The sequence below is a fragment of the Bubalus bubalis genome, chromosome 10, assembly GCF_019923935.1.
Source record: "Bubalus bubalis isolate 160015118507 breed Murrah chromosome 10, NDDB_SH_1, whole genome shotgun sequence".
Taxonomy (NCBI): Eukaryota; Metazoa; Chordata; class Mammalia; order Artiodactyla; family Bovidae; genus Bubalus; species Bubalus bubalis.
This window is the reverse complement of record NC_059166.1, coordinates 54,063,586-54,135,674: the sequence shown is the minus strand read 5'-3', so window position 1 is coordinate 54,135,674 and position 72,089 is coordinate 54,063,586. Positions and strand designations below refer to the sequence as shown.

Sequence of the window (72,089 nt, the reverse complement as noted above, 5' to 3'; positions counted from 1 at the left end):
TCTCTCTGAGATTCTTATCAGTCTAAAGATATAAAGTGGTGGGCTTTTCTGGTTTTGAAAATCTAGATATTTTTCATTTTTAGGAAATGGAAAGGTTGCCTCAATTTTCTAACTTGCTTTTCTTTTCTTGAAAGAGGATAAATCTGAAAATGGTCTTTTCTTTTAACTTCTTGACATTAATTGTACATATTTGGGAAATAATAAATATGCTATTTTCTCATTTTACAATGCTATCATATAATGATGGTGTCAGAAGTACAATAATACACTGTAAGAGTAGACCTCTGACTTGCAGATACTGACCTAAATGAATTTACATGTGAATGAGGTCTGCTATCACATAAGGAACAAGTAAAACCTGCCTCCTTTACTGGTTTTGAAAAGTGATTATTATTGCACCAGCGGCGCTTCAGGGACTTTCCCGATGGCTTAGAGGGTAAAGAATCTGCCTGTAATGCAGGAGACACAGGAGATGCAGGTTCGATCCCTGAGTCAGGAAGATCCCTTGGAGGAGAGCATGAAAACCCACTCCAGTATTCTTGCCTGGAGAATCCCATGGACAGAAGAACCTGGCATGCCACAGTCCATAGAGTCACAAAGAGTGGGCCATGACTGAGCACGCACACATGCACACATATCTACACTAGAAGAAAAGTGTGTCAATATAAAGTGAAAAGCATAATCACCTTGGATTCTGACTTCAAAGATCTCAATTGCTTGAAAATAATTAATGATGAACTTTTTTACCTTTCATCTTGTTTAGCTACAACCAGGGAAGGGGTAACCATTCAGCCCAGATAGGTTGTTGGGGCACAAGACAACTGATTCAGCTGACCATACAGAGATTTAATTATTTTTCTAGCTTGGTTGCCTCCAGAAATTTCTTCCCATGTGAATAATGATTTGGGGGTTTTGTTTTTAACATTTCATCTTATAACTTGTCAGTTTTCTCTTTACCATACCTTCCTCTCAAACTATTTTTCCTAGAATCATCTCACACATCAAAGTCAGAACAGCTAAATTAATTCTAGTTTGCCATTTTCTACATCTGATCATTCCATGGAAGGATTTAACTACCTGAGATTTTAAGAAAATATGTCAAAAACCTACTTAGTTTGGCTTTTTAAACACTAATAGGTGGTTTCATTTTTAAACTTATCAATTCATTGATATTTTTATCTCAAAGACAATTTTCATTATAATATCTGATATTTGTGTTACAAATTGCTATGAAATATGCTATAGCAGTTTGTAATCAAAATTTATACATATATCATTGTAAGATATTAGAAATATAAATGTGTACTTGAATTTCAATATGAAATACTCATTATACTTATTTTTGTGTCAATAAAAAAATGTTTATTTCATATCTCTTCTATACTTACTATTTCATTAAGAATTCTTAATAAATAGATGTAACATCTAAAAGCTAGATAATAGTAAACATAAATTCAGTTCAGTTCAGTCACTCAGTCATGTCCGATTCTTTGCGAGCCCATGAATCGCAGCATGCCCGGCCTCCCTGTCTATCACCAACTCCCGGAGTTCACCCAAACAAAAATTACTATATACTAAAGGAAGTTAAAATTATTTTATTATTTTTAAATTTTAGGCATAAAACAAAGAAGTCTACAATAAGATGATAACCTTCATATTCATTATATTGTATATTATTATATATTACTCTATATTAATTATATATTATTACATATTATAATATAACATAGATACTGACCCTATGTTATTTGAAAATGATTCAATTACCTACTAATACTATCACAGAAATTTTTCCTCTCATAAAGTTATCAAGAAATTCAGTGAGCTTACTAATTAAAAGTGAAAATTGTACTCACATTCATATACCAACAGGTAATAATCATTATGTAGCAATTTGAATCCCAGGGACAGCAGAGCCTGGTGGGCTGCTGTCTATGGGGTCACCCAGAGTCGGACACGACTGAAGCAACTTAGCAGCAGCAGCAATTTAAATACTCTTTATAATCATCCCCAACTCAAGAATTTATATCCTATGAGGCAAAAGATTCAGAAGCTTTTCTTTTCTTGCATATTTGAACACCACTATATACATCCATAACCTGATAACTTTAGAAAATAATAAAATTTTAAGCAATTCTATATTTAAGAAACATATTATTCAAGTTACCAATAATCATAAGAATGTAAACAAAATTAATTTAAAAACTCTTTTATCTATATTTCTTAAGTATTCCATAAGAAGCTATATTTTCCAAGTATATTTTTTAATATATTATTTGAGGAATAGGATGCATGAGACTCAAAACTAAGATTATCACCATGAAAAACGAGACTCTCTGAGATTCTAACAATTAAATTTTTATGACAAAGACCTTTACATATGTTCGGTTCACACACAGTTTATAATTTTGTTTTAAAAAATAATAACATACTTTTGATTTGCAGATTTAAAATAACATGGAATTTGTAAGCATAAAACAGAATACATGCATAAACATATATAGCCTTATTTATTTATATAAAAATATTTAAATATATAAAAAGTACAAAATTAAATTAGACTTTTAAAAAAGCAATCATACTCAGAACTTGCACAGTCGAAATTCTGCTAGCATTACACAAAGTTGTCTGAGGAAGCTGCACTTGATGCAATGATTTGCCATTGCACAAAATACTGGGGAACATTCTTAAATAGTGGCAAGTCTCAGTCTTTGAAAGAGGATTTGATTTAGAGAAAATCATACATCTTTGACAACTAAATTTGATGGAACAAGTTGTCAAATACCAATTTTTATACTGAAATAAGGTACAATTGATTTTTGTTTGCTTCCTAAAATTGTTTTAAGGCATTTCTAAAAATGTTTTGAGACAATTTGCACTCTAGAATAAGTTTTTAGCTTCCTAAAATGGTCACCTTGAAAAGCATATTAATCTGGAATCTTGTCTTTAAATTTCATTACCTTCCATCTCAAACAAATGCATACCACTTTTTATGTGTATTAAGAATGAGGAAAATGAGATAAACATCCTCTGATATTTCCTGTAACTATGACTTATTGGTTTCCTAAATTTTGAAACTTATTTTCTCAGAAGAGAGATGAACTACATAAAAGATGGGTAGCTAGACCAAGTTACTGTCTGCCATTCTCAGTACTATTGACATTTGGGGTTGAATCATTGCTGAGGGAGCTACCTTCTGGATCGTAGGTTGTTTCTATGTAACCTTGGCTTCTACCCATTAGATACCAGTAGGAGCCCCTCAGATGTGACTATCGAAAACGTCTCCAAATGTTACCAAACATCCCCGTGGAGACAAAATCACCTCAAAACGAGAACCACTGAATTGAGTAACTGGAAATGTCCTTTCAATCCCAAGAGCCTATGATTCATAAAACAATATAAAATACATAGAGATAACAGTGTTACACATTCTAAATATCTAAAATTAAATAAATAAGTATAAAGAATATCATTATAGTTTTTCTAGTTATACACATTGTCAAAGACAACTTTGTAATAAAATGATAGGGTGAACATGTTTATAATGTATTATCATACGGCACAGCCTGGTAATATACTAAAAATATTAAGGTGTATATTAATACATATACATTTAGAGATAAAAATAAAATAATACTTGTGTAAATCTATAAATCTATGCATACTCACAACAGAGAATGCCTCAAAACACCATAACCATTTAATTTCTATTTGACAACTCTCAGACTCTAAAATAATATATACTTTGTTACAATCAATCAATAAATTTATGATAAAAAAATGACTTCTCATAAAGGCAAACTAGATAAAAAAACATGGTGGTCTTTCACACAGAAACTTCCTATGCCTTTTAAACTCAATAAATAGTGTCTTGAGTTACTTGTTTTCCCTGTAACATTTGAATTTCTGTAGAAATGCCATCTTTTTATATCTACCATCACAGTTGCTCTGTCAGGAACTAGATTTCAATCAAGTAAGCAATACATTTCCTAAGATTTGAAACTGCTTTCCAGTTACCAATTTTTTTCTAAAAATGCACTTAACATAAAAATCATTTGTGGCAAATTAACATTAAAGCACTATTAAATACCCAACTGCAATAAAATTTTGATGAAATAAAATAATAAAATAGAATGCTTACAAACAGTAATAGCCCAGTATTTTTTTCTTCAAATCAACTTACCTCACCTCTGATTTAGCCAATATAATAAGTCCACAGATTACCATGCAGGGCATTTCTACTGAGCTAAGACCAACTACACAGCACAGTTTAGATCTACTGATTATTGAGGAAAACATCACTATTAAACCCCTATTATAAATGAGTAAGAGATTCCCAATAGTTAGAATGCCTGGTTTACTGGAGAATACCATAAAGCATAAATTATTAAGAGTATAGCATTATGGATCATGAGTGTCCCTAAATAAACTTGAAAGCTTGTCATAAAGTTGAAATGATAAATTGACAAAATTAATATATAATTTTAAGTCACAACTGTTTAACCAAAAAGAAGGATCATGGGTGTGCTGCTTTTCTTTTAATTAAATTTATAAGTCTCCTCTGTAGTTATTGATGTGTGAACATAGTTCCATAGAGAATTATTTAAATGAAGAGCAAAGCATTCAAATATAGTCACATATAATTGTTTAAAGATACTATACATTCATTCATTAGCAGAGTATTCTAATATAAAATCGAAAGTAAAGCATGCCATAGGTAATTATTACTGGCTTAGCTGTCAGTTAGTCAAATCAACTAAAAGGCCAATTATTCTGAGGATACCCAGGATGGAAAGCTCATGTTGGCATTAGGTCATTTTGAGGTACTTATGGCTCCTTTTTATAGTAAATTAATTTCCCAGCAAAAGCATTTGGCATGTAACTTCAAATGCTATGACTTATCCTTCTATTTTAAATCTTTAACATTTGAAGAAAATGTAATATTATCTATAAAATAAAGTAAGATAGTAAAATAAAAATAGATAATAAAGATTTCAGTTTGTTAGAATAGTTCCTTTTTTCCTAGTTTCATCACCAATATGACTCAAGAAACTCAAAATCAAAGGACAAGTTTTCATTCAACTTAATAATCATATCCATGGTTGACTTCTCAATACAGAATTCAACTTGTGTGTATATGTTAAAATAATGCATTAGAAATACTAAAAAAAAAATTTAGAAAGTGTTTTCAAAGTTGAAAAAGCACTAAATTACCAATATTAGAAAGCTTGTAGTAAGTATCAAGAGGAGAAAATGCCACGTGTCTAAAAGTGAGATAATATATTTATAAATACAGTCTGCATCTCATAATTTAAATTGTGCAGTAGCCCTGGAATATCAAGTTCCTTCCCTAGACTCTCCCTGTATTCAGCATCAGGTCATTTTTAATACTAGCACAGTAAGAAATTGTTTTGGATGGTCCTTTCCTTCTGGATACTTCCTGGGGTCCTATTCACTACTCCACCGTGGCCCTTAGGACCAGATTATCACCAAGTGCCTTCCTGTCTTTCTCCCTTATGGACTGTATCCCAGACAGCAACAACTGTGACTTATTCCTTGCTCTAACTCCAGCATTCCAGCTCTTAAGATGAATGTATTTGGGTTAAATGAAATAAACACCTAAAATACATGAGACTCAATATTTCTCAAATCTAGCTGCACAATAGAATTACCTGGAGAACTTTAAAAATATTTATGCCCACACCACTTAAATCAGAATCCCTGGGGTGGGAGACTCCTGGGATCTGTTTTAAAAATCCTCCTAGATAACAGGGGCTGCAGGAAGGTAGGAAGAGGAGATTGTTATTTAACAGGTATAGAGTTTCAGTTTTGCAAGATGAAAAGTTCTGGAGATCTACTTCACAATAATATAAATACATTTAAAATATTGAAAGTGAAAGTATTAGTCACTCAGTCATGTCCAACTCTTTGCGACCCCATGGACTGTATCCCTCCAGGATCCTCTGTCCAAAAAATTCTCCAGGCAAGAATACTGAGTGGGTAGTCATTCCCTTCTCCAGGGGATCTTCCCACCCCAGGGATTAAACCACGGTTGCCTGCATTGCAGGAGGATTCTTTACCATCTGAGCCACCAGGGAAACCCTCACTTAACTGTACACTTAAAAATGGTTAAGATGGTAAAAAAAATTTTATATGTGTTTTTTTATATTACAACACACTTGTTCCTTGGAAGAAAAGCTATGACAAACCTCTGGGGGTGTGTGTGTGTGTGTGTGTGTGAAGTCGCTCAGTCGTGTCCGACTCTTTGCAACCCCGTGGACTGTAGCCCACCAGACTCCTCTGTCCATCGGATTCTCCAGGCAAGAATACTGGAGTGGGTTGCCATTTCCTTCTCCAGGGGATCTTCCCAACCCAGGGATCGAAGCCAGATCTCCTGCATTGCAGGCAGACGCTTTATCCTCTGAGCCACCAGGGAAGCCTAGACAGCATATTAAAAACCAGAGACATTACTTTACCAACAAAGGTCCATCTAGTCAAAGCTATGGTTTTTCCAGTAGTCATGTATGGATGTGAGAGTTGAACTATAAAGAAAGCTGAGTGCCAAAGAATTGATGCTTTTATTGTGGTGTTGGAGAAGGCTCTTGAGAGTCCCTTGGACTGCAAGGAGATCAAACCAGTCCATCCTAAAGGAAATAAGTCCTGAATATTCTTTGGAAGGAAGATGCTGAAGCTGAAACTCCAATACTTGGGCCACCTGATGCGAAGAGCTGATTCATTGGAAAAGACCCTGATGCTGGGAAAGATTGAAGGTGGGAGGAGAAGGGGACGACAGAGGATGAGATGGTTGGATGGCATCACCAACACTATGGATATGAGTTTGAGTAAGCTCCGGGAGTTGGTGATGGACAGGGAAGGCTGGCATACTGCAATCCATGGGGTCGCAAAGAGTTGGACACAACTGAGTGACTGAACTGAACTGAACTTACAATAAAAAAAAATTTTTTTATTTTCCCAAGTAATTCTACCATGTTAGTTTCCCCCACAATCAATTTTGCTTTTTGAGTGGGAGGGAAGGAGAGGAGAGACTTCAGTCTTATCTTTTTTTTTTTTTTTTTTTTTTTTTGCTTTTCAAAAATAGTGTTCTGCTTTTTATAGATCCCAATTACATATACAAGCTTTGCATGCATGCATGCATGCATGCTCAGTCACTAAGTCATGTCCGACTCTTTACAACCCCACAAACTGTAGCCCCCCAGGTTCCTCTGTCCAGGCAAGAACACTGGAGTGGGCTGCCATTTCCTCCTCCAGAGGATCTACCAAACCCAGGGATCATACCAGCATTTCCTGTGTCTGCTGCATTGGCAGGTGGATTTTTTACCACTCAGCCACCTGGGAAGCTTTAAGCTCCACAAACTACTGACCTGCCTCCACTCTAAAGCTAGACCTTTTATTTCTTCTTTATTGATTTCTTGATCTTAGCTCTTTAAGGAGCCTTGAGTCTTTTTAAGTAGCTGAAGTCCCTGCCTGTCTCTCTTTTTGTGAAAATCAGGTTAATTTCACAGTACTTCCAGTTCCATCTACTTGAGGACACCCACCCCTCTGTAGTAGCTCATAGCCTTGCCATGTGGTCTCCCCTTTCATCTCCTCTCCTTCTATGACTTCTGGTCTTGAGTAAGTTGTCTCCTTGGAATCCTGAATTTCCTATGTAACAAGAGCTTGCTGTTTCCTTCAATCCTTGTAAATTTCTTTCAGTATTGTTTACCAGTTCTGCAACCTGGATTCTCACAGGGCAGTCTTTTCTAATCAGTTTCCCAAACTGTGTACCAAAAACCACTTGTTCCTAAAAGAAGGAGTCCAGAACTAAACACATTTCAGAAAATCTAAATCCTTTGAAGGCATGCGTGCTAAGTTGCTTCAGTCATGTCTGACTCTTTGAGACCCTATGGACTGTAGCCTGCTAGGCTCCTCTGTCCACAGGATTCTGCAGATAAGAATATTGGAGTGGGTTGCCACTCCTCCAGGAATGGGTTGCCCTGGATCTTCCTGACCCAGGGATCGAACCCAAGTCTCTTATGTCACCTGCATTGCCCAGCAGGTTCTTTACCCCTAGAACCATCCGGGAAACCCTCTAAATCCCTTACCTAGAATCAAAAAACATGTTAGAACACTTAAAAACTTAGGAAATCCTGCATCAAGAAACTTGTTCAACTTGTTTCCATGATTTATTTGACTATATAGATCTCCCTCAACTTACACTGGGGTTACAATCAGGTAAGCCTGTTGTAAATTGAAAATATTATAGTTTGAAAATGCATTTAAGTACCCTAACCCTACTGAACATCATAGCTTAGCCTAGTCTACCTTAAATGTGCTCAGAATACACACATTATCCTACAGCTGGGCCAAATCAACTAATACAAAGTCCATTTTATAATAAAGTGTTGAATACTCATGTAATTTGCCAAATGCTGTACTGAAAGTGAAAAGTAGAATGGTTATATGGAAACAGAATTGTTGGGAAGTGTATCAGTTGTTCACCTCCCCACCCCAGCGTCAGCCCCCTCCCAGGGAGCACATGGCTGACCGGGGGCTGAGGTTTGCTGCCACTGCACAGCATCACAAGAGGGTATCTTACTGCATACTGCTAGGCTGGGGAAAGATCCAAATTCAAAGTTTGAAGCACGGTTTCTACCAAGTGCATGGTTTCTACTGCATGTATGCTTTTCACACCATCACAAAGTCAAAAACTTGCAGGTCAAACCATCCCAAATCAGGGATCATTCTGTATCATTATAAAGAACACTTCCCATCAAAATGGTTTCTAATACTTGAATATGATAGCAGCACAGAGCAACGCTAGCTCAAGGAGCAGGAAAAAAGACAGCAATGATCCCAAACCATCACTAACGCAACACACTAAGTATAGTGTCTAAACGTACACTCACAGATACCACATCGTTTTACTTTATTCCTCTCAGATGCTGCTGTTTTGTGGTGGAGATATCTACTGCTCTCACCTCTGTATCAAATATTCACCAGGCAAGGTTCTCACATGTCCTAATGAACAGGGCACAGGCTGACCAGAAACGATGCTTCTTACCCTCACTCACAGCGAGTTGCATACCACACTGCATCCTGTTTCAATTCAATGTTCCCTTCTACACACATCACAGCACAGGGTCACACATGCACTCTGTTGTTAAACAATACATTCCACATTCTAATCAAAATTTGTGGGGGTTCTAGGGTTTTTTCAGTCCTATTTTTTATTTCATATTGGTGTATAGTTTATTTACATGGCTGTGTCAGTTTCAGGTGTACTGCAAAGTTATACATATACCTATATCTATTCTTTGTCAGATTCTTTTCCCATACAGGTTATCAAAGAACACTGAGTAGAGATCTCTGTGCTATACAGTAGGTCTTTATTGATTATCTATTTTATATATTGTAGTGTGTATCCCTCTCCCCCACCATTCCCCTTGTGAGACACACCTTGAGAACTATCGCCAGAGGAGGCTGGACCTGTTTTAGATAAGGTTGTCCCCACCCCCGTGTGTATGTGTATAATATACACTGTGGGTGGTCTGGAAACACAGGCCTTATATCTGTCCTTGCTACCCTTAAACCAGCACTTTTGTGACAAGCAATTCTGTAACCATTTCTTGATTCTATGTAATATCTCTCAGTTAAAGGAAACAGCATTTATATCCTAAAACCAGAAGCAATGTAGCCATGAAAAGGAATCTATTTTAATGTTCTACATAAATATTTTATTATCTTTGAATGCAAAAGAGATACAGACATTTTTCAAATTTTATTTGGTTAAGGCATAAATTTGATGGAAACTACAGGACAGAATAATATTATTATAAAATCTGTGTACTGCTAAATTCTGTGGTGTATTTGAGAGGCACATAATTGGTTCCTTTAATCCAGGCTGCAACCCATTGTGTTCTTTCTTTCACAGTGAATTGCACGTCAGAATAGCCACCAAAAAAAGAAAAAAGGCATCATGATAGCCCTGGTTTTCTCTGTTATTTTGAAACATGCTTGATAGTACAGTCAACTTTGCAGTCTGATTATTAGGTAGAAGTGAAAGTATAACGTTGCAACATGAGTCCCAACTTGCACAAGAAAAAGCAATCCCAAAACTTCAATCACTTGAAATGTGTAACTCCTCCAACACTACCATAAGTAATGATGACATTCATAATATAATATTAAATATTGAACATCAATCTTAGGTAATTTTAATGACAAATGATACTCTGAAGCCTAACTGAGAACAAAATTCAGCTATCGCTCTTTTTTGCCACTCCTAGATTAATAAGTGGTTTTCATCCTTTTAACTGGGTTGACCAATAGAGAAAGAGACAGAGAAAGCCTATGCATTCACATACACAAAAATCTTAAGCTCATTATTTACCTAATTTTACTAAGACAGAATTTTTTTCACTTATTTGAAACACACCAGCTGAGGTTGATGTAGTTTTAACATGTCTCAGTGCTCTTTGCGTTCGGAATACTGACACATTTCTTTTTTAGGATGATAAGCAAACCACAGGTAATCAATTAAAATACATGTTATTGATTGAGAAAAGATAAATATTAGAAAACTCAACCATTGTTCATTTTGTTACTACTGAGGAATTAAAAATTCAATCACTTTATTTCACGAGCTTGAGCCTCACTGCAAATTTTGTAGATTGTCTCTCACTTGAAAAAATTACACAGTATTAGAAACTGAGCTAAATGAAGGTGTGGGGCTTATGTATCTTAATGTGTAGACAACATATACCTGAGGAGTTTTGTCACATTGGTAACTTGACTTTTGAGACCTGAGTTAGAATATGAAGCTGTTAAATTCAAGAATTAGAAAACACAGAAACCAAGGAAGGGTCTATTCTCATAAGCAATGGCTTTGTTCTTCTTAAGTTACATTTCTATATTAAGCTACATTGTCTCTGCATGCAAGTGGGAAGGAGAAACAGAGATAGCAATTTTCCCTGGAGTATTTAATACCTCCACCTTCAAAACAAAAACTTGTAACAATATTAAAAGATAAAGAATAGGAATTCCCTCACAGTCCAGTGCTTAGGACTTGGTGCTTTCATTGCTGTTGGCCTGGGTTCAATCCCTGGTTGGGGAACTTAGATCCCACAAGCTGTACAGCCAAATAAAAATAAAGGGAAAAGAATAGCAGTGGATTCATAGATTAAACACAATCACTTGCTTGCATTATAAACATTACTCCAGTAAACTAGATCTGATTGAAAGAAACTTAAAGAGAAGTATTCTTCTCATTACTGTATTATTAAAGGATATTTTTCTTATAGCAAAACACAAATTAAACTCTAATACAATAACCTCAACAAATTTCACATCCATCATTCCAAAGTCCATCATCTGATAAGAGAAAAATAATTTTCTGACTTAAGCTAGTACACATTTCACTCTGGGAGGGGTCAGCATTTTCTGGTTCCAAATAACCGAGGCACATCCTGGCTTGTGCCCCAAAAGGCCATGTCATTCTTATACAACTTAATCATCGGCTACACAGGAGAAAGCAACACTGCAATCTTTCTGATCATTTTAATGAGGACCCCTGGCTATTCAGTCAATGAAATATAATTGACTTGCTCTCCTCTTATTTTCATAATAGACACTCCAACCTAGACCACGTTTATTTGGCTATAAGAAATGACAGGAAGAATTGGAACTTTTCTGAGCATCCCCATTAAAACTGAAAACATGCCACCCTGTCTTCTACATGAGCCACAATCATTTTGCGTTGGTCTCATTATGCAATACAAGATGCAAATGTTCTAGGCACCCTCCTCACCAAACTGCAAGGCTAAGAAAATAAGCACACCAAAAATGTCTTGTTTTATCTGTATCTTTTTCTTACAATTTAATGCTATTTGTTCAATATTTTAGAAAAATAGGAATAATAAGCATAAATGTTACCAATGTTACTGATTTTTAGTAAGATTGAAAAGTAGGACTGATATCTTTATTCTTAATAATTAATCTATTTTTATAAAATGCAAAATTTTCCTCCACAAAATTACATAGTAAGTTTAAGGATTAAATAAATATGATTTGCAAAATAACATTTATGCTGACAGTGTGAGTTTACAAAATTGATGTGCAATATTAATTACTGTAATCTTTAAAACTATGTTAGCCCTGGGAATTATTATTTTATATTTTAGAGCTTTCAAACTAACATTAATTAAAGCTTAAACAGCCGAAAACTATTTGATAATATACAACTTAATTACGATATAAATTTAAAAGTTAATCTACCATAGAAATATTAATAATTTCATAAACCCCTATTAAGGAGTAAGCTTCCTGTCATCAGAAATGTTTTTCTTAACATGTAATATTCAGGGTTGAGATGTTATTCATCAGATTAACTACTCAGTTCAGTTCAATTCATTCGCTCAGTCGTGTCCGACTCTTTGTGACCCCATGAACTGCAGCACGCCAGGCCTCCCTGTCCATCACCAACTCCCGGAGTCCACCCAAACCCATGTCCATTTAGTCGGTGATGCCATCCAACCATCTCATCCTCTGTCGTCCCCTTCTTCTCCCGCCCTCAATCTTTCCCATCATCAGGGTCTTTTCAAATGAGTCAGCTCTTCACATCACGTGGCCAAAGTATTAGAGTTTCAGCTTCAACATCAGTCCTACTAGTTCTGTTTCAGCTAAGATAAATTTCTACTCATTGGCAAAAAGTGTTGAGGGTTAAAAACTGCCATATGATTACAAAATTTTGGAGGGAAATTGAGCAATATTGGTTATTTTAATGGCCATTCTTTTTGTTGTTTTTCAAAAATTTTTTAAAGGTTATTGTTAATGTTTCCAAATAAGGGATTTTAGAAGTGAAAAGCTGGTATTTCCTGAATGCTTATTATGTCATTATATTTAAATTGGAACAAAGTCCATCTTACGTATAGAGAATCTTTTTTTGTGTGCAAGCAGTTTTAATGTGCAATGAATCAAAACTTAACCTTAATAGTGAACATTAAAATATAAAACACTTTGGTGTTTTTAAAATGAAATAAAGTAGATGTGATTTTATTTGGTCTAAATCACAGATATTTTTGTTTCTGTTAACTTTCACTTAATTTGACAATATCTGATGTTTTAACTGTACTTTCTAGGAGAGTATCCTAGAGTCTGATCTAGTATTTGTCTAGTATTACTGCTATAATCTGATTATATTAAGCTTTTTTTTTTTTATTTTGTTGGAGTATAGTTGCTTTACAATGTTGTGTTAGTTTCTGCTGTAGCGTAAAGTGAAATCTGCGTCCACATACATATATCCTCTCTTTTCTGGATTTCCTCCCATTTGGGTTACTACAAAGCATTGAGTAGAGTTCCCTGCGCTATACAGTAGGTTTTCATGAGTTATCTGTTTTATACATAGCAGTGCATATATGTCAAATAGCCATTCTTTTTAACTCAGCAATTGAACTTCCATGAATATATCCTTGAGCTGAACAACTGTACACATACACACACACACACACACACACATAGGTACACAGACATCTGTATACACAAATACACATACACACATATTTGCTGCCCCACAGTCCACATCTGCAAAGAAAAACAATGATAACAAATCACATGTAGGGGCACAGGTATATTGTTAAGTGAAAGATAAAGCTGTACACAATACATGGAGTTCAGTCTCTTTTCAAAAAATTGTGTACAGCTAAATATGTGTATTGGAATGAAAACTGACCTTTTCTAGTCCTGTGGCCACTGCTGAGTTTTCCCAATTTGCTGGCATATTGAGTGCAGCACTTTCACAGCATCATCTTTCAGGATTTGAAATAGCTCAACTGGAATTCCATCACCTCACTAGACCTGGGTGTTCATTGGAAGGACTGATGCTGAAGCTGAAACTCCAATACTTTGGCCACCTCGTGTGAAGAGTTGACTCATTGGAAAAGACCCTGATGCTGGAGGGATTGGGGGCAGGAGGAAAAGGGGACAACAGAGGATGAGATGGCTGGATGGCATCACCGACTCGATGGACATGAGTTTGAGTGAACTCTGGGAGTTGGTGATGGACAGGGAGGCCTGGCGTGCTGCAATTCTGGGGTTGCAAAGAGTCGGACATGACTGAGCGACTGAACTGAACTGAACTGAAATATATGTATTCAAAACCTAATGGAATATACAGCAATTTAACAGTGATTATCTCTATGGGATTAAAGAGTTTTACTCCCTACTTAAACATTTATGATTCATTCATTCATTCAACCTACTAATGTTTATTAAGCACCTACAATGCGCTAAGTAATTTTCTAGGTACCAGAAATATAGCTGTGACTAATACAAACTCATAAGCTTATGTTACAACTAAAATCAAGAGGAACAATATAAATAAAGTTTAGAAACGTGTGGAATTTCAATTATTACCAGAAAATAAAGAAGTAAGAAACATTCATCTCATTATACCCAGTAAAATTCTTTATCCTTGTTTTGCTCAAAATTTTTTTCTAACATTTGACTATTTACAGTCAGATCTTAATACTAAAAACCATCATTAAAACAATCTCTACTAGGTCCAACACTCTTTAAAAAAAATTGCATAATACTTTATCCTCAAAAATTTAAACAGTTTTGTTAGTAAATATCTGAACATGTAATTATATAAGAGTAATAAAATATATTTGAGATTTCATTAGAAATACTTCATGTGAAAGTAATAGGATAACTGATATATATAAACATAACTATGTAACCATACATGTGAATATTTTAATAAATTTAAATAAAAACCATAGGTATTCTCACCTATATAATCACAAGATTATATTGTTTATGGGCCTGTAATATTTTAATACTTTATTCAATTTACCACTCACATAAAATAGAAGTTTTTAAGATTTATATTAATATTACAAGAGTATAGACAATTTTATTAAAAATATTCTAAGTTTATTGCAAAATGTATAAAGGTTAATATTAATTCACATGTCTCAATTTTATTAAGATCTAGTAGGTACTCCCTCAAAATTTTCTTCATGTCATAAGATTATCCCCCTTAAATTAATTTTAAAAATCTAAAAATTTCTTCTTATAACTTAACTTGATCTCAATAAGAACTCATTACACTTCCTAAAGGTAGAAATTTTATGAAGTACCTAGGTTTCATATTCAAGATGTTCTATGTAAATCATAACCGATCACCACAGAATGGCCTAACAGACCGATATACATCAAGGGAGAAGAGTCAAAAAACTCTGAATGCCTACCCAGCAACCTTATAATATAAAGCCATGGTCCACCAAGAGTGAGACTAATAAATGTGAATAGAAAAGATTTTACACCTAAAACAGCATCTATTTGGTAAGTGGATTCATTTGAATAAGATGAATTGCCTAGTCATAACCGGCACCCCACTCCAGTACTCTTGCCTGGAAAATCCCATGGACAGAGGAGCCTGGTAGGCTGCAGTCCATGGGGTCGCTAAGAGTCAGACTCGACTGAGTGACTTCACTTTCACTTTTCACTTTCATGCATTGGAGAAGGAAATGGCAACCCACTCCAGTATTCTTGCCTGGAGAATCCCAGGGACAGTGGAGTCTGGTGGACTGCCAGTCTATGGGGTAGCACAGAGTCGGACACGACTGAAGCGACTTAGCAGCAGCAGCAGCAACCTCCCCAAAGTTCAAGCACTTAAGCAGTAGCTAGACGTAATTGAAAGAATTGTCACCAGATGGCAGTGTAGGTCGACTAGCCAAATATTTACAAGTTAGCTTTTCAAATTTTGTACCAGACTCAGAAGGTAGATTTTTTATTACCAACAAAATTAGATCTCTTTGTGATTAAAAACACATAACCAAATTATAAGAAAAATAGTAAAAGAGCAATACTTTAAAGAAAAAATACTGTCGGTATGTGCGCTGCACCTTTTACCTTTCCTAGTGTTTCAAACTTGAGAATGCTTATGACAACCCTGAGAAAATTGTATAAAATATGCATTTCCAGTCTCCACCACTAATCTTTAGATTCTTAATCAGAGGTGTCAGATGTAACAGAGACTCCATTTTAAAGAACTATTTAAAGCCATTCTAATACAGATGATCCATGAGAAACACTGCTCTAAAACCCAAATCCCCAAAGAAGTAGCACATCTGCATAATGAACCCCAATCTAGTCACTCATGAGGTCACAAATTCCAGCCTCAAGCCCTTGCTGCATTGTCTACACTTTAGAAATATTGCATTTAAATGTCAGCAGACCAGAGAAATGATTCATTGGCCAAATCAGAGTTAATAATTTGAACATTAAAATAAATCATGATAGTATAGTATTTTAGCCTTCTATTAATAAATAATAAGACATTAAAAATTCCTACATACATTAATAAATGAATGAATAAGTTGGAAGTTGAAGAGCAGGATATTTACTTTGGTTCAAAGTACCTCCATACAAATGTTTATTAATCACAGAGGGGGAAAAAGTAACTTTATAATAAATAAACTTGGCAAACACAACCTTCACTGAGTGATCAATGAGAATGTCACTTTTGGACAGCAAAGGAAACCATAAGCAAAACAAAAAGGCAAACTACAGACTGGAAGAAAATATTTGCAAACAATGCAACCAACAGGGGCTTAACTTCCAAAATATACAAACAATTCATACAACTCAACAGCAAGAAAACAAACAACCTAATCAAAAAATGGTCAGAGGGCCTAAACAGACATTCATCTAAAGAAGACATACAGATGGCCAATATGCACACGAAAAGACACTCAACACAGTGAATTATTAGAGAAATACAAATCAAAACTACAATGAGGTATCACCTCACACCAGTCAGAATGGTCATCATCAAAAATCTACAAATAACAAATGCTGGAAAGGGTGTGAAGGAAAGGGAACCTCCTCCACTGTTGGTGGAGATGTAAACTGGTGCAGCCACTATGGAAAAACAGGATGGAGGTTCCTCAGAAAGGTAAAAATAGAGTTGCTATATGATCCAGCAATCACACTTCTGGGCATGTATCTGGAGAAAACTCTAATTTGAAGATATACATGCACCCCAATGTTCATAGAAGCACTATTTACAATAGACATGGAAGAAACATACATGTCAATTGACAGATGAATGAATAAAGACGATATGGTATATACACATGATGAAATACTACTTAGCCATAAAAAAGAATGAAACAATGCCATTTGAAACAACATGGATGGACCTAGAGATTATCATACTAAGTGAAGTAAGCCAGACAGAGAAATATCATATGCTATCTTTTATATGTGGAATCCAAAATATGATATAAATGAACTTATTTACAAAGCAGAAACAGACTCACAGCCATAGAAAACAAATTTATGATTATCAATGGGGAAAGAGGGTGGGAGAGAGATAAATTAGGAGTTTGGGATTAGCAGATACAAACTACTACATGTAAAACAGATAAACAACAAACTCCTACTGTATAGCACAAGGAAGTATATTCAATATCCTATTAATATAATAAACCATAATAGAAAAGAATATGAAAAAGAATACATATATATGTATAACTGAATCACTTTGGAATACACCACAAACTAACACAATATTGTAAATCAACTATACTTCAATTTTTTAAAAAATTTTCAAGAGCCCATGTCACCAGTGATAATCAAAGCTGTGTTCCTCAATAATATTCAGTAAGAAGAACAGTGTCACTGTTCTCCAAAGAATGTCTTTGATATTCCTGTCAAAGACGTACAACTTGAATCTAATTATGAGGAAACATCAGACAAATCCAAATTAAGGGCCATTCTACAAAATAACTGGCTTATATACCTGAAAAGTTTCAAGCCAGGAAAGGAAAGACTGAAAACTATTACAAACTGAAGGAGACTAAAGATACACGACACCAAATGCAACATGTGATTCTGAACTAAAGCATTTTGCTCTAAAAGACATTAGGACAATTGCTAAAACTTGAATAGGGTATGAACATTCCATGTAGTTACCTATCATTATTAATTTTCTGATTTTGATGGTTGTATAGTGGCTACACAGGGAATTGCCCTTATTTATAGGAAATATACACTGAAGTATTCGGGAATGATGGGCTTTGCTGGTGGCTCAGACGGTAAAGCATCTGTCTGCAGTGTAGGAGACTCAGGTTCGATCCCTGGGTCAGGAAGATCCTCTGAAGAAGGAAATGGCAATCCACTCTAGTACTCTTGCCTGGAAAATTCCATGGACAGAGGAGCCTGGTAGACTACAGTCCATGGGGTTGCAAAGAGTCTGACACGACTGAGCGACTTCACTTTATTCAGGAATGATGGGTCATCAGTTTTGGCAATTTATTCTCAAATGGTTCAGGGCTTTTTTAAAAAGTTATTTTCACTATATTTCCAAATTTTAAATTTTGTGATTGTTTCAAGAAATTAATTCATCAATCTTTTTTTTCCAAAAATAAAATTAATACATGCATAATGTAAGTAGTGAAAGCAAAGAGGTATAAAGTCAAAGTTGATCATCTTCCCAGTTCTTTCTCTATCCCTATGCCCCACAGAAACAATGGTACCGTTTTGACATTTATATAAACATATATAAACATTGGGGCTTCCCTGGTAGCTCAGCTGGTAAAGAATGCACCTGCAATGCAGGAGACTGAGAGTCATTTCCTAGGCAGGTTGATAAGAAGTCTAGGGGTCCCCAGGGAGAGAGGGGTCTGGAATTCTCAAGGAGAAAGAAAGGACAAACTTTCTTTTTTCCTCTACATTCCTTAGGATTATGTGTCCTGCCTGAGGACAGTCTCTGGATTAAACCTGGCTAATCATGTTATCTTAAAATGTAAATTATGGGAGTTCAGTTCAGTTCAGTTCAGACGCTCAGTCATGTCCGACTCTTTGCGACCCCATGAATCACAGCACGCCAGGCCTCCCTGTCCATCACCAACTCCCAGAGCTCACTCAAACTCATGTCCATCGAGTCGGTGATGCCATCCAGCCATCTCATCCTGTCGTCCCCTTCTCCTCCCGCCCCCAATCCCTCCCAGCATCAGAATCTTTTCCAATGGGTCAACTTTTCACATGAGGTGGCCTAAGTACTGGAGCTTCAGCTTTAGCATCATTCCCTCCAAAGAACACCCAGGGCTGATATCCTTCAGAATGGACTGGTTGGATCTCCTTGCAGTCCAAGGGACTCTCAAGAGTCTTCTCCAACACCACAGAACAAAAGCATCAATTCTTCAGCGCTCAGCTTTCTTCACAGTCCAACTCTCACATCCATACATGACCACTGGAAAAACCATAGCCTTGACTAGACAGACATTTGTTGGCAAAGTAATATCTCTGCTTTTCAATATGCTATCTAGGTTGGTCATAACTTTCCTTCCAAGGAGTAAGTGTCTTTTAATTTCATGGCTGCAATCACCATCTACAGTGATTTTGGAGCCCAAAAATATAAAGTCTGACACTGTTTCTACTGTTTCCCCATCTATTTCCCATGAAGTGATGGGACCAGATGCCATGATCTTCATTTTCTGAATGTTGAGCTTTAAGCCAACTTTTTCACTGTCCTCTTTCACTTTCATCAAGAGGCTTTTGAGTTCCTCTTCACTTTCTGCCATAAGGGTGGTGTCATCTGCATATCTGAGGTTATTGATATTTCTCCCTGCAATCTTGATTCCAGCTTGTACTTCTTCTAGCCCAGCATTTCTCATGATGTACTCTGCATATAAGTTAAATAAGCAGGGTGACAATATACAGCCTTGACATACTCCTTTTCCTATTTGGAACCAGTCTGTTGTTCCATGTCCAGTTGTAACTGTTGCTTCCTGACCTGCATATAGGTTTCTCAAGAGGCAGGTCAGGTGGTCTGGTATTCCCATCTCTTTCAGAATTTTCCACAGTTTATTGTGGTCCACACAGTCAAATTATGGGAGTAGGTCTGGTCTTTACAAGGATTATATAACAATAATATATCCTGCCTGAAGGCAGTCTCTGGACTAAACCTTCTAGCTAATCCTGTTATCTTAAAATGTAAATTATGGGAGTAAGTCTGGTGAGATCTTTACAACCTCCAGACATTCTTTGGATTCACTGGAGAGTATATAACTCCATTGCTAACACCAGCAAGCAGGTTATCTTTCTACCCTCTTATGATGTCTATGTCAGAAGCTTTCTATATCTCCTTTATACTTCAATAAAAGTTTATTACACAAAAGCTCTGAGCAATCAAGCCTGTCTCTGGCCCTGGATTGAATTCTTCTCCTCTGGAGGCCAAGAATCCCGGCATCTTTGTGTGATTCAGCAACAAACTTTCAAGACTCTGGTTCGATTGCTGGGTTGGGAATATCCCCTGGAGAAGGAATAGGCTACCCACTCCAGTATTCTTGGGCTTCCCTGGTGACTCAGATAGTAAAGAATCTGCCTGCAGTGTGGGAGACCTAGGTTCGATCCCTGGGTTGGGAAGATCCCCTGGAGCAGGACATGGAAACACACTCCAGTATTCTTGCCTGGAAAATCCCCATGGACAGAGGAACCTGGCGGGCTACAGTTCATGGGGTCACAAAGAGTTGGACACAACTGAGCGACTTAGCACAGCACAGCATATAAACATTTAGAGGGAATTCACTATTAATGATCTCCTTGAAGAGGAAATTTCTAGATCCCTGGAAGTAGCAGAAATTAAAAGTTATAAAAAATATATATCATGTACATATCCTGTTTAACAAATAAAATGAACTCTGAAATCCTGAAATGCATAACAAAATTCTAAAGTCTGTCTGTGGTTTCTCTTGGGTTTTCCCACTAAAGGCATTGAATTATGGGCCCAAACCCATGGAATGACTGCATGGAAGCTTCTAAGATTTGGAAAACAGAGAGGGACACACAGCCTTCTGAAAACATGGAAACTAGAAAACAAGACATTCTCCCAAATGGGGACTGGCCATGGCTGCATGGTAAGGTGCTCTCCTCCTAGAAGTTAAGTGTATTCCTATTTCTATTAATACAGTCTTCTGCTACTTTCACTTTTTTCCCAGCTATATCATCCTGCAGGTTCATAACATACTGATTTCATTGAAATGCCTGCTTTTTCAAAATACATGCTACTACAAAACCACAATACTCAACTTTCATTCTCCAAATGTATTTGGTGCTAAAGGCTTTTTTTCCCTGTCATGCTTTTTTTTGGGGGGGGGGGATTCTGATTTTGTTATGTCGGTTTTATATTATCTCTGACTATAATCTGCATGACTTCATCATGGCATTGACAGAACTACTGAAAACTCGGGATTGAGGATAGAGTCCTGAGTCTTGCCCCTGGAGACCTCTCTTTAGTGGACAGGTACAGTCATCCAGGGCTTCCCAGGTGGCTCAGTGATAAAGAATCCGCCTGCCAATGTAGGAGACGTGGGTTCGTTCTCTGAGTTGAGAAGATCTCCTGGAGTAGAAAATGCCAACCCACTCCAGTAATCTTGCCTGGGAAATTCCATGGACAGAGGAGCCTGGCAGGCTACTGTTCATGGGGTCGCAAAAGACTCAGACACAACTGAACAACTAAACAACAAAAACAGTCATCCAACCAGGTAGAAGTCCAATTAGTAAAACTATCCTGCAACCCATGTTTCTCTATTTTGATAGCATGAAGTTTTTAAAGTTATATTACTGCCAACTGTACAGAAAACAATTTGACTACACCTGCCATATTTTTTCTGACCCATTTGTCTATTAACTCTAACAAAATTAAAAGAAATAGTCTGCCAGCTTATTTTTAATTAAATGCTTTCTTACTGATGCCTTGTAAACCTTGATTCTAAGTGCAACAATGTCAATTTTGCAAAGTCTATTGTAAATCTTACCCAATCTTCTTAGTAATAAAAGAAATGTAAATTTTAAAAGAAGTAGTAATGCATCTTTTACCAACAAACTGTTCAGAGTTTGTGGTACTTTCTGGTGTTGTTGAGGCTACAGGGATCTCAGACTTTCATTCAACCAAAGGTGGCCTCTCTTGATGGCAACCTGGCAGAAGTGTCAAAAGGCTTGAAAATGTAGATTTGCTTTGTCCCAATATTTCCTCTTCTGGTAGTCTATCCACAGGTCATCATGGATATAGACAAACATATACCTACCAGTATGTTTACCCAGCCTGTTTATCATAAGGGATAAAAGATATCATGAGAAAAAAATCCAAAACAGAAGATTTGTGAGATGCATATCTACACAATGGAATACTAGACAACCACTTAAAATGATATTGCAACATGTTTAATATCCTAGAAAGATGGGCACAACTGGGGAAAAAAGGCAAAACAGAATACCTAATAAAATCCTATTTTGTGTGTAAGTGTATATGTGTATGTGTGCATACAGAAGTGACTAAACTGTATATATCAAAACAGGCAGATTAGTTATCTATGGATGATGAAGTTAAAGGAATTTTTCTCTATTTCATTCAATTTGATTACCTATGTTTTCTAAGTATTATTCAATGCCTTTGTATTTTATTAGGAGAAATAGCAATTACTAGCCACTGTCTATTGTGCATGTGCGCCAAGTCACTTCAGTCATGTTCAACTCTTTGTGACCCTGTGGGCTGTAGCCTGCCAGGTTCCTGTGTCTTAGGGATTCTCCAGGCAAGAATACTGGAGTGGGTTGCCATGCCCTCCTCCAGGGTATCTTCCCAACCCAGGCATCAAACCCATATCTCTATGTCTCCTGTACTGGCATGCATGCGTGCTAAGTCACTTCAGTTGTGTCCAACTCTGTGACCCTATGGACTGTAGTCCACCAGGCTCCTCTGTCCATGAGATTCTCCAGGCAAGAATACTGGGGTGGGTTGCCATGCCCTCTTCCAGGGGATCGTCCCGACCCAGGGATGGAACCCAGCATCTCTTAAGTCTACCTGCATTGGCAAGTGGGTTCTTTACCACTACTGCCAGTGGGAAGCCCCACTGTCTATTATAAACATTGTCTATATCTACAGGCATGGCTGAAACTAACAGAATGCAAGTGACCTCTTTTTCTCCCCTTACTCTCCATTGTATTTTGTAATGTTTATAATAAATTTATTTGTAATAGCCAAGAACTGTAAAAACCAAAGGCCCATCATGAGGCAATGGACTAACTCCATCATATCCATACAACAGAATACTTCTCAGTTTTAAAAAAGAATGAACTATTGATACAACATGGATGATGCATATTTATGCAATAACATGGATGAATCTCAAGATAATTATGCTGAGTTAAAATAAGCCATACCAAAAATAAATTCATATTGTATGATTCCATTTATATAAAATTCTAGAAAATGCAAATAAATCTATAGTGATAGGGAGCAGATCAATTATTGCTTAGGGAAAGTAGATAGAGAGGAACAAGTTAAGTACATGAGGAAATTTTGGAAGTGATGGATATGTTCATTGTATTCATTATCTCCATGGTATTTTGTTCTAAATTTCTCACAGTCCTTTCACATCCTGCTTCAGATATACCTCAATAGGATTTTACTTCCTTCCTAAATAGAAGAGCCTTTGAATTCTGAGATTGGATTTTATATCTCTATATATCTGGGCTTCCCTGGTGGCTCAGATGGTAAAAAACCCACCTGCAGTGCAGGAGACCTGGGTTCTATCCCTGGGTTGGGAAGATTCCACCAGAGAAGCAACAGCTACCTAATCCAGTATTCTTGCCTGGAGAATCCCATGCACAGAGGAGCCTCACAGGCTACAATCCATGGGGTTGCAAAGAGTCAGACATGACTGAGCAACTTTCACTCACACTCACTCATCTCTACATATCTCCACTACCATGAAGTATATTATCATATGAGAGAAGATACATTAAAAGTTCAGATTAAATGGGGACAGACATTTTTTCAAGAGAAAATTCCTTTGGTAGTGTCTATGGTATCATGGGTGTTTGACATCCAAAACTGTTTCAGGGGGCTCAGCTTTCTGGAAAGAAGAGGGTTAAGTAGATCTGAAGTAGAGGGTTTCTAGACTGACAAAGAGGAGAGGAAAAGGAAGGGGGCTCTGGTGATGAGTTGTTTACCACTTCTTAGTGAGTCTCCCAGCATAACTGCCTGATAGTCCACTACAGCTCCTGTTTCCAGACAGGTGAGCCACAGATACTGGCTTCTTCCTGCCTCGAGTGTTTCTTGTTCAGTCTCTCAGTTGTGTACAACTCTTTGCAACCTCATGGTTTCCAGAATCATCCCATTGGTAATGCTATGAACCGGGGATATAGCTTCTGTGCATGTGCAATAAATATCCACATTCCCTTGTTTCAGAGGGAACTCCTATCAACCCCAGAAAGAAAGCTACACAGTGAGTGTCTTATGACCAAGTACTTCAACTCCCCAAAGATCTCTTTTATTGTACCTGACCTCTCTTCCATGTTCCCAGCTAAAAATTTTTTTTAAATGTTGTTCTAGTTAATATTTTTCCAGGCACCTTTTTTTTCCATTTCAGGCACCCTTATAAAAATAAGACTCTAGTTCTAAGAGCAGGCATTTGGACCTTTCTGGCAGGGACTCCTGCCCTGGGCAAGCACACTTGATGATCACACGGTACATGGTCCCTTCTCTCATGACCATCTGCTAGGCTGGCTCTCTGCCCACTCACAAGCTCACTGAATTGTTTCACTAAGACACAGGTGCCAGGCTATCATGGGTCTAAATGAGCAGCCCACATAATACAGCAAAATGCTCCTCTCCCCTTCAGGAAGATTCTTACCCACAACTGCCTTAAAGGAGTTTCACCACATGGCTTCTGAAGCTTGATTAAAGCCAGAGACATGGGGAACTCAAAGAAAATATTATAAGACTCAAACCCTGAGAGATAGGGGGGGCAGGGATCCCAGAGCAGAGCAACAGTGGCCATGCCAGCTATGGTGCAGGTAGAGGTGTGGGGTGGACAAGAATCTTCCAACTCTAGAAGGAAAGAAGTCGTTCCCACCCCCATCCCTGAATATATTTAAAATCAAGGCAAGGAATATGAGTTGTGTGTGTGACTGTGCTTTACAGCAGAAAGAAGAGAAAGTACCATGGGAGTTAAAGCCAAAGACATGTGTGTGACCCAATGCTGCCCCTTGATGAGACCTTTAGGCAGCCTCTGAACCTCAGTGTCCTAACACTGCCTTTTATGATCCACCCTTGGAGGTCACAACATGTGACTTCCACATATTCTACAGGTAGAAGTAATTACAAAGCTCTACCCCCATTGATTCATGAAGAAATGTCAACAGTGAATTATAAGAAGACCATGAGGGATGAGATAAATATTCTCCATCTTTAGAAAAATACAATCTTCCATGCCATACAAGGTTGATATGAGGATTAAATTAAATCATTCACATTCATTTTATAAGCCTTAAAGTATTCTATAAGTGTTATTTTTATTACAATAGTAATAATAAAATGTTATGTCTTTTATTTCAACTTACCACAGGAAGTGATTTCTAAAAATGGGGTTAAATGGGCATATTGAACTTTAAGGGGGAGCTAAAGGGGCTTCCCTGGTGGCTCAGTGGTAAAGAATCCACCTGCCAATGCAGGAGACACAGGTTCAATCCCTGGTCTGGGAAGATCCCACATGCCACACAGCAACTAAGCCCATGGGCCATAGATATTGAGCTTGTGCTCTAGAGCCTGGGAGCAACTACTGAAGCCCGAGCACACTAGAGCCCATGCTCCGCAAAAGAAGAGGCCACTGCAATGAGAAACCCGCACACCGCAACTAAAGAGTAGCCCCACTCACCACAACTAGAGAAAAGTCCACTCAGGAAGGAAGACTTGGCACAGCCAAAAATAAATAAACAAATAAAAAAGGTTTTTTAAACAGAGGGAGCTAAGGTCATAGTAATAGCACAGAAGGCATCTTTACTCAAACATCAGTGGTACATTATTTATACCAAAATATTAAAAGAAAGGTTTATACATTTCATTAGTCCCTTTTCTTAAAAAAAAAAAAAAAAGCTCACTTGGCCTTAATTATACTTTTTCCTTTATTGCAAGTTAATAGAATCCAAATACAAGTCTTAGATTTGCTGCCAAATCAACAGGACACATATGAGGAAGTTTTTACTTGAGAGTCCAAATGACCTTTAAAGTTTCTATAAGTTACAGAAAGCTGGGAGTCTCTGAGTCAGTTGGATTTTCCTTGCCTTAAAATTTTAAGGCCATATTTACACTTGTCCAAAATTCTAGTTTTCTTTCTTTTTTTGGAATGACTAGTGTAATAAATCCTCACGAATCCATTGATTAAAGAATAATCAACACATGGCCAATCGCATCTCATCTATATCATTCTCTTGTCCCATGTCCATTTTTTTATACAGTAGGTCATTGTTGGTTATTTATTTTAAATATAGCAGTGCATACACATCAATCCCAAACTCCCTAACTATCCCTCCCCACCCATGTAACCAAGAGTTCATTCTCTAAGTCTGTGAGTCTGTTTCTGTTTTGTAAATAACATTTTGTATCATTTTTGTAGATTCCTCATATAAGCAATATCACACAATATTTCCCTTTGTCTGACTTACTTCATACAGTATGACAATTTCTACATCCATCCCTATTGCTGCAAATGGCATTCAGTTCAGTTCAGTCATTCAGTCATGTCCAGTTCTTTGCAGTCCCATGGACTCCAGCACACTAAGCTTCCCTGTCCATCACCAACTTCCAGAGCTTGCTCAAACTCATGTCCATCGAGTCAGTGATGCCCTCCAACCATCTCATCCTCTGTCGTCCATCCCCTTCTCCTCCCGCCTTCAATTTTTCCCAGCATCAGGGTCTTTTCAAATGAGTCAGCTGTTCGCATCAGGTGGCCAAAGGATTAGAGTTTCAGCTTCAGCATCTGTCCATCCAATGAATATTCAGCACTGACTTCCCTTAGGATTGACTGGTTTGATCTCCTTGCAGTCCAAGGAGTCTTCTCCAGCACCACAATTCAAAAGCATCAATTCTCTTCTTCGGTGCTCAGCTTTCTTTATAGTCCAACTCACATCCATAGATGACTACTGGAAAAACCATAGCTTTGACTAGGTGGACCTTTGTTGGCAAAGTAATGTCTCTGCTTTTTAATACGGTGTCTAGGTTGGTCATATCTTTCCTTCCAAGGAGCAAGCATCTTTTAGTTTCCTGGCTTCAGTAACCATCTGCAGTGATTCTGGAGCCTAAGAAAATAAAGTCTGTCACTTTTTCCATTGTTTCCCCCATCTACTTGCCATGAAGAGAATGGACCAGATCCATGATCTTCTTTTTTTGAATGTTGAGTTTTAAGCCAGCTTTTTCACTCTCCTCTTTCACTTTCATCAAGAGGCTCTTCACTTTCTGCCATAAAGGTGGTGTCATCTGTGTATCTGAGGTTATTGATATTTCTCCCGGCAATCTTGATTCCAGCTTCTGCTTCCTCCAGCCCAGCATTTCCCATGATACACTCTGCCTATAAGTTAAATAAGCAGAGTGACAATAGACAGCCTTGACGTACTCCTTTCCCAATTTGGAATCAGTCTATTGTTCCATGTCTGGTTCTAACTGTTGCTTGTTGACCTGCATACAGATTTCTCAGGAGGCAGGTAAGGTGGTCTGGTATTCCCATCTCTTGAAGAATTTTCCACAGTTTGTTGTGATCTACACAGGGTCAAAGGCTTTGGCATAATCAATAAAGCAAAAGTTGATGTTTTTCTGGAATTCACTTGCTTTTTCTATGATCCAATGGATGTTGGGAATTGGCGTTAGTTCATTAGTTTTTATGGTTGAGTAATTTTCCATTGTATATATGGACCACAACTTCTTTATCCATTCCTCTGTCAATGGATACTTAGCTTGCTTCCATGTCTTGGTTATAGAGAAATTCCAATTTTCAACTTATAAGTGTCTTTAATGGAAGAGTGGCAACAGAGAGACTAAAAATGGTGAAAGAAAGGAGAGAGAAATACTGCCTGTGCCCAGATACTCCTTGGTGGGTGGATGAGAAGAGGAAGGTTTCCAGACCTCAGGGTTCAGGTCCTAGACAAGGTAAATCTATAGAATGGACGGGTGAAGGGCCTGGGCTCCCATTAAGTGCACCTAATGAAAGGAAGTTGGGAATCTAAGCTGTACCTGAGACCCAATATCCTCAAATTATTCTTCTGTTCCCTAGGTAGACTCCCCATCTCAGCCCCCTCAACAAGATAAGTATCAGAAACATACAGGTTTCCTGAAGCTGTAATTTTAGGCTGTCATCAATGTTAGCATCGAGAACTCTCCCTATCACCTATTAGTAATCAAAATGACTCAGGTGGTATTTCTAAGTGAAAAAAAGCATGCTTCACAAAAGTCAGCATATGCGAACATTTCTATACAAAAATAACATATATATATGAATATATATATATATTTATTCATTAAATACTTGTCCAGTGGCTAATATGCTTTCATGTGCCTAGAACATGTCTCTAGAGGACATGTAACAAACCAGAGGCAGTTGTGGCCTCTGGCCAGGGGAACTGGGGGGCTAGGAGGGAGGAGGCAGGAGGGGGACTTTGTTTTCACTAAGTCTTCTTTTGTGGCGGTTTAGTTGCTGTCATGTCTGATTCTTTGCAACCCCGTGGACTGTAGCCCACCAGGCTCCTCTGTCCATGGGGTTCTCCAAGCAAGAATACTGGAGTGGGTTGCCATTTCCTTCTCCATTTTGTACTACGTACATATAATACCTATTTTTTAAATTGTTGGAAGTTATTCTGGGATGACTTGCGACCAGTGTGGTTGCACGTGTGCTAGCACAGGCTCCCTGACAGGACAAAGAATCCCAGGCTTTTCATGCCATAGTTTTTGCTCACAGTTTTGCACTGGTTCCTACTTAAAGTGCATTATAAAAAGCAGTAATATAAGAAGATTTTAATTTGTCTTAGCCTGGGTTCTTCTGAAAACAGAACCTAAAACAAAGGCCTAAGTGTAAGCAGTTGAATTGGGAGTGATCCTAGGTTGCAGAATGCAGGCGAGGGCAGCTAAAGACAGGAAAGAAAGCCACTCCCAAGACGGGCTCCTGGTTGGCTACCCCTTGGACCACTCTTCTTCTTGACTAGGTGGGGATATATAAGAAGCCTCACGAAAGGCAGGTGAGAACTGGGCTGGGAGACAAGAGAAGGAAGTAGTTAATCACCAGCTCTCATTCTCACAGGTCAGGGTTTGTCCCAGTAGGGTTTCCTGTACCTGCAGATGGACACTTCTAAGTGTTTGGACTGCAAGGAGATCCAACCAGTCCATCCTAAAGGAGATCAGTCCTAGGTGTTCATTGGAAGGACTGATGCTGAAGCTGAAACTCCAATACTTTGGCCACCTCATGTGAAGAGTTGACTCATGGGAAAAGACCCCGATGCTGGGAGGGATTGGGGGCGGGAGGAGAAGGGGACGACAGAGGATGAGATGGCTGGATGGCATCACCGACTCGATGGACATGAGTTTGAGTGAACTCCGGGAGCTGGTGATGGACAGGGAGGCCTGGCGTGCTGTGATTCATGGGGTCGCAAGGAGTTGGACACGACTGAGCCACTGAACTGAACTGAAGTGTTTCCAAAGATTTTCTAAGATTTTCCACCTGAAGGTGTCAGAGAAACCCCAGACAGGAAGCAAGAGGTGCTCACTGCACAGGCCTAAGGTGAGATACAGTTGAGGTGTACCCAAATGAGGCTGGCTGATGCCCACGCAGTGCTGGTCACCGCAGCACTGGCTAGAATCAGAGCGAAGCCAGAGAAGTGTCCAATACATTTATAAGAACCTCCTTCTTTGACAAATTTTATATTATTTTCATGTCTCTGGCCAAAAAATAGCATTAATTTTATACTTCTGAATAAGAATTTAATATATAAAAATAGTCAATTGCTCATATACATAAAGAATATTTCTGGAAGTGTCCTCAAGAATATTTACACTAGTATTTCCATGGAGGAGAATTTAGGTCAAGGAAGATTTGCACTACATATCTTGTTGTATCTTAAATTTTGAGTCACGAGAATGTATTATCTATATTATCCATTAAAAACAAAATTAGTTTTAAAAGATGATAAATATAAGACACATAAAATTAAAATATCCTATTTTAGAAATTTTTCAAAGTAGTCAAAGAAAGAAAAATACAGACTTTTTATTAAAAATGGAGATTTGAATATATGTTTACCCCCACTCTATCTGAAACCCTATAAAACGAGAGTAAAGAGATATTTTTAAACCAAGGAAACAAAGGCAGCAAAAGATAATAGAACATTAATAAAATTTTGGAAGCTAAAGAGTGGATGGATGAATGATAACTGACCTAGTGGACTAGAGAAAGCAGAAACCTAGGTCAGCAGAGGGAGAAACCAAAATGTACACAGATTTGCATCACAGCACTGCAGACAGACTCAGGAAGTGGAGGGACTGATATACCAATGAATGTAGAGTTAAGAGGGGCTAAAATCAGGATAGTGGGTTTAAGTCAGCGTAGGAAGAAGGTTACCTTGGATTCCCCTCTCATTCCATGCAGCTAGGGCTGCCCTCTCCCATCCCAGTAGAAGAATAGAGAGGACGAACTGGAGGGACTGTCTGCTCTGAGGGACACAGGAAAGAGTTGGGAACAGAAACATCTATTAAAAATGGGGGACTAAGTCTATATACTTCCTCCATTCAGCTCCCACTTAAAAAAAAAAAAAAAAGAAATCTAGGGAGGAAAGGAGCATGAAAACAAAAATGAAAATGTACAAAGATGATTTTTACATAAAAGCTTCACTCAGTATGATAATCTCCAGGTCCATCCACGTTGCTGCAAATGGCATTCTTTCATCCTTTTTTATGGCTGAGTAGTATTCCAGTGTATATACGTACCACATCTTCTTTATCCGTTCCTCCATCAACAGACATTTAGGTTGCCTTCACATCTTGACTGCTATATGTAAGTAGTGCTGCAATGAACACAGGGGTGCATATATCTTTCCAAACTATGGTCTTCTCCAGATAAATGCCCAGTTTTATGTATTCTGATACTTTAAGATAGATTTTTATATACAAGTAAATATATATTCACAACCTTAAGTCAAAAGTAATATGCTATTTATTTATCAATAAATCCTTCTGTCACATAATTAGTTTGAAGTAAATTTATCCACATATAAGGTGACAGTAGTGGTAAGGAACCTGCCTGCCAATGCAAGCGACGTGGAGACTGGGGTTCAGTCCCTGGGTGGGGAAGATCCCCTGGAGAGGCACATGGCAACCCACTCCAGTATTCTTGCCTGGAGAATCCCACAGACAGAGGAGCTGGCAGGCTATAGTCCATAGGGTTGCAAAGATTTGGACATGACGGAAGCAACTTAGAACATACCACATACAAAAAAAAACCAAATTTTTGTTTACATAACAGAGTCATTAGGATTGAATTATAAATGAACTTTGTAATCTAAGCTTAAATAATATGTCTTCTAAATTAATACATTTTTACTTAAAACTATTTCTGTAGACTATCTATGTAATAAAAACAAAAAATTGAAGTTCTTAAATGGATTTGTCAAATGATAAGTGACTGTGAAAGGAATTCATAAGTCAAAGTATTCAAGAGACAGTGGGTTATAGGATTAATGTTGGGGATTCCAGAGACCTTGCCATTATGTGCTGGTTGCATTCTGAAAGCCCCTTAACAACACCAAAGTCTTTCTGTTTACCATTACAGTCATGTGCAGTCAGTCAGAATCGCATTCTGGTTAAACTCTCTAAGCTTCAGTTTCTACATTTAAAAAATGAGAGCTCCTTCCCAAAATTGTTAGTCCCAGTAAGTGAATGAAGTGGCTAACAGTGATTAGGCATATGATCAGCATTCAATAAATTACAGATGCTTGTGTGTGTACACTTACAATAGATATATATGCCCAGAAGAAACACACTAACTCAAATTCTCATCATGGTCTAATTAACTGATATCACAACTTCCCTGAGAAGAAAGAAAACACAAAGTTAAAAGAAGATACTACTCATCAGTAGTATCCTCTCAAAAGAGAAGATACTACTCAACAAGCTCAAAAGTGAAGACAAAACAGGGCAAAGACATACTCTTGCCTGAAGAATATTTAAGATAAACAAAGTATCTGCCAATAACATAAATGCACTTGCTGTTGTCTGAACTAACACGCACCTGAAGACCTCATACCCAGAAAGCAGTCAGATAGAGCAGCAGAGTAAGACAAAAGAAGGAAAGACTGAATCAGAACCAACATCCAGAAGGTTGCTACCATGTAACCAAACACAATCACTAACTAAAATACAATTAGCCACAATCACAGAGCCACAGCATGGCAGCAGCTGAGAGGGACCCAGGAGCCCACCTAAGGAGCTCCAACACTGTGCAAGAGGCAAAATGAACAGCCCAGGTGATCTGCCCAAGGTCACGCCTGATTAGAAGCAGAGGCTAAATCTGAATTAGAATTTCCGGTTCATTGACCTTTCTTGTTTAAAAAAAGAAAAAAGTTGATGTGTAGGCATGGAGGAAGCAGGCAGTGGCGTGGGACAGCTTCCGGAGTATACAAAGAAAAGGTTGCTAACCCTGCAAACAACATGTGCTTGGCTGGCAATAAGGGCCAAGGTTGACAATGCAGAAAGTCTTTCCCCTAAGAAGGAAAACATTCTATGTTCTTCCTGCTACAGGAGGCAGAGTAAGACAGCCCTGCTTTCTAAAATGACCACTGCTTTCAGATATGTTTTCCACATACCCTTCAGAATGGAAATCAGCCCAGATCCCTTCCTCGGAAGAGTTAAGCACAGAAGCATCACTCGAATGGAGCGAGCAGCTTGCAGAATGGCTGCAATGAGTTGGTTCCCTCGTAAATAGATTGAACATTATCGCTCTGCTTCATACCCTCAAAGGAACTCGGTCCCGTGAATGGAATGGTATATTATAACTGGCATAAAATAGGCCACCACTTTAGTTACAACACAGGATTGTCCAAATAAACAAGCATTAATCATGCACATTATGTGGAGCATAATGCTTCAGAGAGCTTCTGCAAACAGCTCCAAATGAACTCGACCAAATTATACCATCTGACAGCTGTTCTGTGACCTGTGGGAAATGAGTTGGTGGTCTCAGTCCAGTTCCTAGTGGACAGGTGTCCAAAGCACAAAAACTACCCTCACAATTGGGCCTAATTAGCAACCTGGTTGTTGCAGCCGCTGTAAAACCTGGAGCCCATATCTGCGCTGTGTTGTCGGAGGCCCAGCTCGACATCGGGTGGCACACGCCGATGGCTTAGTGCACGAACGCTAGCATGGCGCCTGCACACAATGTCATTGCTTCAGGAGAAACAGAACTGGGTCCAGGACTGGCTCTCTGCCTAGCCGAAGATGTCAGAGACAGGGCACTGCTTTAATCCAGGGAATGAACATGTTTGTAACACTTAAAGGTTACAAACTCACACCTTTCACGAGAGCAGCACACGTCTATCACACCGAAACTCAGATTTCACTGGATTCCCAACCATTCCTCCAAATCTTTCTCTTCACCTCATTGCCTTCATTGAATCCTGCCTGTTTCTGAGGACACAGTGTCCCCTGCAGCCTTCCCAAGCGTGCCATTGTTGGTCTCCAAGGAGAACACAGCTCAGCACCAAGGATGGGGAAGGGTTCTCCTCGTTCCTGAATGTCACTTCCAAAGCCACTTCTTCCCAAACCTTGCAAACTCCGATACCCAAGGCATTCAGCTCGACCCCTACCAATTGGCCTTCTAGCCAGTCCTCTTGTTCAGAAGCTTAGAGCCTTCCTCTCTGAACCTCTCTTCTGAAATCATCAATGGTGGTTTCAACACCCACTTGGGTAAACCACAGACACTCTGGCTCCTCAGCCACACACTCCCATAGCTGTTCTCCAGGCTTTGTCATTACCAGATAGGGCACCACCTCTAGAAGTCAAAATTCAAATAGTACTCTCTTGGACCACAACTGGTCATTTCTAGCTCCTTCTGTTACAGTGGCCTTCTCCACGACTCTTCCAGAGCATGCAGACCAATCCACTGATGCACACCTTTCCCACTATTCTTTGACTTCCCTTCCTTGCTTTTCTCTCATGTCATTGGTGCCTCTCTCTTATTGGTGCCTCACATTCCCTCATTCTTTACATCCAATCGAACATCAAGTCTTGTCAACTTTATCTTTGCACTATATTCACTCATTCATTTCTTACCATTCTATCCCAGCTTCTGGCTCACAATATAGACTCAATAAAATAGTATAAATAAACTATACTTCAATAAAGCATGTTTCCAGAACAATAAAAGGATTGATTCCATTTATATACCATTTTAGAAAATACTTGGGCTTCCCTGGTAGCTCAGACGGTAAAGAATCTGCCTGCGATGCAGGAGACCTGGGTTCAATCCCTGGGTTGGGAAGGTCCCCCGAAAGGGAACCCACTCCAGTATTCCTGCATGGAGAATCCCCATGGACAGAGGAGCCTGGCGGGCTACAGTCCATGGGGTCACAAAGAGTTGGACACAACTGAGTGACTTTCAGTTTCACTTCTAGAAAATACAAAATTACAGGACAGAAATTAACTACCAGAGTCTGGGAGAAGTGGTATAGCACTGACTATACAAAAGGCACAAAGAAATTTTTGAGAAAGATGGAAATATTATACATATCTTAAATGTATTATACAACTGTATATTTGTTAAAACTCATCAAACTATACATCTAAAGGGTGAATTTTACTGTAAACTCTCTAAAATCGATTTTTTTTACAATTCATTAGTTTTACATTTCCATAATAAAAACATGTTTAAAATGAATGCCAGTATCATGCAAATGCTCCTCAGCTTCTATTTGTAACAAACCATATACTTAGACTGCAAATGCAAGGATGCAAGGCAAAACAAGGCACAGACTGCGAGCATATGTTACAAAACACATTCTGACGAAGGACTTGTGCTAGAATATTATATATAGAGAATTTCGCCACTCGAGTATGACAGACATATGTTTCATATGTCATCCATGTTTCATAAGTATATACATATATGTATATGTGTATATGAAATCTTAAATGTTGCCCTAATGAAGTTTCATGGAGCAAGAAAAGTCTACCAGAAAGCTTTTGCTAAACTGAGATTTTAGTTTCTTCTTTTTTTTTTTTTAAAGATTTTAGTTTCAATAGCCTCTTTCTACAAACAATAATTCATGATATCCCAAATAATTCCAAGCTTACCCCCAGTCCTTATTTAAGAGCTATTAAGAGAAAACTTTTCATTTTTATAAAATTTTTATAAAATTCATTTGGATACCAAGTCATCTTGAGCTATACAAAAAAAAGAAAAGAAGGATATAGAGTTCATTAATTTGCAATCTGCCCCCAAATTCCCACACCTAGAATGACACCTTATATGCAAGAGCTACTTGGTTGCTTGCATTTTTCCTAAAAACATGAATCCTATTGGGTATATAGAGGCAAGTCATAAAGCAAATCTGAGAAAATACACTGTTATTAATATGCTCTGAAGAATTAAGTCTGATAAACATGTGCTTGTACCAAAAGGTGCCCACTTTCTTGAAGACATATGTAGTATCTGTAATTTTATCTTAGTGCAAAATCATATAACTGTGTCAGTGTAAATAATATCATGCCCTTTCATAATCTTATAGAACTGTCTGTAAGATTACCAGGGCCATCACATACAGCTGTGTCGGTTGCATATTCAACAAAAGCATGCAGCCCAGGGGGTGAAGATGTGCTTTGAAATCCAGTCCTTACTCTGTTGCAAACCTTGTGTCAACACTGATGGGAAGTGACACCTCTTTTCCTAATTATCCTCCTAAATAGGAACCTTTATATAATTTGTGAACTCAAAGGATACACCTTTTTTTAACACACACAAAGATACTATGAATACTTGAAGAGGTCCTAAGGACCATTACCCTATCTTAAAAAAAAAAAAAATCTCAGAATAACCACTCATGCTAAGAATTAAATACTCCAAGTTCTTCTCCATTCTTTCAATATATCATATATAGAATATCTCTGAAAAATATAGGTAGAAGGGAATATTAATTTTGCTTTAAAAAATGACTGAATTTAAATTGCCATGTACATAATCTATATCATTCCAGTCATTAGTTAATAAACAAAAATCCCTCTAATGCATACAAAATTCAATTCTTTAAGATCTTCCCATCTTCCCTAAGGATGGTCAATTTTTATTGCTCTCACTGAGCTGTGAAAACCTGATCATCCTGTGTATACAGCAAAAAAAAGGCTGAAAATAACAAAAGAAGATCATATAGAGAATTCACAGCCAATTGTAATTGGCAATACATTTTGCTTAGGGATACCAGATAAAAATATTCTAAACATATGCCACAACTCTCATCCTGCCTTCAGCAACCATGACAATGACTTCTAAAATCTTTTCTTCCTGATGCATCTATAAACAATTAGCATCTCTTTGTTAAACACTAATTGCTCTTCTCACACAGCTGTGCCACTGTACAGCTCAAGAAAGAGGGCCTGTGTTAAGACAGTTATTAATAAAATAGTGCCATAACAAAATGAAAGGGCCTAGGGACTTCAAGAAAAACTGGTCTCCCTAACATCCTTGGGAAACTCAAACCATAGACTACATCTTAAATGCTGAGTTTCTCTTTGATATAAATCTTTAAATATAAATATAAATCTTAAATATAAATCATCTTTTTTTTAATATAAGTCCATATTGGGAAACACAAGAACATAGAGATTGACCTCCTACACTGTTTGTGGGAATATAAATTGATGCAGCCACTATGGAAAACAGTATGAAGTTTCCTTAAAAACTAAAAATAGAGTTGTCATATGATCCAGCAATCCCACTCCTGGGCATATATCCAGACAAAACTATAATTCAGAAAGATACATGCACCCCAGTGCTCACTGCAGCACTATTTACTGTAGCCAAGATATGGAAACAATCTAAATGTCCATCAACAGATGATTGGATAAAGATGTGGTACATTTATACAATGGAATACTACTTAGCCATTAAAAAGAACAAAACAATGCCATTTGCAACAACATGGATGCAACTAGAGATGATCATACTAAGTGCAGTAAGCCAAAAGAGAAAGACAAATACCATATCAATCACTTATATGTGGAATCTAAAATACAGCACAAATGAACTTACCTAAGAAACAGAAACAGGCTCACAGACATAAAGAACAGACTTGTGGTGGCCAAGGGGGAGGAGATGTGGGATGGGTTGGGAGTTTGGGATCAGCAGATGTAAACTATTAAATATAGAATAGGTAAGCAACAAGGCCCTACTGTACAGCACAGGGAACTATATTCTATATCCTGTGATAAGCTATAAAGGAAAAGAATATTAAAAGAATGTATAAACATGTATAACTGAATCACTTTGCTGTACAGCAGACATTAATACAACATTGTAAGTCAACTATACTTCACTAAAATAAATTAAAAAAAAAGAATTTGACGTTGAGAACATGGCCTTTTGAGTTAGATTACATGGGTTTGAATTCCATTCCAGCTTTTCAACTGACAACTCTGTGACTGGGGCACATTACTCAACCTTTCTGGGCTTCAGTTTCCTCATCTGTAAAAGGGGGCTAGTGAAAATTCATAACACTTTGAGGACTACATTTTAACACCTGTAAAGAGTTCAGAAAAGTGCCTTGCGTGTAGTAAATGCTCAGTATATATTAGATAAACAATATGTCACTATTTTTTAATTTTGGGGGGAGCTGCAAGGGCTTTCTCTAGTTGCAGCATGCAGAGGTTACTCTCTAGTTGCAATGCATATACTTGCTGTGGTGGTGTCTTCTCTTGTTGCAGAGCATAGGCTCTAGCTGTGAAGACTTCAGTGGCTGCAGCCTGTGGGCTCTGTAGCTGTGGCTGGCGGGCTTAGTTGCTCCACGGCAGGTGGACTCTTCCCAGAACAAGGATCAAATTCGTCTCCCCTGCACTAGCAGGTGGATTCTTAACCACTGGACTACCAGAGAAATCCTGTTTGTTATTATTTATTGATGTATACCTTCCCTTTACCAATGTGTTCGATTTTTTTTTTTTTTTTTTTTTTTTTTTGCTTTTCAAATTTTTTAACTCACACTTGCAATCTACCCACATCCTCAGTTACTGGCAAAGCTGAGGACCAATTTTAAAGTTCACACAAACTACTCATTAGTATTTCAATATCACAATGGCTAAAGCAAAAGAAAAGAATTGGAGGAGGGGAATAGTCGCTAAGGGCTAGCAAAATTCATTGAAAATCTCAAGTCAGTTCTAAATCTTAAGAGTTTTTCACCCTTCAAAGTGATAACAATACAGAATGACAACATTTCCATCCCTTTCTACTTGAGAAACTCCAAAAACTGTTTGTCCCAAAAATATCTTGACGTGTTAGAAGTTTTCAGCTTCAGGAAATGAAATGTTCTACAGTAGAGGATTGAGATATCTGCAAATCTGACATGAAATTACTTCACTTACCATAGAAGAGAAGTACTCTTAAAGAAGAAAAGCCTGAGATAAAGCCCCTGTGTATTTTAACCCACATTTAGTCTCTATCTGTATGTCCCTCAATCATAAAACTTATTTGGTAAATTCAGTAACCAACAATATAATTTCCACATTGAATCACTCAAGCTACCTCTGTGTGCTAGTAACTAAATCTCTAACCAATAGTGGCTTAACAGGAAACATATTTAATTTTTCACAGAAAGACTAAGTAGGTAGCTTATTCCTTCCTCACTTTCTGCCATCCTCAGCAGGCATATCCAGCCTCAGGTTCGCTGCCTCATTGCCACAAGGTGGCTGCCTCCACTCCAAATCACGTACTCACATGGGTGCTAAGTCGCTTCGGTCGTGTCCAACTCTCTACAACCCTATGCACTACAGCCTGCCAGGCTCCTCTGTCCATAGGATTCTCCAGGCAAAAATACTGGATTGGGTTTCCATTTCCTCCCCCAGGGGATCTTCCTGGACCAGGGATCAAAATTGCATCTCATTCTCCTGCAGTGGCAGGCAGGTTCTTGACCACTAGTGCCACCTGGGAAGCCCACAAAGTGGCATATTCCAAAAAAGGAGAGAGAAGAAGGAGCTTCCCCTTTGGCATTGCTCTATCTTTTCAAGTAACACCCCTCACCTCAGCCCAACAGATTTGACCAGAACTGCATCATATGGCCACTCTCTGCTGCAAGGAAATGTGGGAAAGTAAATTCCTGGTATTCTCAGCCTTTTTCTTGAGAAGAGGTAAAGAAAACTGGCTATTGAATAGGCAACAGCAGCATCTTCCACACGTACCCATAATGTTCTTTCCCTGATTTTCCTTCTAGAAAATTCTTAATCATCCTTGAGGGTTTATTCCTTAGCCATCTGACACTTCTACATACATGTGTACATAAATGTGTCCCACATTGCACCGTGATTGTCATTAGTGCTGTTTCCCTACCACACGGTGAGCTTCTGGAATGGGAAACATATATGGTAACTACTGTAAACCATGTCTATGAGAATATGGTTGAAAAAATAATTAGATGCAATTATTTAAACTATGATGATAAACCCAGTCCCAAATGATCATACATATATTGTGTTAGATTAAACAGTATATAAAATCACCAAATAATTTTCTGAAAGACATGAAAGAAACTAGATGTAGTTTAGTTTGATTGTGTTGATGATCACCTAGGTAATTAGATGGAGTGGATGGAGGAGACTGGCTATGATTCACAGGTTGTTGGAGGTGGGTAGTGAGTACATAGGGATTCGTTATAATATTTTATTTACTTTTTTGTATGTTTGAAATCACCTACAGTGAAATATTTTTAAATGCTTTCCTAATTCAAAATACTAGGAAATTTTTTAAAAAACAGCAACAATTTAACTAGCTGCCCTAGTTCACCAATACCTAATTTCTATATATAGTATGTGTGATACCATATTGATTATGGCTTAGGGCCCTGGTTACACCCACAACATAGGGTAAAAGAATCCACTTGCCAATGCAGGAGACTTGGTAGACTCAGGTTCGATTCCTGGGTCAGGAAGATCCCCTGGAGGAAGAAACGGCAACCCACTCCATTATTCTTGCCTGGAAAATCTAATGGACAGAAGAGCCTGGCAGGCTACCATCCAGGGGGTTGCAAAGAGTTGAACATGACTGAGCAGACATACATGCATACCTAGTTCACTAAGAATAGAAATGAGACAAGACTGGGCAAGACAAGGTGCTATATGGAATTTGCCCAGCAGCCTATAAGTAGAAATTTATTCCATTACAGTTATGGAGGCTTAAAGTCCAAAATCAAGGTGTCAGCTGGTTTGGTTTCTCCTGAAGCCTGCCCCCTTAGCTTGAAGATGGTGCCTTACTGCTATGTCCTCATACCGTCTTTCTTCTGTGTGTGCATTCCCGACGTCTCTCCCGGTGTCCAAACTTCGTGTTCTAATAAAGACACCAGTCCGATGCGATGAAGGCTCACCCTAATGACCTCATTTTTACCTAATCATGTCTTCAAAGCTCTACCCCCTCATGGACACATTATATGTTTTAGGGGTTGTGGCTTCAACATATGGCTCTGAGGGGAACACAATTCAGCCCATAACAGCTGCCATACTCAGCAATACTACATCATGAACTAACATTCTGGGAATTTGTCTGACAAGTCAGCATCACTCCACAAAGCTGGAAGAAAAAGTCAGCCATTACAACAGGACAAGGGTGATGGAATGCTTCACTGCAATTAGCTCCCTACAGATTCCAGGCTTCCAAGAAATCAAACCAGGTCTAAAAGAGATTCCACCTAGAAGAAAACAAGACTTTTCCATGGAGAAGGGCTGGAAAGGAAAGTCTCACAAATGGTGGCATACAGTTTCCCATCCAAACCCAATGAACCTGCCAGAACTTGGATAACAAATGTCTTTGCTTGAAGCACCTTATCCCATGCAGAGATTGGAGGCATGCAGACAAAACACATCTTTGCCTGCAACCTAGGCTGCAAATAGTCAATACAAACCCCTCTGTGTACCATCTGCATTAACAGAGAGAGACGCAGGACACTTCCTGCCATGAGAAACAACACAGCTTACCCTCCAGCACCCCACAAGTCCCCAAATGGCCCCCACACATGTTGTCTCCATCTGGATTCCCTGCCAACATCTTGTTCAAGGGTTCAGTCAGAATAAGCAGGGCATTCTGTTCACAGGTGGTTTGGTTTGTCCCATTCCAAATGGTCTAGGCACCTAAACAAAACACAGCACTCTGTCCTCTCATACCCTCTCTCTCCCATCAGTCTGCCAATGAGAGACAATTCGTGGTGGTTTAATTAAGGTAGCACTGTTTTGCCACCTTAAATGAGGTTACATTTCCCAGGACACACTCGCCAAAGTCCCCCAATCCCCTAACCTTTATGACAACTTACTTTACTCCAAGGTCTTGGCTAAGCTGGCATCACTGTCGGCTACAAACCAACTGAAGCCTGTCAGACCTGCCTCATGCTTTATCTTCACACATCAGCTGAAACACGAGGAAGACTTCTCTGAAGCAACAATGCACAAGTTTGTACATCCATGTAACGACCTGCCCAGCCTTGTTCAACACCTGCTTTCAGATATACTAATTCTTAGATTTTCCTTAGTAGGACTTATTGCCACCAAAGGATTCTTGGTCCTGCATTCATCAGACTGACATAATAAGCTACACATTCTCTGTTCATAAGGCCACTGGCACTCCTGTAGCCAATAAAACCCCCACCATTTTGCATTCCCACATTCCCCCAGATGCCTAGTCCAAAACAATCCCGCCAAGTAATATCTTTTTCTTTAATAAAGTACTTTTTTTTATGGTGCCACTCAACTTGCAGGATCTTAGTTACCCAAAGTACAGAGTCCTAACCACTGGACCACCAGGGAATTCCCCCACCAAGTAATATCTTTAAAAAGCTAATATGCAAGGGAAAATTGCAATATGCACTGGAAATTTGCAATATGCACTGAATAAAAAAATTTGCAATATGCAGAGGGTCTCCAGGACACATGGGGAAAAGGAAGAGAACTGAAGGCTGTAATACTGGAGAGAGCCACCAATAGCCCAGTAGTTCTAATGAGGGGAGAAAAGAAAGAGTTCTATGGGAGAGACAATGGGGTGACGAGCCTAGGAACCCTCCACAGAGGTGTGAGACATAAGATGGCCTTATCCCCAACTTCCTCAACCACACTTTGCTCTCAGGACATTTCCCCTCATGCTGTCCAGATTTCAGCACAGAGGCCTGGACATAAGGAACCTCAACTTTGACCAAGGGAGTGATGGGCCAAGGCAAAGGACACTGTGGGAAGCCACTACAGACCTTCAGTGAGACCATGGAAAGGACCTGCACTTTGAAATCAGGCAAATTTGGTTTCCATCCCAGATTCTTCTACTTACTATCTCCATAGATTTGGGCAAATTACTTAACTTCCCTGAACCTTCATGTTCTTACATGTAAAAGGGATAATGCCACCAAAAGGTTACTTAAAGGATGAAATGAGATATGTTTTAGATAAAGTGCCTGCCACATTGTATGGTTTGATAAATGTTTTCCCTTCTAGAAAGTCTCCTGAAAGCCAAGACAAAAAGAGGAATAATTATCACATTCTTTCATTATCTAATAACCTGTTGCTACCTAATGTCCTGTTACTATCTAATAACAAGAATATATCAGTATCTCAGAAGAGACAAACTTTCCTTTAATACTAGAACCCTGAGATAAATCATTAGGTTAAAATGTATTAAATTAAGTAAGACATTTAGTTCTCCTGTCTGCCACATTCCAATAACTATGGAGTTTTTAATAACTGTGGAATATAACCAAAAGCTCGGGGGTTAGGGAAATGTAGCCATTTATCTTTTGCAGCCTTCTTTGGTTCTAAGTGTCAACACCGTCAGTGTAATATAATGCACCAAAACTAAGATACAGTCCAGCTGTTCAATTTCTTTAATGACCCTGTGTGACTTCCATAATTATCAACCATGGTTCTGAACTGTGGTTACACAGTCCCCACCCCAGTTCAAACAAATCAGAATCTCTGGAGGTTGGACCTAGGCATCAGTCTATTCTAAATCTCCCTGGATGATTCTAATGTGCTGCCAGATTTGAGAACTTCTGCTCTACAGTATCAGCAGAAAGGTGGTGGTGGAAGTCCCTGGGAGAAAGAGAAGACTGCTGCCACCTGATACAGGGGCTGCCATGGAAGCAGGTTCCAAAATTGGAACAAAGTTCATAGCAGAAGGAGATTAAGAAGGATTTGGGCAAAAGGAAACATATACCGAGAAGTTAACAGAGCTACAGAAACACCTTTCTTGCTTTTTAATTTTACTGAAATAAATGCAAAAAGCTGGCTTAAACTCAACATTCAAAAAACTAAGATCATGGCATCTGATCCCATCACTTAATGGCAAATAGATGGGGAAACAATGGAAACAGTGACAGATTTTATTTTCTTGGGCTCCAAAATTACTGCAGACAGTAACTGCAGCCATGAAATTAAAAGACACTTGCTCCTTGAAAGGAAAGCTATGACAAACCTAGAGAGCATATTAAAAAGAAAAGACATCACTTTGCTGACAAAGGTTCATACAGGCAAAGCTATAATTTTTCCAGTAGTCATACGGATGTGAGAGTTGGATCATAAAGAAGGCTGAGAGCTGAAGAATTTATGCTTTCAAACTGTGGTGCTAGATAAAACCGTTGAAGAGTTCCTTGGACTGCAAGGAGATCAAATCAGTCAATCTTTAAGGAAATCAATCCTGTATATTCACTGGAAGGACTGATGCTGAAGCTAAAGCTCCAATACATTGGCCCTCTGATGCACAGAGTCAACTCACTAGAAAAGACCCTGATACTGGGAAAGACTGAAGGCAGGAGGAAAAGGGGGCAACAGAGGAAGAAATGGTTGGATAGTATCACCAACTCAATAGACATGAGTTTGAGCAAGCTCCTGGAGATGGTGAAGGACAGGGAAGCCAGGTGGGGTCACAGACTCAGACATGACTTAGTGACTGAACAAGAAGACTTAATTTATAATGTTGTGTTAATTTCTGTAATATATATATATTGCTTTTTATGTTTTTATATATATTTTGTATGTTTTTATATATATTATAATGTTTATGTTTTATATATATTTATAATGTATTAATTTCTGCAATATATATATTGTATGTTTTATATATTTTGTATATTTTATATACATACTATATATAGTATATATTTATGTTTTTATATATTTTATATATATATAATATATATTTGGGGGTTTTATATATTATGGTTTTAGATAGATAGATATAGTTTTTCTGGGCTTCCCTGGTAGCTCCAGATGGTAAAAAATTGCCTGAAAAACAGAAGACCCAGGTTCAATCCCTGGGTTGGGAAGGTCCTCTGGAGAAGGGAGTGGCAACCCACTACAGTATTCTTGCCTGGAGAATGCTATGGACAGAGGAGCCTGGTAGGCTGTAGTCCATGGGGTCACAAAGAGTCAGACACAACTGAGTGACTACCACTTGCTCACTCATATTATTTTTCATGTTTTCTCATTATGGTTTGTCATAGAATATTGACTATAGTTCCCTACGCTATACAGTAAGACTTTGTTGTTTATCAACCCTATAAATAATAGTTTGCATCTACTAATCCCAAACTCCCCATCCATCCTTCCTCCCCTCCCCTCCCCTCCCCTCTGCTTTGGCAACCACAAGTCCATTCTCTGTGTCTGTGAGTCTGTAAAAACACCTTTCAAATTTTATAACTGACACTCTGTTTAATGCTAAAAGAAAAGGCAAAATAATTTAACTAATAATTTAAATAATTTAATGAAAATAACTTAAGTATCTCTCAATAGAGAAATTGGTAAATTATATTTTATAGAAGTTTAAAAATACAGGAATTAGGTCTATGTGTGTTAACATGGATAAATCTTGAAAACATACTGAGTTAAAGAAAACTGTTGAATAATACACACATTATAATACCACTTAAGTAAAATTTTACACAAAAAACAATATTATATAGTATTGTACATATATAGCATAAGTATAAAAGTACAGACCTGACAGGTAAATAGGATAATGATTACTTCTTGGGCAGAAAGACACTAGGAAAATTGAACAATTTTCATTGTAATACATAAACTTCAACTGGATACTTGTTCAAGGTGAGGGACAAATATTAGCCATAAAAGACATTCTTGGAAAAACTAGGGAAAGTTTAATATGGACTGAATGCTAGATAATTTCATCACGTTACTGTTAATTTTTTGAGATGATGTTTTTATTACTTATGTAGACAATAAATCTTAATTATAAATCTTACATGATGCATACTAAAGTTGAATGATGTCTATGACTTACTTTCAAATGGTACAGCAAGATAAATGTGTTGTGTGTGTATATACGCACACATACACTCAACAGATAAAATTATCCTAGGGCTTGTTAACTAAAAAGAGTTGAGAAGTTCCTATGCGGCTGCCTGAAATAACTACTACAATGGTTGTTTCTCAGAGATCTGCAGATGAAGGTTGATGTTTCCAGACCCAAATCCCCAGCAGCAGAGGGAAGGCCAGAAACCCCAGGCTCATTTCTCTAGTTGAGCCTACGCTTGGATGATTTCTACTACCTGCAGGACCAATCTGTCTGCTCAGCACACTCTGCTCTCTGCCATTAGAGCTCCAATTAACACACAGGGCAATTTTCTGTTTATTTGTCTCTCTCCCCCACCAGTCCGGGAACTTCATGAGGACAGGCACCATGTCTGTCTTTTTGCTGTTGTCCTTCTGGCACCTAATATAATGCCTGGCACATAGTAAGTATCTAATAAATATTTATTTAATTAATCTTCTTCCAAGGGGAGGACGCCCCATCTCTTCTCCTTGTCCGCCCACCCACACCACAAGATACAACAGATTCCATAAATGTGCCCCTTAGAGTTCATTTCTGGTCAACAAATGCTTGTCAAAGTGCTGTGTGCACTGGTGAAGCTGCCACAATCCCTGGGTCTACCCAATAGCTACTTTAAAAAGTGTTTATTTGCAGCTATAGAAAATGTTCATCCTAGCCTCCAATTTAAAGAAATTTAAATTAAAAAAAAAAAAAGAAAAGAACTGTAAAAAAAAAAAAAAAAGTTCGCCTAATGTGATTTGATTAACCTATATATTCTTTACTCTCCTGCTCATCCAAAGCATTTACTACCTCTCTGAAGTTCTAAGGTCAGTGTTAGGCAGACACAATCCTCTGCTCATTTACACATATAAATTAATTAGATTCAGGAACTCTTTTCTTTAATATGTATTTATTTGGCTGCACTGGGTCTTCCTTCCAGCATTCAGGATCTTTACTCGCAGCATACCAACTCTTAGTTGTGGCATGTGGGTTCTAGTTCCCTAACCAAGGATCAAACCCATTGGGAGCTGAGTCTTAGCCACTGGACCAAGGAAGTCCCCAGGAGCTCATTATACCATAAAGAGTGAGTTACAAACTGAGCAACCAGACATTTGTCCTTTCTAATGATATAATGCCTGGTGCTTGTATCCTCATTTGGTTTTCATGGTCAAATATACACACTATAGATATTCACAATGTAAGTACACATACTTCATTCAAAAGGTTACCTGAAATACCCACAGTTGGTTAGCCAGGGGCACTCTCAGTCCCTTACACTGGCTAAGAGAGTATCCAGAAAGGCCAGTCTGGCTGACCAGGACGGTATTACCAGGGAACAGATGAAATATGGGAGAAGAAAGAGATGAAATATGTCAATAATGAAATTCCCCTAAAAATCAGCAGGTGAGGAAACAGAAGAGCAATATTTTGGCAAGTAAATATGATTTTCCAGAAATAGGGAAGACAAAGGACAGAGAGAAGAAACAAAAGGAGGAAGCAAAAAAGGACTGAGCGCCGAAGAAACTGATGCTTTTGAACTGTGGTGTTGGAGAAGACTCTTGAGAGTCTCTTGGACTGAAGGGAGATCCAACCAGTCCATCCTAAAGGAAATCAGCCCTGAATATTCACTGGAAGGACTGATGCTGAAGCTGAAACTCTAATACTTTGGCCACCTGATGTGAAGAATTGACTCATTGGAAAAGACACTGATGCTGGGAAAGATTGAAGGCAGTAGGAGAGGGGATGACAGAGGATGAGATGGTTGGATGGCATCACCAACTCTATGGACATGAGTTTGAATAGGCTCCAGGAGTTGGTGATGGACAGGGAGGCCTGGCATGCTGCAGTCCATGGGGTCACAAAGAGTTGGACACGACTGAGTGACTGAACTGAACTGAACTGAAAGAAGGACTAGGCAGTACTCCATGATCAACAAAACAAGCAGGTCAAAAACACTGCTTTGAAAGACATGTCAATAGGTGCAGGAGGTTGATAAGCCAGGCCTTCCTACCTAACTCAAACCTTCCTCCCTAACACAATCAAGGTGTGAGTAGAATTTTTGTCAGTTGCATTATTAATGAATGTATGAGAAGAACTTACTATTTGTTGTTGTTCAGTCAGTCATGTCCAACTCTTTGCAACCACATGGACTACACAGCACACCAGGCTTCCCAGTCCTTCACTGTCTCTCAGAGTTTGCCCAAACTCAGGTTCACTGTGTCAGTGATGCCATCCAACCATTTCATCCTCTGTTGCCCCCTTCTCCTTCTGCTCTCAATCTTTCCCACCATCAGGGTCTTTTACTGCTTAAAATAGCCTTTTTAGTAAACTGTGATTTTTTAATAATAATCACTCAACAGTTTATCTTCCATGCTGACACACTTTTGTCAATTCATTATGCTGGAACTCTAGAATACCTGTAATTTCCCTGTTCTCTCTGAATTTGCAACAAAATATAAAAATTCTCTTCCCAGAAACCCTGAATTTTTTTGAAATTTTATTTTGGTTATTTGAACTAAAGAAACTGAAATTATTTAATCCATTTCTTAAACCACTAAGTTGCAAACAAACCGTCTTAGAAGTTAGAAAGATATAATATTTTTCATTTTTTTTAAATTGCCCAGTTAACATAAATACCAGATACAACCTATGATTTCCAATAAGTCTTCATAGAAATGCACTAGAGACAGTATATTTACTATCTCTATCTCCTGAAAATACTTTGAATCTCTTAATTTTATGTTTTTAATTAATATTATAGTCTACTTCCCTCAGGAAATAACTTTTGAAATGTAAAAGCAATTACATCTCCTAAAAAAAACAAGAAAGTAGGTTATTTTTTATTTTAAAAAGAGACTTTTGAACATAAGCTACAGCAGCAAAAAAAAAAAAAATCCTCATAAATATCAGCCTTCAGGAAAGTTCCTCTGTAGCAACCTGTGGCCTGCCCACGAACCTTAATTAGTTCGAGAGATCATGATATAGAGCCTCTTCAAACTGGATAGGAGTGGTAGCTCTCTGTGGAGAAATAGAGCACGCTTTTGTAGCAGGTAATTTAAGGAGCAGCAACAGGCTAATATGTAGACAAGAGAGGCTGCAGCATGTGGTGTGGTTCTCAGCAGAGCAGCAGGCCTCTAATGAGGCTGGGTAGTGGATAGCAGCTGGTAAACTTGGGGCTCAAAATAGGAGCCTCTGAAGGCCTTTATTTGCTAACAAAAGACTGCAAATTGCTCAAAGGCCTGAGTAGGCAATGAGAACATGTTCATATGGTGAGCCGGTATATAAATTTTCAAAACAAATTTTACAATATATAAATTTACATTGCAATGAGAACCAGAAGAGTTCCATGATTGGAAACATTTTTGTAAGAATAGGTACCAAAATTGGCTATTAAATTTTGTATAAGAAAATCACCACCTGCTCTTCTGTGCATTCTGGGCTCAGACGAAAATGCATACGGTGTGTGCTGTAACTGTCCGTGTCACCGTACCGTACACTCGGTCCGCTACCTCAGACAAATGACAGTGGGAGCACAGTGCGGTTTACAGAGCATTACAGAAATTAGTGGAATGTCTGCATGATGGAAGGACTTCTCCATTACCTAATGATAAAGTGATAATGTGACAAATCATATAAACCACAAGAAAAAGCTCAAATATCTTGTAAAAAGAGCAGAGCAGGTGACCTCGACTGACCCAGATCTCAATGCTGCTGCTGCTGCTGCTGCTAAGTCGCGTCAGTCGTGTCTGACTCTGTGCGACCCCATAGACGGCAGCCCACCAGGCTCCCCCGTCCCTGGGATTCTCCAGGCAAGAACACTGGAGTCAGTTGCCATTTCCTTCTCCAATGCATGAACGTGAAAAGTGAAAGTGAAGTCGCTCAGTTGTGTCTGACTCTTAGTGACCCCATGAACTGCAGCCTACCAGGCTCCTCTGTCCATGGGATTTTCTAAATATGCTATTTGGCTAAATACTGAATTTTGTCACTTGTCATTTCCTAGGACTGCTCTGATTGAAATCTCTAAAGTTTGTTTCTACAATTCTATATTTCTGGAGAAAACATTTTTAAATTATAAAGAAAAAGCCCCAGGAGAAGTAGGAATCCTTCTGTGTGTGTCCTTTGAAGTAAAAGGAGGGCACTTCTTGCCTCCATTACAGACCCAAACCAAAAAAGACTCCTACTTAAACACACAGCCACAGGTCATGCTTCCCTGCTCTCTTAAAATAATCTGAATCACTCATTAAGTACAGATAAACTCCCTTAGCAATTTCTACACAGGTCCTCATGGCAGGGCTTCATCGTTCTGTGGACATTTCTGGACCCCTAATCGTTGTAACTCCATGATGACTGACTGGTGATTTTTGACTCACATTTTTCCCATCTTCCCTACATGTAATGCTTTACGGCATTTTCGCAATCCTTCACCTGTAACCTGTCCCACATTTGTAGCCATGTTCCATTTCTGACCCCACCACCTCAGCTCTGGAGATGGAGTCCCCAGCTTGTCCCCAGCTTGTCAGTGCTGTTCTGCCCTCCACCATCTCAAACCCTCTGCTCTGGTCTACTGTGTCACTCCTTGACCAATGCCTTGTGGGAACAGCTTATTTCTGAAGGAGCTATGCATTGTGGAAGCCTTTTCCCAACCATCCTTGAGTTCACGCTTGCCATTTCCTAGTGGGCACTGTTTCCCAAGGAACCCTCTGCTTCCTCCTGTAGGTATAACCTACCTGCCTCACTCCATCTCCATACCTTGACCCAACCCATCTCCCACGCAATGGTGTCTGGTACTCAAACTAGGCTGTGGCCAGGAAATTAATTTTCTGCTGGCACTCAAGTAATTTAACAAACACGTATTGAAGGCACTGAATGAATCAAGTATGATGTTGTTAATTCCCAGTAATCCAGATAGACACTCATGAAAGGCAAGTTGCAACCCACATCCTGTTGTTGCTGTTGTTCAGTCACTAAGTCATGTACAGTGCTTTGCAACCCCATGGACTGCAGCATGCCAGGTTTCCCTGTCCTTCACTATCTTCCAGAGTTTGCTTGGATTCATGTCCACTGAGTCAGTGATGCTATCTGACCATCTTATCCTCTGCCGCCCCCTTCTTTTGCCTTCAATCTTTCCCAGCACCAGAATCTTTTCCAATGAGTCAGCTCTTTGCATGACGTGGCCAAAGTATTGGAGCTTCAGCTTCAGCATCAGTCCTTCCAATGAATACTCAGGTTTGATTTCCTTTAGGATTGACTGGTTTAATCTCCTTGTACATCCTATATCATATACATTTTTTTTTGGCCATGCCACGCAGCTTGCAGGATTTTTGTTTCCCCACCATGGATTGAACCCGGGCCCTGGGCAGTGAAAGTGCAGAGTTCTAACCACTGGACAGCCAGGGAATTCACTTAGATCCAATTTTTAAAGTTTCTTCCTTCATTTGGGATGATTCCTGCACAGCCTCTGTCCATTAGAGAAGATAATTACATTGACCAAACAATGAAAATTTTTTCACCTCACCCAATACACATCCACTGGCTCAACCAGTCTCTCTCCCCTCCCCCTCAACTATGCAATTCATTAAACCTTATTCATTGTTCACAATGAATATTGTATGTAACAGCCTCATTGGAAGGTGTCTCATCATTCATTGGTGAATAGGATAAGTATTCCCATCCACAGAAAACGTGAGCAATAATTAGCTTCAGGGAAGAGAGCAGGATGTGTAGGTTCATCTTTTTCCTGCTCACACTCTATACTCCCTTCCAGCCAGATGGTGGTGTCCATAACAGACCAGGAGGAGGAAGAATCCTGAGATGCAAGGACAGTTTACTTCTATACATAGTGCACACAGCAAACTGCTCTTTCCAATCAGGAATTTTTCCCTGTTTTCGTTCATCATTGCCCCTAAGCACACAAATTTTGTTTATAATTCATGCTGTACTAAAACTGGTAACTCCTTGTTTCTGATCTGCTTCAGCAAATGGTCACAGAAGCAGAGCTAGAAGCTAGCGAGCCCGTCCTCGGCTGCCATCTCAAACCCAGCCCCCACCACCCACTCGCCGTTGCACAGCCCTCTTCAAATCCTGATGAGCTGAGCCCATCAAAAGTCTCCAGTGTATGATCCTCATTCAATTACAAAGTCCATTCGACGTTATTATAGATCATAATGAAAATACCCGCCTTGGGCTAGCGGAGTGGTCCGGTCGGAAGTGAGAGAATAGGAGCCACTCGGCAGGGGCCCAGCAGAGCACCAGGCAGCCAGGGTTGGTGGCCCTAGGGGTCAGTCATTTGTCACTGTGAGCTTCTGGCGTCATTACCTAACCTCCTTAGATGCCATACTGCTGTTCCCCTCCTGACAGATGGAGCCTTTGGTTAAAATATTCTTGGGCTTTGGTAAAAAGAGTTCTGTCTGGTTTTCATATTAGCAATCTGTTTTGATTCATAAAATGATCATTTCTAAGATTGATTTTGCTCTGCAATAGTCTTTTATATGTCATAATTTTACTAGGAAATCCTAACATGAATGATATGACCCTGGAGTTATTAATTTGCACTCCAGTGAGAAGGGTTACATTCAGCTGATGTCTTCTCTTGTGTGTACGCGTGCTCAGACCACCACTTCTATTTGAGAATAGCATGCTAAGCATACTCTTACTCACATATTAATCAGAATCCCCTACTGTGCATAACACAATTATAATTACCTTTATAATTTTTTCCTCCTATACTGAATAAAAAGCTCCAAGGGGGAAACAGGACAAGAATCAACTGATTTCTTCATCAACATATGCACAGCCCCTAAGATAACACCTGCCCATGAAAAAAGATGCTTGCTGAATAAATGGTTAAACCACGTAAATGACATATTTAACTCAATCCTCATTTTCTACCATCAGGATATCTGTGTCCAGTATTTGATATAAGATAATGCCTTCCAGGTGTTCCTTAGCTTAATATCTAGTGGGACGAATCATCACCAGAAAATATTTATTGTTGCTGTTCAGTCACTCAGTCATGTCCTACTCTTGTGACCCCATGGACTATAGTCTGCCAGGCTCCTCTGTCCATGGGAATTTCCAGGCAAGAATACTGGAGTGGTTTGCCATTTCCTTCTTCAGGGGATCTTCCTGACCCTGCTTTCAAACCCACTCTCCTGCATTGGCAGGTGATTCTTTACCACTTGAGCCATTAGGGAAGCCCACTAAGAAATATTCCTTATTTAAATACAGAGAAAAGCCAGGAAAATCCAAGGGAAATGGAAACTCTCACCCACATCCCCTCAACGTTCTATATCGTGATCCTTTTAACAAGATTGTTTTTCTCCTTGCCGCTCCTGGGTCTTGGTTGTTCCTACCACTTTTCAGGAAGTAATCCAGTCTGAGTTGAGTCAATGTGTGAACAGGATATGAAGATGTATCTTCATCCTTTCTTTGGCCTCAAAGTTCATACTTTAGCAGTACCAAAGTACCTGTGGTGTATACCTCCATCTTCCATGCCTATGTCCTTCTTTCTGCTGCCTGGAAAACCTGCCCTCAGTACCAGGTCCTTTTTCATCTGGTTATTTCCTGTTTGACCTTCAAGTCTCCGTTCAGGTCAGTTCCTCCAGAAAGCCTCCCCTGACTACTCTAGGTTAGGTATGGCAACCCTCCCTATACTTCCCATAAAACACTTGCTACCTCCATCATCACACATCACATTATATTAAAATGATGTACTTTCCTGTCTCCCCTGGATTACTCTTCTTAATTTCCACAGATCCTAACACAATGCTGAACAAAGAGTAGGTGCTTGATAAATGCATAACGAATTGATCAGCCCAACACCTTTTGCTTAGGAAGGCACAGAGATAAGGCAAGGGAACATCCATGGACAATACACTTAACATCTGTCTAGAGCAACAGCAGGGCCATGGGTAACAGTGAAACTGTGAAGAGGCAGGGCAAGGTCAAAAAGGTTCTGAAGGTACCAGGGGGCAACAGGATTCCCTTTTTTGTTTTGTTTTTGTATTTTATTTTTATCTATTTATTTGGCTGTGCCAGGTCTTAACTGCAGTCCGAGGGATCTTTGATCTTCATTGCAGCATGCAGGATCTTAGTTCGATCTTACTTCCCTAACCAGGGGTTGAACCCAGGCTCTCTCAGTGAAATCATTGAGTCCTAACCACTGGACTACCAGCAAATTCCCTCCAAAGTGTTTCTTATCATGAAAAGAAATAGCTAAATCAGAAATTTTTTAACGTATTCTTTTTTAGTACAAATTCCAGAAAATGTTAGGAAACAGGGGTAACCTGTAGGGTTCTGGGGTAAAAGAAATTTCAGAAACACTAAAGCAAATACAGAAAAAAAAATAAAATAAAATAAAGCAAATACAGACAAGCTTCTTTACTGAAGGACTTCTCAGAGTCATTATTATATTAATATTCATTATAAATGTGTAGGAGGATAGTACCTTATGCAACATTTTATCAGCTTACACAAAAGCCCTTTTTGATGGCATATATTTTGGGAAACCTAGGCTAAATTTCTTGATAAGTGACTGGATATTCCTGAACCAGTTGGTTGATCAGTAGCTAGCAGTCCTTGGTGTAAGTGGTAGACACCAGTCTCTGAAACCATAAGCTGGTTTCACAGCTGTTGGTCCACTGCAATACATGATAACCCTGGGCATGGTCTGCTCCCAGCTTCCCAGAAATCCCACAAAGAAGTGGCAGATTCCAAGACAAATCAGTTACAATCAAGTGACCTACATCCTCAGGCAGAAGAAGTGAGAAGTTAAGTAGTAACAATCAGGCACACTAATGTGTCAACATTCCCAAGGAAATTTTAATAGATATCTAGTCACCCACCATTCACAGGGCTTCCCTGGAGGCTCAGATGGTAAAGAATCTGCCTACAAAGCAGGAGACCTGGGTTCCATCCCTGGGTTGGGAAGATCCCCTGGAGGAGGGCATGGCAACCCACTCCAGTATTCTTCCCTGGAGAATCCCATGGACAGAGGAGCCTGGCAAGCTACAGCCCACGGGGTAGCAAAAAGTCAGACAAGACTGAGAGACTAAGCACAGCACATCTTTCACTAGATTGAAATACCAAAGGAGAGCAAGACTACACCAGAACTTTAAACAGATCATCTAGTTTTATTCACAATGGAATTAAATTGAAATTATGGATCAAAAGTGGCCTAAGGAAAATCTAAAATTTATGGATACATAAATTAATTTGGAGGAAGGGTTACTCCTGGAAAACCAACAGCACCTGAAAAATCACATCTAATTGCAGCACAGGTTGGAAAGTCAGCCAATGGGAGCTGGAGATAAAACTGTTAAGTGACAAATCACAGTGGATTCCCTGATTTTCTGGGTCCTGCTTTACACAGTCTCCTCATAAGAAAAGCAGTCACTGTCAACTGATTGCACAGAAGCTGTCTCATGCTGTAGGGCAAGTGACCCTACCACACGGGCCACAGCAAATAGAACTTGGGATGGAGCTACACCCAAAGGTGGCCATCTATCGACCAGCCACAGTGATGGCGGGCCAGGATAGGAAAACTTACTCCCCTTTGTTTTCTCATCTTTCAGACAGGAAATCCCATATTCTTAACGGAAGTGCCTCTAGCTTTGAGAAAAGCTATGTGAACTGAAAGAATATAGGCATGAATGTAGTAATAGAAAAAGATGTGCTTGATTATACTATTTAAGCCTATTTCTCCTCAAAGTCTAGAGATTCTCAACCACTTCTATGGATTTCCTCTATTCAAAATATTCAGTTAATGCTATCTGCATAACAAAATTCTCGGTTTTCTCATTCCCCTTAATAAGGGGTTAGTATCTTTTAAAAAATGTGGAGTTGTGGAAAGAGATACATTTCACATCTATTATTCATGCAAGAGGGGAACATTCTAGCATCATTTGGGTTTTTTTTTTTAATATTTATCTGTTTGTTTATTGGGCTTCCTAGGTCATGCTAGTGGTAAAGAATCAGCCTACCAATGCAGGAGATGCAAGAGATTCAGGTTCAATCCCTGGGTTGGGAAGATCTCCTGGAGTAGGAGATAGCAACCCACCCCAGTATCCTTACCTGGAAAATTCCATGAACAGAGGAGCCTGGCCGACTACAGTCTACAGAGTCACAAAGAGTCAGACACAGCTGAGCAGCTGCGTACATATTTGTTTATTTATTGGCTGCACCAGGTCTTCGTTGAGCCATGTAGGATATTTAGTTGCAGATGTAGGATCTAGTTCCCTGACAGGGATCAACCTGGGCCCCTAGCATTGGGAGCATGAAGTCTTAGCCACTGGACCACCAGGGAAATCCCTGGTTTCTTATTTATTCTAAAAAACAGATAAACTTTTCAAACTCAATCTCCCAAAGGTTTTCAGATGTAACCATTGATTTCAATTTTCTTCTATCCTTTGCCAAGCTTCAAAATAGAAGCTGCCTGCCCATCCTGTGTTTGGGTGAAAGATGGAGAGCCAAAAGAAATAGAAGCCATGGATAACCCAGAGCCATATGTATGCTTCATTTTTTCTAAAACTTCATTGTCCATGAAGTTATTCTCCAGGCCCAAGCTAGTCATTGATATATGTGGAGAAGGGTTCAGGATGGGGAACACATGTATACCTGTGGCAGATTCATTTTGATATTTGGCAAAACTAATACAATTATGTAAAGTTTAAAAATAAAATAAAATTTAAAAAAAAAAGATGATTACAACACTACATCAGTGGAAAATAAAATTAGGCTCAGTGTAACTTAAAGCATTGTTTGTAATGCATTAACCTATACTTTTTTTTTTTTTTTTTTTTTTGCATTCTGTACATACCATGATAACATGCAGCCCGATATTCATCTTTCAGGTACCTCCTCCAAATTTATTAGAATGGTGCATCTATTTTCAAATCACATTACATTTTTAAATAGGTTTTCATTTTTAAAAATTAGCCATTTTTCCCCAAGGAGGTTCTTTCTCTATTGGTAATTCATTTTAAAAGATTACATAAAAATATATATATTATCCCCAAATTGACAAAATGCTGCCAATCTCCAAACAAGTAGCCACACACACTTGCAGTTCTAATATGGTTTCTCCTGTGCTGGTCGGCAACCAATTTCTACTGATGAAAGTCAGCTCCAAGCAGCCTTTTGTTTGTTTGTTTGCATCTGCCAGAAGCAAGGCCAGAGGGCCCAGATATATGAAAGTATCTCACATTCAGAAGGAAGCCCCCAGGCCTTTGTGCCAGTAGATGTGCAAAGAAGCTTAAGTAAGTGTGGGAAAACAGCAACTGTGAATCAGAATTTGCCATAAGGCAAGACCTAACACAGTTGTGTTGTGTTGGGTTTTTCGGATTTTTTTTTTCTGGTTTTCTACAGACAGATGGAATAACAGCATAATAGGCTGGGCAAAGGGTCTGCTGAGCTATTCTCTCCATTGTACACACACAACAGAGACAGTAAAGACACAAAGAGACAGTCCTTAGGAAGGAAATGTCTCCTTAAGAGCAAAGCCCTCTACTCTTCATTATTTTCATCAGAGTGAGAAAGAGGATTGATGCAAAATGCTCCTATGCTTCCTCCTGGAAAAGCAATACATTTGTTTCTGGGGGTCAAACTTGCCACACGGGTTCAAGTCTTAACTCTCTGCACAAAGACAGGCACTAAGGAAAGGACAGCCAAGACATTTTTGTAAGGCTGTCTCTTAGCTCAATATCACCTACAGACTTAAATCAGCCGCTGGACATCATCAAGACAAAGGACAACCAGGAGAGTCATAAGAAAGGTTTCGGCCACACCCGTCCAATTGAACCACATCTTTACAAGGCATAAAATGGCACTGCCACCTGAAATAAAGGAGAACAAGCCAGACAGAGAACGTTCCTAAAATAGTCCCTGTTGCTGCCTCACCAAGGACGTTTTTTAAAATCGTTATTAAATTGTGTCTGCTGAACAACTGAAGAAAGAATGGATAGCAGGAAAGAGATCCTTTTCTCAAAATGACTTAAATAGCTGAAGTCAGATTGGCCATGAATTTGTCATTGTTGAAACTAGGAGACGACGCATGAGGCTTCATCATACTATTTTACCCACTTTTTTGTGTATGTTTGACATTTCCTATGATGACAATTTTTTAATTACTTTACTTGTAAAATTTTTCAAGCAAAATATAGCACTGCTTTATTAAATAGGATAAGGCTCATTTTAAAGTTTGTCTTTAATCCAAGGTTAAGAACATAGACTGATGAAAATAAGAATCTACTCCCAAACACAATAATTCCCATAAAATAAGTTGCCAGCAGAACCTACCAGGGAATAATGTAACTATATCATCCCTTTAGAAAGGTTTGAAAAAGATTGAGGAACTCTACTAAAATTTTTCTAAGGAATGTGAACTTGAATTCACTAAATGTGAACTTAATCACATGTCTAAGGAATGTGAACTTGAGTCATAAAACCTGTGATATGAAAAGAAGCTAAAAATCACTATACTTTTATCCACTGAGAAGCTCTGCCCATGTCTCTAAGAAAGTGATCTGCTTTCTAGTGTCCACTAATGTAGGTTGATAGACACAAAACACATTGAAGCATAATTTTTATTTGATGTCAGCATAAAAGTTTCAGTTCAAAGAGAAAACTCTTCTTTTTTTTCTCTTTAACAGCCTACGTCTATATGTCTGTTACAAACTCTGAGTGTCACATGTGTGATCCTTTTTTACACTAGATTTTTTTCTGCAGCTTTACTGGGGTATAATTGACAATTTTATCTTGCATATATTTAAGGTATACAACTTGTTTATATATGTATGTATGTTTATGTACATACATACATATATACATACATGTGTTTACATAAACATACATACATACATACGTGTATGTATGTTTATGCATATATATATATAAACAAGATGTTTACCTAAAATATATGTCATGACAATCAAGCTAATTTTGAAGGTTATTCAGCAATAATATTCAAACACTAAAGATTTATTTTAAAGCTCCTAAATATTTTTTCAAGCATGTTCCAGTTACATCATTCAATTGAAAAAAACTTTCATGATTTAATGTTACCAAAATATAGTAATGTCTGTGGGCAAGAACTAAAATAACATGGCTTTATACGACACAGAAAAGATTTCCAGTTAAGCCTGAAGTGATATTTGGAGTGAAATACGTAACAGTTTAGAGAAATGGCTGGATTGGTTTTGCTTAAGTTAATGAAAGTAATGAAATCAATAAAATCTTTTCAAGAATAGCCTATAACAGTTTTCAACACATCAACTTAAACCATACAGAAGAGATATCCTCTGCTCTGTTAGAAGGGGAGGTAAAAATAAAAATTGTCATTGTAAATCTTACCAAAAACATGAAAAATGAAAAATGGTGCCATTTGCAATCATCAATACAATGAGCACATTGTGTCCATCAGGGTGCTCAGAACCAAGCATTCAAAGATCAGAAAGACAATCCGTGCTCCCTAAGTGCATTTGACAGTGAAACAGAGGTAAATAGATATTGACAATCAGGGCTCCCTCATCAAAAATGCAAAGTTGGGAGAAGATTGAAATATAGTTCCCCTGGCAAGCTCCCAATGTACTACTGTAAAACTTAATATTTTTAAGTTCATGTGCAAGGGGTTGTATGATCAACATTTAAATTCTAAGAATTAATATAATTTAATAAATAATAACATTTGTTATCTATTTTTAATGATTTAAAATATATAATCTATTTGACTCCTTGATGCATTACCTATATTTTCTTATAAAACAAGACTAAAAAATATTCACATCTGTTTTCATTATAATCAACTTCCCTTTTTCTCACTATATTGAAAGTATCCACACCTGAGTCTCATTCTCATCATCGTGTTATGTTTTGTAAAGAAGAAAGAACTAAGAAGTGGTCAGTCTAGCAGCTCCCTGCAAACAACAATAAGTCCCCTGGATCCAAGTAGGGGAGATCAGGGGAAACAGCAATAGATGTACCACTTAGCCACACAGCATCACAGAAGTAGTAATTACCTATGAGATCAGCTGCCTCGCTCTCTTTTTTATGTTTCTCTCTTCCGATAGTCCCAGTGGTGTGGACCATGAAACAAATAAGCCTCCCAGCAGACTCAGGAGAATTAAAACAGAGTTGCATACTGACATCTAAAAAAGAAAGGGAAAAAAAGAGAAAAAGAAAGTAACATAAGGAGAAGTATTTCTGTTATTATGACACGAAATACAATAATAGATACAACTAAATGTGTTATTATTTGAGCTGAGCATTAACTTCCATTGGTGTATATAATGTGTGTTTCACTACACTGGCAACAGACATCTGATAAAAACCAAATTCCAGAAGGCTTTTCCAGTTGTCAACAAACCTGAGAGAGAAGTTTCTGAATGGGATTCTGGTATATCTGTATCATTCTTCTCTCCCCAAAATGATAGCCATAATTCTTAATAGTAATGGCAAATATTTGCAGACAGGATCACAAATATTAATGCACAATCACCTTACAAAGTAGATACTATCCTTATTGCCATTAATACAATGTTATTATGTGAGTTGAGAGGTTAAGCGTGACATCACTCACCTTTTCCTGGAGGAGAGGGAGGACGTGGGAAATCTCCAGAAGATATACCTTGAGCTGAGAACTGAAGGATAAGTCAGAAAGTCAGATGTAGGATGGGTGAAGGACATCCGGTCAGAGGGATAGCACATGCAAAGACAGAAAGGTACCCACAGCTACACATAGCTGCAAGAAGTTATGTATGGCTGGAGCAAAGAAAAACACCAGGGAGCGGTGACTAGAAGTAAAGTTGGAAAAATGACAAAGACCTTGGTCCACCAGGCTAAGCAGTTTCAGCTTTATGCTTCAAGCACAGAAGAGTCACTGGGAGCCCTAGAGACAGATAGATGATGAGATCTGCATTTTAGACAGATCACTCTGGTAATAGTTTAAAAGATCAATTTAAGTGAAACCAGCTTGCAAACAAAATAAGCAATTGAGAGATTAGCTTCAGTCAGTCCAGGACAGAAACGATGAGGGCTTGACTACAGTAGGGGCTAGACAGAGAAGAGAGATCTTTAGGAAACATATGATGGAGAAATTCTAAATAATTTCTCCAGTTCCAACGTCATAATTGTAATTCAGATGTCTCCACAAAGCACTTTTTTTGCATGCTGTATTATCAATCCTTAAAACAATTCTATGAAATAGAAGGGAAAATAATATTGGAGTTTTTCCCTTCATTTTGGCTGCTGCATGTCTTAGTTGCAGCATGTGGGATCTAGTTCCCTCACCAGGGATTGCCCCTAGGGCCCCTTGCATTGGAAGTGCAGAGTCTTAACCACCAGATCACCAGGGAAAGCCCGAGAAAGAAAAGTATTGTTATCTCAGTTCTACAGATGAGAAAACTAAAGCTCAAAGAAGTTAAGCAGTTTTCCCAACCTGAGAGCAGAGAAGCTGGGAATGGAATGCATGTCCTCCGCTTCCAAAGCCCCTCCATACAGAAAACTCAAAAATTTAATGAGAAGGGCTCTGCAGAAAAGGGGGGAAATTGCATGGCGTTAGAATTGTTCATCAAAAAAAAAAAAAACAACCTGTGTCAAACCATTGTGTGAAAACAAGGAGAAAGTATGTGTTTCTCTCACAGAATATAATGTAAATAGTTGGCTGAAATGCTGGTTCTGAGGGGTGGAGTCCAAGCCCCTCCCCAACTGAGCACCTTCCTGAGCTTTGGGAAGCTTCTTCAGAAGTGTGGTGCCAGCTCTTCATGATCTCACATCCTGCTGGAGGTGGGAGACACATGATTTATAAAGCTTAATGCTGGGCTCCCTTGTGCTGATAATTTCCTCAGACCTCTAATTTGAACATAAATGTGAAGAGTTTAATGTGCTATCATCTTTTTAATTTTATTCACCTTACCCAAGCACACTCCTTTGCATATTTGTGAACAAGTCTGCCCTCAGATAAACATACAGAATATATTATACATAGGGATGGATTTCCACCTTTGGAATATAACCCTTAAGGTACTCAGATTGTCATCAATCTCCTCTTCCCATGTGCATTGTTTTTGCCATATGGGTCACATAAAGATACAAAAGACAATTCTTAAATTACAACCAATTGATGTAATTTGTATTGTTTTTCAGCCTTTGTGCTTGAAATCTCCCTGTTTTAATTCTGAAAGGGGGTTTTTCCACTTGGCTACAGATTTCTTCAATAGATGAGAAGGAGTTACTTCTCCTTGTCGCTGTCTGTCTCTGTGTCCCACCCAGCAAGCACAGCTTTTGAAAGAAACAGATGATAAATACTTCACTTAGCTAAATGTAATTCTCCTAACATTCTTTTCTGACATATACTTCTCTATGATAATCATTATCCACAGAAAACCACTGTCCTGAACTATCAGCAAATATTATATTTTATAATTTTCACCTATATAGTAAGGATTCATAAGAGAAAAGAATATATATATGGTCCCTTTCTCAAGTGGAAAGAGACCAAAAAAAAAAAATCTAGGTTTATAGCAAACGTATCAGAGCTCTAACAGAAGCAAGAGAGGCTAGTATAGAGCTGCTGCTGCTGCTAAGTCGCTTCAGTCGTGTCCGACTCTGTGCGACCCCATAGACGGCAGCCCATGAGGCTCCCCTGTCCCTGGGATTCTCCAGGCAAGAACACTGGAGTGGGTTGCCATTGCCTTCTCCAATGCAGGAAAGTGAAAAGTGAAAGTGAAGTCGCTGAGTCTTGTCCGACTCTTAGCGACCCAATGGACTGCGGCCCACCAGGCTCCTCCATCCATGGGATTTTCCAGGCAAGAGTGCTGGAGTGGGGTAGACAACTCCAAAAAGAAAAAACAGTGCTAAATGAATGTTACATTAAAAGATTAAAGATATATGGGAATTCCTGGGTGGTCCAGTGGTTAGGATGCTGCACTTCCACTGCAGGGGGCATAGGCTGGATACTTGGTCTGGTCTGGGATCTATGCCATGTGGCGCAGCCAAAAAAAAAAAATTATTAAAATCATTTCCATTGGGAAGCACCAGTGATTAGTTTTAGGCCCTTTTAAGAAAGAAATAGTATTTGTGGCTTCATTTGTATGTCAGAGGAACAAAGGGATCAAAACCAGAAAGAGTTTCTGGTCTTAATACTTTTAAGATATTAAGTTGACTCAGATTTTTTTTTTCTTCATTTTTGCTATGAAATAAATTCTTATACTAAGCTTGTGTGTGTGCCCAGCCGTGCCTGACTCTTTGTGACCCCATGGACTGTAGCCCACTAGGTTCCACTGCCCATGGAATTTCCCAGGCAATTATATATTGGAGTGGAGGGCCATTTCCTTCTTCAGGGGATCTTCCTGACCCAGGGATTGAACCCAAGTCTCCTGCAGCTCCTGCACTGGCAGGCAGATTCACGGATTCTTTACCACTAGCACCACCTGGGAAGCCCAAACCGATACTTAGCTTAAGTATAGATTATTAAAGTACAAATATGTATATTGTTTAACCCAGAGATTATTTTCATAGATGAAGCTTAATTTGATTTCTTCTTTTCTAATTAATTTTTATTGAAGTACAGTTGATGTACCATGTTGTGTTAATTCTGCTATACAATAAAGTGATTCAGTTATACAAATATAAACATTCTTTTTTATTTTCATTTCCATTATGGTTTATCATAGGATATTGCATTTAGTTCCCTGTGCTATACAGTGGGACCTAGTATAATAGTTTACTTCTGCTAATCCCCAAGCCCCAATCCTTCCCTTTTCACCCCGTCCCCCTTGGCAACCACAAGTCTGCTCTCTACATTCATGAGTCTGTTTTTGTTTCATAGATATGTTTATTTAAGTCATATTTTAGACTCCACATATAAGTGATACTATATGGTATTTGTCTTTGTCTTACTTCACTTAGAATGATAATCTCTAGTTCTATCCATATTGTTGCAAATGGCATTATTTCATTCTTTTTCATGACTAAGTAGTATTCCATTGTATGTATGAACCGTATCTTCTTTATCCATTCACCTATCAATGGACATTTAGGTTGTTTCCATGTCTTGGCTACTGTGAATAATGCTGCTATGAAGATAGGGGTGCATATATCTTTTTTAATTATAGTTTAATCTGGATACGTGCCCAGGATTGGGATTGTTGGATCTTATGGCAATTCTATTTTTTAGCTTTTTGAGGGACCTCCATACTGTTTTTCATAGTGGATGCACCAACTTACAATTCCACCAACAGTGCAGAACTGTTCCCTTTTCTCTGCAGCCTCTCCATTATTTGTTATTTGTAGACTTTTTAAAGATGGCCATTCTGACCGGTGTGAGGTGGTACCTCATTGTAGTATGAATTTGCATTTCTCTATTAGTGAAGTTGAGCATCTTTTCATGTGCCTGCCTGTTGACCAGATATCTGCATATCTTCTTTGGAGAAATGTCTATTTTTCTGCGTACTTTTTGATTGGGTTGTTTGGTTTTTGTTGCTGTTGATGAGTTGTATGAGCTGTGTGCATATTTTAGAGATTAAGCCCTTGTCTGTTACATCATTTGCAAATATTTTCTCTCATTCCAGATTGTCTTTTTGTTCTGTTTATGGTTTTCTTCGCAGTGCAAAGCTTGTAAGTCTGATTAGGTCCCATTTGTTTATTTTTGCTTTTATTTCTACTGCCTTGGGAGACTGATCTAAGAAAACATTGGTACAATTTATATCCAAGAATGTTTTGTCTATGTTCTCTTCTAGGAGTTTTATGGTATCATATCTTATGTTTAAGTCTTTAAGGGTATGAGCTTGCGTTCTAACTTCATTGATTTACATGTGGCTGTCCAACTTTCCCCACACCACTTGCTAAAGAGACTATCTTTTTCCCATTGTATATTCTTGCCTCCTTTGTTGAAGATTAATTGACCATATATGTGTAGGTGTATTTCTGGGCTCTCTGTTCTGTTCCATTGATCCATATGTCTGTTTTTGTGTCAATGCCATGCTGTTTTGATTACTGTAACTTTGTAGTATTGCCTGAAGTCTGGGAGGGTTATACCTTCTGCTTTGTTCTTTTTCCTCAGGATTGCTTTGGCAATTCTGGGTCTTTTATGGTTCCACATAAATTTTAGAATTATCTGTTCTAATCCTGTGAAAAATATGAGTAATTTGATAGGAAATTGTAATTTGCTCTTGATTCCTATTATATTTACACAGAACTAGCTTTACTCTCTGCCTGTAAAAACCTAACATGACCTAATATGATATAATGCTATTGCCAAATTTATCATTATTCTTTAAAAAATAGTGCAAACTGAAATGGCTATTATAAAGATCATTCGTATTCCCTGAGCTGTTAAAAGATGTTCCTGAAAGAAATGGCTCCATGATCAAATAAAAAAAAAAATTGGAAAATGATGCTACTCCTTCCTCTTAGAAAGTCATATTTCAGGTAAGAATTCTATTTAACTAAGTTTAATTCAGTGTTTCCTAAAAATATTTAACCATGTAAACATTTTTTTTTCAAATAACACCTATTAACATCCCATGAAATCTTGGATATACAGACTAAACCAATTTCCCCTTCTTTTAGTAAATGACAAAGGTTAAATGGTCTTTGTCACTTACTAAATTCTGTTTTAAGTCTGTAAAGCACAATTCAAGTAAGGAGCTATGTGCAAATAATTGAGTCACCAGAGTTAGGGGGAAAAAAATTATAGACTTAACTCAAAACTTATTCACCAGGTCAAGGCACTCAGGGAAATTGACTTAGCTACTGAATAAGCCAGTGAAACACCAGGTCAAATTGTGAGAGGCAGAAGGGAATCTAGACCCCAGGTAACATTTGTGAAGAGAAAAATGCACAGCTGACCTCAACTGACTCTCCTTGTACCTTGGATAATAATTAGGTCAGATACGAAGGAATTTCCAAGCCTGAAAGACCACTGATGCCAAAAGGACAACAGGGCCCCTGTCACCAGGCTAAGCTTTAGTGCTGAATTACAATTCTACAAGGGAAATCATGGTACTCATTAGAAATCATGATCCACACTGGGTAAAAGAGAACTTCATCTAAAAGGCAAAATTGGCACTCAAAACTCATGCCTAGGATACCAAGTCATAACGATGATCAGCAAAGTAGTCACTCCAGGAAGGTGGCTAAGTTCTAATCTTCACAGAAGGTCATGGCCATGTTGTTGACTGACATTCCTTGTCTCTGGGAGAACAAGCTCAAGTGATTAAGACGCAGTATAAAACCAAGAGGCATCAGTGGTCCTAGCTCTGAGAACACCGAAAGGCAGAAGCAAGAAAAATGAAGTACAGGCTGATATCTTTGAGATGTCACTCATTTCTTAGAAAGAAAAGGGGGGAAAGTTGCTATGATTCAGAAAAGATTGACAACCCTGTTCTTTTCTTCTTTTCTTTCTAAACCATTTCTATTCTTCCATCTCTGTTGTTCCCATTCTGCTCTCAGAAGACAATGAAAATGTGAACTAACACATAACCTTCTCCCAAATTATCCATACAAGGGGATAAAACATCCCAGAGGCAGTCTGGCATGTGTCATTCTAGCAGAAAACCTATTCTGTAGAATCACTGGCCTCTCATGCTTACCAGGTCACCACTCTCTTTCATTTAATTTAGAAGTCATTTATTGGCTGCTTACCATGACCCCAGCACTGTAAAAGGCAAAAAAAGGAGAACCAAGGCAAATGTAGGCTCTGGAAATGTAGAGACTAGTTAGAGTCAAGAATTTATGAAAGATAACATACAATCAAGTCCTAAAACGTCTCATTATCATTAACTGTGAAGAGGTGAGGAACTCCTTCCTACAAAGTAAACATATTAATAGAAACCATAGAAGTTACACTGAAAACCCATTTGTCTTCTGCTGGTACACCTAGTTTTATGAAAACATTGATATGTTTCTCCACATTCTATAATCCAGGTTGCAAATGTGGAAGAAATTCAAAAAGCAGACAATAAGTCTAAGCTAGAACAATAGGAACGAGCTTCAAAAAAGGTATTATTTGAGCTGAGAGCAGAAGACATTCCTGTGTGGCAGGTGCAAGGGAGAGAGAAGATAATGCAGAGGTTTCATTTGAGGGATCATGAAGACAACATTGTGTACTGTGCTTAGTCGCTCAGTGGTGTCCGACTCTGCAACGCCGTGGACTCTAGCCCGCCAGGCTGTATGTCCATGGGGATTCTTCAAGCAGGAATCCTGGAGTGGGTTGCCATGCCCTCCTCCAGGGGACCTTCCCAACCCAGAGATTGAACCCAGGTCTCCCAGGTGGATTCTCTACCATCTGAGCCACCAGGGAAGCCCAAGAATACTAGAGTGAGTAGCCTATCCCTTCTCCAGGGGAACTTCCCGGCCCAGGAATCAAACCAGGGTATCCTACATTGCAGGCAGATTCTTTACCAGCTGAGCTATCAGGGAAGCCCAGAAACAATAGATGAGACTAAATTAGGAAGAAACAGGCATAGGAGAATGGGATGTTGGGAAGTAAGAGGCAGCACAATCATAAGTTCTTAAGGATAAACTCACAGAACCATTGAATTAGGGAACCTCGGGATTATAAAGGACTTCAGAAATTACCTAATACAATTTTCTTTTTTGTTTTTTTTAAAAAAATTTTTTTTATTTAATTGGAGGATAATTGCTTTACAATGTTGTGCTGATTTCTGCCACACAACAATGTGAATTAACCATAAGTATACATATGTCCCTTCCCTCCTGAACCTCACTCCCACCCTCTACTCCATTCCACCCCTTCTATGTTGTTACAGACCACGAGATTGAACGCCCTGTGTTATACAGCAATTTCCCACTAGCTATCTGTTTTACCTATGGTAATGCATATGTTTCAGTGCTACTCTCTCAATTCATCCTGCCCTCTCCTTCCCCCACTTAACACAATTTTCAACTCAGTGCAATATTAAAATTCATAGGTGATCATATAGCCACTGCCAGGAAATTTCTAGTGAGAGAAACCAAATTCTCCATCTCTGAAGAGAAAGAGCTTGTAAAGCAATTATCTTCCAATTAAAAAAGAGAGAGTTCAAACTGTCAGAAATGTCTTCTTTATGGAGTTACCATTGTTCTCTTAAGTTGATCTATGAAGATATATAAATATTTTTAAATATGTCATCCATTTTCTCATGCCTGGAAAGTGCCAAGAATTAGTTGATGTTTATGGCACTGATCAGCAGAATATATTGGATGGTGACTGTCAGTTCCAAAGGGATCCTAGCACTTACCTCCAGCTCCACCTCCGTCCAAAAGACCTCTAGAAATTGGGACTATTCAAACTCATCATTATTATCATGAAATAAATTCATATCTGAACCTCCTTGCTCAGAATTAGACTGAGTTTGGTATCACACAAAATATTAGCATTTCCCCCAAATAGACCCTAATCTCAAGAAGTAAAAGATGTAAGCAGTCTTTGGTCAAAATATATTTAGTTACAACACTCATGGACCATGTGATTTCTCCCTGCTGATGGAAGAATGTAGATCTATTAAGGAATTTTTTGGTGATTCTGAAGCATGTCAGAAGTTAGCATATTGCTTCCATTACACTTCTACAACAGTAGACAAACAAGCTCCTAGTCTACAGAAGAGGGTTTTTTTTTTTTTTTTCCATTTTTATTCTTTATTTCTTATCTCTGAAGAATTCCCATAGCAGGGCAGGAAAAAATCCATTCTCTTTGCAATTCCAATTTTCCCACTGAATCAACTATTTTCCAAACCATATGCACAATTGACTGTTAAGGAAGGAAAGGATTAAATATGCCACAGTAGTCCCTTCACAATCATATGGAGTACAGTTTCTCAGCTATGGCACCATTGACATTCGGGGCCAAATAATTCTTCGTTGTGAAGGATTGCCCCACACATTGCAGGATGCTTTGCAACACCCCTTAGCCCTGCCTACTAAATGCTTGTAGCACCTTTCCTCTCCAGGCATGGAAATCACAGGTATCAGCAAGCTTTGCCAAATATCCTCTGGGAGTCAAAACTGTCCCTGGTTGAGAAGCACTAAGATAAAGATATGGTCTTGGTTAAAACCTATTCTGGGCTCCACATTCCAGACACATTTCGAAAGTGATGGTGGCTGCCATTTCTGGCTCACATCCACCATCCACATAAAATCTGCTGTTTATTTCAACCCCTTCATAGAAGAGTGTGAACACTCTGTTTCTTGACAAATGACTTTGATTATTAGATTGCACCACAATGTGCATCGAAGTACAAGGACAGAGCTTCAGCTCCGCTGTCAAGACAACCGCCGCCTCTTCAAGCAAAAGCAAAATCAAAGACTTGTAGAATGCCAGTTGAGTCAGAACCTTGAGCCAAAGGCAAGTGCGATGGCCACGAGTGAGCACCTGGCACTTCCCTATGAGAGCTGAATACTCAAGAAAATTGAGACTTCAAATGAGCTTCCACCTAACAAGCTGCAATTTTATTTCATTGGGGGGAGAGTCAGGGATGAGTTAGAGGAAGAAACCCGAGGAAAATTTAACATGACGGTCCATTTGCTAATTCAGTGAGGAGGAGTCCAAGACAAGCTTCAGAATTCAACAAGACAAAAGCATGATTATCTATAATTACTGCTTACCAGTAGCATGGACTGATAACAAGCTTCCTCAGCCAATCTTACCCTGCCATTATGAGAAGAGGCGATTAAACTAATTAACAAATCAACTTTTCTGTGCAACAGTGGGTTCAATAGCAGAAAATAACGAGAAAAAGCTAGTTATTTGAAGGGATGAAATGACATAGAAATCTTAAGTTAACAACAATATGGATAGGGAGCTTGAATAATGGACAAATGTATACATTTTGACATTAGAAAATCTGATTGCACATTAGGAAATATTGGACTATTAGTTTAGATCCACAGTTTAAATAGAACACGAAAAGTATTAATTATTACAATCATGCACAGCCCTGTAAATGTGACATGTACAAATATAAAACAATACCTCACTATTAAGAAGTCAGACCGTCAGGAACCTCAGTCATCTTGGTCATGGATACTAAGTCAAAAAGAATCCAAAAAGTACTTTCAGCTATAAAGTCACACTAATGTATAGGAAGAGACAAAGAAGGTACTCTCAGACCATTACTGTAATTTGTACTCCTCTCAACTCCCCCACCGGAGAAGGCAATGGCACCCCACTCCAGTACTCTTGCCTGGAAAATCCCATGGACGGAGGAGCCTGTAGGCTGCAGTCCATGCGGTCGCTAAGGGTCGGACACGACTGAGCAACTTCACTTTCACTTTTCACTTTCATGCATTGGAAAAGGAAATGGCAACCCACTCCAGTGTTCTTGCCTGGAGAATCCCAGGGACGGGGGAGCCTGGTGGGCTGCCGTCTATGGGGTCGCACAGAGTCAAACACGACTGAAGCGACTTAGCAGCAGCAGCAGCAACTCCCCCACATGCAGGCAAGAGCACCATGTTGCATAGCCTGTCTCTAGCCTTTTAAATGCCATAAGGGCTCTGTAAGCATCTTAAGCCACGTTGACCGATTTGACAGTACAACCACATATGGTTACTGAGTCCTCGAAATGTGGCTAATGAGACTGAAGAACTGAATTTTCACTTTTTAAAATTAATTTTGATTTAAAAACTGATAATTAATTTGCCCATTGGGAAACTTTTAAATGTGTTTGAATTACTATAAAATTTTATGAAATCTAAGTAAAGAACAAGTATCTAATAAAAATTTAGCATTGGAATTGAGATGCATTGTGATGGTTAGATGACATCACCAACTCGATGGACATGAGTTTGAGCAAGCTCCAGGAGCTGGTGATGGACAGGGAAGCCTGGCGTCCTGCAGTCCATGGGGTCACAAAGAGTCAGACATGACAGAGAAACTGAACTGAACTGAAAAGAGTAAAATATACACCAGATTTCAAAGATCTGGTATTAAAAAACTAACATAAAAAACATAATATTTGTGTATTGATTACAGGTTGAAACAATCATATTTTTTTATATTGTGTTAAATAAAATAAATCACTAGAGATAATTTCACCTGTTTCTTTTTACTTTCTTTAACATGACTATTAGAAAATTTTAAATTACATATTTGGCTACCAGATAGGACTAGTCTATAGAGTGAATGAATGATATACAACATACAGCAGCACAGCAGAAGCAGTAAGAGAGCACTGACAGCAACCGAAAATGACATCTACAACTAGAGGGAGACCAAAAAATCAACAAAGCACAGTTACCTGGAGCCATTTAAAGCTTGAGTATATATTTCAACCTACTTCAGAGGTTCCTAAGGGTATCACAGTTATTTATTTTAACTCAACCACAAAAGGTGGGGGGACTCTTTCTGCCTCCTGTGTTTAAGAAGACATGATGATTAATCTTGTAAATATTTTAATATTTAACAATAAGCTTCATTTATCTATTTCATCACAAATATTTAATAACATTTCATTCCCCACAAAAACCTTATGAGATAGGTATTATTATCAACTTTCTAATTTTGTGGGTAACAAAACTGGGACTTAGGTTAAGTCACTTGTCAAGGTTATATATGTTTACTACAATATTCTATTATCTCTATTAAAATTATTTCCCAATATTTACATGTATATGTGATTGACCAAAGTGCTATTCCCCTCTATCTTCATCTATTGTCATCCTTTACGGCCTGGGGAGGTTTAGCCAAATCAACCCTGGGGATGAAATTTCTGCCAGATGTCTCATGTAGACCTCCATCACATCCTTAAACATTAGTAAATTAAATCCTATTGATGGAGCGTCCATAAAGAGACTGCCTTATAAAGCCTCTCTCTTAATTTCTGGCTAAGAGTTGCAAAATTTCTAAAATTCTCTGTGCTTCTTCCACACTGAGAATAATATCCTAGCAAAGACTTAACAATGACCCATGAAATTTGTGAATGTAATAGTATTCATATTGCATTACCTGGTGATGATATACCAATTTTTTTTTCAGTTAAGTAGAAACTATCCTTAATCTCTGTGGCTTCAGCTAAAGGTTCCACTCAATAAAAGGTTAGTGAGAAGAATTAAGATGTGTCGCGTGTATGCCAAGTTGCTTCAGTCATATACAACTCTCCGTGACCCTATGGACTGTAACCCGCCAGGTTCCTCTGTCCAGGGAATTCTCTGTCCTTGGAATTCTCTAGGCAGGAATACTGGAATAGGTTGTCATTTCCTACTTCAGGGGATCTTCCCAAACCAAAGATTGAACCCAGATTTCCTGCGCTGCAGGCAGATTCTTTACCATTTGAGCCACCAGGGAAGCCCTTCTTTTTCTAAACAAAAACAAATCAATATATTCAAAGTTCAGTAATACAATTTCAAATTAAGCATTTGGAATCAAGATCCTCAGTTTTCATAAAAGGCACATCAGAGCATCATCTTTTATTCAACGGCTATTTTTAACCTATTTGGTAATATGAAGACTGGGAAGAGTTATTCAAAATGTTTGTGGACTACTGAATAACCAGGATTCTGTAGACTACTGAAAAGCTAGGATTCTGCCTTTTTCTATTGAGTGCCTTGGGAAACATTATACTACATATCTTTAATTTTCTTCTGATAACTTCAGGATCACTTCTGGGGAATGAGCCTTTGTCAGGAGGGAGAAAGGAATCAAATTTCCCTTTAATTTCATTAGGTCCCCACAGTGCAGGCAGACTTTCCCAGAAGCTGTTCAGTGATTTTTACTTGCTGTATTTTTCCACC

At 38.5% G+C, this 72,089-nt stretch overlaps 1 long non-coding RNA gene across 2 annotated transcripts; it reads right to left on the bottom strand.

Annotated features, from left to right (window-relative positions):
* Nucleotides 1-30,758: 30,758 nt before the first annotated feature.
* LOC123327866 lies at nucleotides 30,759-61,093 on the bottom strand. 2 transcript variants are annotated; one of them, XR_006542543.2, is made up of 4 exons: nucleotides 60,799-61,093; nucleotides 59,941-60,001; nucleotides 59,381-59,509; nucleotides 30,759-30,888 (listed from the first exon to the last, which is right to left on the bottom strand). It is a non-coding gene; the product is annotated as an uncharacterized LOC123327866 (long non-coding RNA). The 2 variants fall into 2 exon arrangements; XR_006542542.2 differs by lacking the exon at nucleotides 30,759-30,888 and adding an exon at nucleotides 48,237-48,386.
* Between the last annotated feature and the right edge of the window lie 10,996 nt (nucleotides 61,094-72,089).